This window comes from Cucumis melo, chromosome 12, assembly GCF_025177605.1.
Source record: "Cucumis melo cultivar AY chromosome 12, USDA_Cmelo_AY_1.0, whole genome shotgun sequence".
In the NCBI taxonomy this organism is placed as follows: domain Eukaryota; kingdom Viridiplantae; phylum Streptophyta; class Magnoliopsida; order Cucurbitales; family Cucurbitaceae; genus Cucumis; species Cucumis melo.
In genome coordinates this window covers 19,736,935-19,809,023 of record NC_066868.1, presented here as the reverse complement: position 1 = coordinate 19,809,023, position 72,089 = coordinate 19,736,935, and the positions used below count along the sequence as shown (strand labels likewise).

The 72,089-nt window shown below is 33.7% G+C and overlaps 3 protein-coding genes, 3 long non-coding RNA genes and 1 other non-coding gene across 10 annotated transcripts; 3 read left to right on the top strand and 4 right to left on the bottom strand.

Annotated features, from left to right (window-relative positions):
* Positions 1–6,486: 6,486 nt before the first annotated feature.
* LOC127144522 (uncharacterized) lies at positions 6,487–7,044 on the bottom strand. Its single transcript, XR_007816309.1, has 2 exons — positions 6,708–7,044; positions 6,487–6,622 (listed from the first exon to the last, which is right to left on the bottom strand). It is a non-coding gene; the product is annotated as an uncharacterized LOC127144522 (long non-coding RNA).
* Positions 7,045–12,709: 5,665 nt separating this feature from the next.
* On the top strand, positions 12,710–14,198 carry LOC127144521 (uncharacterized). The gene is made up of 3 exons (XR_007816308.1): positions 12,710–12,825; positions 13,749–13,982; positions 14,066–14,198. It is a non-coding gene; the product is annotated as an uncharacterized LOC127144521 (long non-coding RNA).
* Positions 14,199–16,786: 2,588 nt separating this feature from the next.
* On the bottom strand, positions 16,787–16,867 carry LOC127145036 (small nucleolar RNA Z103). The gene has a single exon (XR_007816816.1). It is a non-coding gene; the product is annotated as a small nucleolar RNA Z103 (small nucleolar RNA).
* A 3,606-nt stretch (positions 16,868–20,473) lies between these two features.
* LOC127144520 (uncharacterized) lies at positions 20,474–21,898 on the bottom strand. 2 transcript variants are annotated; one of them, XR_007816306.1, is made up of 3 exons: positions 21,163–21,898; positions 20,948–21,032; positions 20,474–20,634 (listed from the first exon to the last, which is right to left on the bottom strand). It is a non-coding gene; the product is annotated as an uncharacterized LOC127144520 (long non-coding RNA). The 2 variants fall into 2 exon arrangements; XR_007816307.1 differs by having other exon boundaries at positions 20,474–20,630.
* A 14,874-nt stretch (positions 21,899–36,772) lies between these two features.
* On the top strand, positions 36,773–38,397 carry LOC103498316 (glucan endo-1,3-beta-glucosidase, basic isoform-like). Of its 2 annotated transcripts, none has more exons than XM_008460885.3 (2): positions 36,773–37,008; positions 37,272–38,397. In XM_008460885.3, the coding sequence occupies exons 1-2, from the start codon at positions 36,915–36,917 to the stop codon at positions 38,216–38,218; spliced, it is 1,041 nt and encodes a 346-aa protein (XP_008459107.1). In that variant the 5' UTR covers positions 36,773–36,914; the 3' UTR covers positions 38,219–38,397. The 2 variants fall into 2 exon arrangements, with proteins under 2 accessions (XP_008459107.1, XP_050936595.1); XM_051080638.1 differs by lacking the exon at positions 36,773–37,008 and adding an exon at positions 37,063–37,177.
* An 18,332-nt stretch (positions 38,398–56,729) lies between these two features.
* On the top strand, positions 56,730–58,477 carry LOC103498313 (uncharacterized). 2 transcript variants are annotated; one of them, XM_008460884.3, is made up of 5 exons: positions 56,779–56,926; positions 57,034–57,097; positions 57,197–57,646; positions 57,777–58,021; positions 58,113–58,477. In XM_008460884.3, exons 2-5 carry the CDS (start codon positions 57,081–57,083, stop codon positions 58,349–58,351), a joined length of 951 nt encoding a protein of 316 aa, XP_008459106.1. In that variant the 5' UTR covers positions 56,779–56,926; positions 57,034–57,080; the 3' UTR covers positions 58,352–58,477. The 2 variants fall into 2 exon arrangements, with proteins under 2 accessions (XP_008459104.1, XP_008459106.1); XM_008460882.3 differs by lacking the exon at positions 57,034–57,097 and having other exon boundaries at positions 56,730–56,926.
* A 46-nt stretch (positions 58,478–58,523) lies between these two features.
* Positions 58,524–62,262, bottom strand: LOC103498312 (uncharacterized). Its single transcript, XM_008460881.3, has 4 exons — positions 61,876–62,262; positions 60,175–60,929; positions 59,646–59,809; positions 58,524–58,917 (listed from the first exon to the last, which is right to left on the bottom strand). The coding sequence occupies exons 1-4, from the start codon at positions 61,905–61,907 to the stop codon at positions 58,696–58,698; spliced, it is 1,173 nt and encodes a 390-aa protein (XP_008459103.1). The 5' UTR covers positions 61,908–62,262; the 3' UTR covers positions 58,524–58,695.
* Positions 62,263–72,089: the final 9,827 nt, after the last annotated feature.

Genomic DNA, 72,089 nt, shown 5'->3' with positions numbered 1-72,089 from the left:
GTTTATGGTTTTACTAAATACGGATATTACTAAGTTTACAGATCTTTTCACAATATATCGATATTGTACTAATTTAATTAGTACATGTTTTTTAGGGAACATTACATACATTGTAATGGATGAACAAACACTTATTGGAGTCCTAACTGCATTCACGTTGGCCCAATGTCAGATTTTACTAACGTTGGAGCTATTAATGAACAACAATAAGCGTCTCCCACATACACCGCCCGATACACGCCATAGAATTAGGGAGCTTGTTTACTTTCGCATGATAGACGAGTCAGATCTTGTGTGTCGGCAAAGCACGCGGATGGATAGGCAGACATTCGCAATTCTATGTCATTTACTTAGAAAGGTGGCTGGTCTTTCTTCAACTGAAATTGTCGATGTTGAGGAAATGGTAGCAATGTTCTTGCACGTCCTCGCTCATGACGTGAAGAACCGCGTCATCCAACGGGAATTTGTACGGTCCGGTGAGACAGTATCTCGACATTTCAACATCGTATTGTTGGCTGTTCTTCGACTGTACGAGGAGTTGATAAAGAGACCTGTTCCGGTAACAAGTAACTGCAATGATCAACGTTGGAAGTGTTTCGAGGTGGGCATCATAGAAGTTGACTATAATTCACCTTTACGTACATCGCACTTAATTCAACGTGTTTGTTTCAACCTGCAGAACTGCCTTGGCGCGTTAGACGGGACGTACATAAAGGTCAACGTCCCCGCAGGAGATCGGCCTACATTCAGAACGCGTAAAGGGGAAATTGCCACAAACGTTCTGGGGGTCTGTGACACGAAAGGGGATTTCGTTTATGTCCTCGCCGGTTGGGAAGGATCCGCAGTAGACTCACGGATCGTACGTGATGCGATTTCACGAGAAAATGGACTACAAGTGCCAAAGGGTATATCTTCTTTATAATAAAACACCGTCGCTTCCTACTTACCTATTTAAAGTTCATAAACAAACCATTTAATAACAGGATATTATTATCTGTGCGATGTGGGATATCCAAACGCGGAGGGGTTTCTCGCCCCGTACAGAGGCCAGCGGTATCATTTGCAAGAGTGGCGTGGTGCTGCAAATGCGCCAACAAATGCAAAGGAGTACTTCAACATGAAGTACTCCTCTGCAAGGAATGTTATTGAGCGCGCGTTTGGTGTTCTCAAGGGTCGTTGGGCCATTCTTCGTGGAAAGTCGTACTATCCCCTGCAAGTCCAGTGTCGCACCATTCTAGCATGTGCCTTGCTTCACAATTTGATCAACAGGGAAATGACATATTGCGACGACGTTGACGACGAGGACGAGGGGGACTCCACATACGCGACGACCACCGCTTCAGAAGACATTAAGTACATTGAGACAACAAACGAGTGGTCTCAGTGGCGCGACGACCTAGCCGAATTGATGTTCACCGAATGGCAGTTGCGTAACGCTTAGCTAAGAAAATTTTACATAACAAGTTTTCGATGACTTGGTCGCAATTCTATCATGTCTAACATGTACTGTAAAAAGTAATATGGGCTGTTGCATATGAATTGTACGCGTGCCATGAATTTGTATCATGCCTAATTTATTTTGGAGTTTAATGGTGAAATTACTTACGTACTCCATGTATTTTTTTCTAATTTCTCATTCTCAGTATGTCCACCTCAAATCGTGCCCCGAGACATGTTTGGATGAAGGAGGAGGAGGGGACTCTTGTGGAATGTTTCATGGAGCTAGTGTCAATGGGGGGATGGAAATCAGATAATGGTACGTTCCGTCCAGGATACCTTGCGCAGTTGGTACGCATGATGGCGGAGAAACTACCTAGATGTCAGGTACGAGCAACAACTGTAATTGATTGTAGGATCAAGACACTGAAGCGAACGTTCCAGGCAATTGCCGAATTGCGGGGCCCAGCGTGCAGTGGCTTTGGGTGGAACGATGAAGAGAAATGTATAGTTGCCGAGAAGGAATTATTTGATAATTGGGTTAGGGTATGAATATAATTTAAACGTCACACAATGTTCACAATGTACATTTAGTTAACAATTTTTCAATCAGTACTCATACGTGATATTTTTTTTTCCCTGCAGTCGCATCCTGCAGCGAAGGGACTCATAAACAAACCATTCCCATATGACGAAGAACTTACATATGTATTCGGTCGCGATAGGGCGACCGGTCAGTTCGCGGAGACATTTGCGGACGTGGGTCTAACGAGCCTGGTGGCGGATATGACAGATTTGATATGGGGGATGGAAATGAGGACTTCCCGCCCGTGTACAGCCAGGGAATTGATCTCTCGCAGGACGATGTACGTGCATCCCGACCTTCTCGCACTTCAGAGGGTAGGACCGGATCAAGTGGATCGAAAAGGAAGAGGGGAAGTCAGCGAGACTTCGAGCTTGAAGCGATACATCTGGCGCTCGACCAAACAAACGACCAACTCAGGCAGATTGCGGAGTGGCCAGCACGCAACCTTGCAAATGACAACCACGTGCGCACGGAATTTTTCCGCATATTGCGTGAGATGCCAGAACTTACGAGTTTGGATAGAGCGTTATTGCAAAGGCATCTTTTGTCTCGTATGGACGACCTTCGGGGTTTCGTACTCATGCCTCTGGATGAGAGGGAGGGATTTTGTAGAGTCCTCCTACGAGACATAGAGAGATAGTTTATGTTTCAACTGACCTGGGTTGCTTATTATTTTCTTACGTTTTTTTCTGTATGATGTTGACTATTTATGCATTTCCTATTGTCAAGAACTTATTTTCCTCCTTGGTAATGTTTATTTTAAATTAAGGAAAATAATCACAATTTTCCAAAAGCGTTATAACGGCTATTTATATAGGTTTAAAATTGGATGACTTTGCTATCGCCGATTACAAATATTCAATAATTTTTTTATCTTTCTAAAAAATTAACTGTAATAAATTTCTCACAATATGTTCAAAAATTTATTTTAATTTGGGCAACTGTATGTATTAATTTAATAACATTACACATACAACAAATAAAATAGGAGAATAAGACGGATTCGAGGGTTTCGTAAAAAAGTATGCAATAATTTTTTTATGATATTTACAATTTAATTTAAAAATATTATACCACATAAAAAATTAATTAACCCAACCCATTTAACAATTTTCTCAAATAAAATTTATCACAAAATCCACATAAACCTACCCACCTAACCCTTCCCCCAAACACATTTTATCATAAAATTCTCATAAAACTACCCACATAACCCTTCCCCCAAACACATTTTATCATAAAATCCACATTAAACTACCCGCCTAACCCTTCCCGCAAACACATCTTATCATAAAATCCCCATTAATCCTCCAAACCTAACCCTTCCCCCAAACACATTTTATCATAAAATCCACATTAAACTACCCACCTAACCCTTCCCCCAAACACATCTTATCATAAAATCCCCATTAATCCTCCCCACCTAACCCTTCCCCCAAACACATTTTATCATAAAATCTCCATTAACTCTTTCCACCTAACCCTTCCCCCAAACACATATTATCATAAAACTACCTTTTTAAACCATTCCCCCAAACAAGGGTTATGATAAAACTAGGTTTAACTTAACACTAGTTTTATCTTAACACTAACCCTTCCCTAAATCAACCCTTCTCCCAAACGCACATTTTCAAACATTTAATTTAATAAATAAATTATTTTAAAAAAATTAAAAAGTTTAGAAGCTACTCAAAACTATTTATTTTTAAATGTATATTAAACAATTTTTCACAAAAATAAGTTTAAATAAAAATAAGTTTTTTGAAAAATATATTTTTTTAAAATTAATCCAAACAAACTCTCAGTCTTGGTCATTTATATTTGATTCTAATCTCTCTCCATCTCTAAAATTCAAACATTTTAAGTTGGTAGTTTCTTTTAAAATAGAAAATAAAGAGAAAAATTACCACAACATCCCCTGTCATATAGTGGTGATTTTGTAAGTTGAAGTTATTTTTAAAAATCTAACGATTTCTAGTTTAATTTTTATTTCATATCCTTCCTTTTAAATAAGTTTGAAATTTTTGATACAGATCATAACTTTAATATAATAACTTCATACATTTTTATATCCTATAAAACTTACATATTTTATTATATTATAGATTTTGAGCCTCTTTTATTGAGTTTATCTAAAGTGTTGGAGTATTATTAGTACAACATTTTTGTTTGATTAATAATCTAATCATCATTCCGAACCTCTTTTCATAAATACATTAAGTATAATTTTATCCATCATTATTTTTGGACTACTTATGTTATGTGTTGGATATTAATACAAATAATGTTCTCTTCAATTGGTAAAATATACGATCTTATACCAAATCTAAATAAAACGATCTATCGTGTACCAATATCAAAACAATCTTGGTACAAGATCTTGTACTAAATCTAAATGATCTTGATATCGTACCAAGATCGTTTAGATATTGGTACACACAATTGTTTATATATTGATAAACGGTCGTTTAAATTTATCACTTATCTATTTGGAATGGATAGTGATCTATCTCTATCTCTATCTAAGATAGATGACTAACCGTTTAGATCTTGGTATACAATCGTGTTGTGAAAAAAAAAAAAAGAAAAAAGAAGAAGGATGCAACACCTAATAATGAAAAAAGAATAAGGAGATGATGCCCAAGATGGGAGATGACAAAAAAGGAAGAAATTCTAGAAGAGGAAAGAAAAAATCTTGAATAAGAAGTAGAAATATGAAGAAGAAGAAGTAATAATATGAAGAAATACGCATACATTCAACTCGAAATTCAAAATCAACAAGGTAAATTTGGAATTTATGAAAATACCAAGGTGGCTTCATGGGTTTTTATCTTTTATTATACGTGTCGTAAATATTTTTAGATTTTGTTCTATATATGAAATTAACCTTTAACTCTGAACGTTGGAAGGGTAAAGGCACAACCACTGCTTTACCATACAACTTTGATTCAAAGAACACACATTTTATAATATATATTGTAAAATAATACTTTAAAATTAATATTAAAATACAAAAATCGATAGTTTTTTAAGAAAGACGTACGCCTACTAACCTCTCCATAGTTCCATGGGTGGATGTAGAGAAACAAAGTAATATTAAAATACAAAAATCGATAGTTTTTTAAGAAAGACGTGCGCCTACTAACCTCTCCATAGTTCCATGGGTGGATGTAGAGAAACAAAAGAAGTAATAAGAAAAGGCATATATATTTAAAATATTAAAAAGAATGCTCATCTTTGTTAATTACTGTTAACTTTCAATATTGCACCTTTTTTTTAATTTTTGTTAACCCACAAATATCTCACTAAATAAAACATGATTTCCACCCTCAAATTATAAAACCAAATAAAGGTTAATTTTCATAAATATAACAAAATATCAAAATATTTAGGGTTCGTGTAACAAAATAAAATAACCTATGAAGTCGGCCAATTTTTTTAAATATTTTAGGTTTACCCTTGTCTCTTTTGAATTTCGCGCGGTTCCCATTTCTTCCTTCTTCTTTTTTATTATACTTATGTTATTATTATCTTTGTTTTCAATCAATCGACAATCTTGTATTATTATTTTTTAATGTGCTATTGGCTGATCGTGTACCAAATATAAAAGACCTTGGTACACGATCTTGAATAAAAATCGTTTAGATCTTGGTACACAATCGAGTAGTAATGTCTAAACAATATTGTAATAAGATCATGTATCAAATATAAAAAATCTTGCTACACAATCTAGAAGCAAGATCGTTTAGATTTGGTACGCGATCATGTATCATTTCTTACATGAACACGACCACGTATCATAATCGTTTAGAAGAAGAATTACATTTGTGCCTGTGACCAATTAATCGCGTGTTGACTGAGGCATTTTTGGTATTTTCCATTGTGGGCCTATGAATTTTTTCTGTTTTCAAAACCATTTTATACGGTGTAAATATTTTATCAGTTTGTTATATCTTTTAAAAAAACCTCCTAAATAAACTATTTTTTCTTAAGATGTAACCCGTCTCGTAACCACACTACAAGAGACGTGGGTACTCCCGACGCACAAATACGTCGGCGAAAATGCAAAGAACGTCGGGAAAGGATATCCCGACGTACAAAACGACGTCGGGAAGAACGTCGGGGGAAATGCGTCGCTAGAGGCTTTCCCGACGCCGATTTGGTACGGCGTCGGGAAAGGCTTTCCCGACGCCGTGAGATGCGTCGGCATCCACGGCGTCGGGAAAACCTTATTTCCGACGCCGTCTATGCCGACGCATCGCACGGCGTCGGGAAAGCCTATTTTCCGACGTTTTTTTCCCGACGTAATGAACGTCGGGAAATATTTTTTTTATATTTTTTTAAATATTTTATTTTTACTTTTTTCCTTATAATATTTTGCTCAAACATTCACAATGATGTTCGGATTGCTCAAAAAAATTTGGCGACGTTTTGGATTAAATTAATAAATGTACAAACACAAATTAAAAAATAGAATTAAAATTAATAATACGAATAAGTTGACTACAAGAAAATATAGTTCTCAATATACAAAAAACATAAACATAAGACCCAATCTCCCAACGAGGTGCGTATGCGCGTCATTCTACACCTTCGGTCCTAAAAATGGTATAAAAATAACTAAGTTTAATACATAATCATATATTGCAAAAACTTAAGAATAATAGAGACATATACGACGTACCGCAGGGCTAGGGATCATGTGGTGGTCCCTGTTGTGCACGAGTTAGGTCTTCAATCATCTTTTTCATAGCTTCCACTTGTGAAGCTAATGCTTGGTGATTTCTATCTTGTACTTCAATCCGTTCCAAAGCTTCATGAAGTTTAGCTTGTAATTCAATCTCTTTTTGTGTGGACTGCGAACAAGATGTCGACGAACTGCTTGCACTTGCCGTTCTGCGGGCCTTCGGCTTGGGTCCCCAACCAAGGCCTTTTGAGTACCCTGGTCGTCTACCCAACACCTGATCGCATATCTCATCCTCAGAGAGTTAGGTAACGCGCAAAAATATATAATAAAAATGGATAATTAATAAGGGTATAACTTACATGCGCATCCTCGGCGGCCTGCGACACGAATGTCCCAGCTCGAACGTGTGTTTCCCGGAACAATTCCACACGATCGACCGGCTGCCCTCTTCTTTCAGCGAGCTCATACTGTCGTTGTAGAAACGACTTGGACCCGCTACTATGATTGTAAGGCTGCTTCTGTCTAGCAGCCTTGTTTGTCCGTGATTGCTCCTACATTAAAACAATTATATTGTTTATTTCTTATACATATAAAAACTTGTTATCATAATTAATCATGACAAATACCTGGAATGCACGGCTGATATAATGGTCGCAGAGGAAGTGCCAATCCTCATCACGTCCAACCAATGCGTTTGGTGGGTTGGCACGGGCCTCCTCCGGGTCGCTGTACTTTTTGAAATGTTTATGACAGTCGGCCCGGAACTCTTTAAAGGTCGTGAGCATCTGATGCTCAACAAACCTGTTCATTGCTTGATCATTGAAATCAAGCACAAAGAATCGCTGCACATTACAAACATAACACATTAGATTGGTTAAAGTTAGATATGTTTCAAATGAAATCATATATAAATGTGTAGTGCATTTAATTACCTGGAGGTCGCCCTTGACGACCTCAATGTATTCTCTCCCAACGTCCGTCCACTTAAGACAGCGGACGGGAAATGTCTTTCGCACGCACACGCCTATAGCTTGGCTGAAGCGAACGGCGTGTGGAGAAATAGGCTTCTCCGCTCCAGGGGCGATCGTCATCGGAATGCGCCCATTTATTGCAACGTGGCGCTCTAACTCCAAGAGTCGAGACTGCGCACGTCTCCTAGGAGTCGGAGTCGTTTGTTGAGAAGAAGACCCTGCTCAATAAATAGACAATAAGATATAAAGTTAGGAACCCCTACATGAAATATTTGTAAGTTAAAAATGAATAAAATTCTTAGACTCACCCGTATTGTCGCCCACAGATGACGACCCTCCCGCAATGTTATCTAAATCCTCCTCAAACTGGAGGAACATATCGTCCGTCTCCATAAAACTTGATCGTCGATATGACATAATGACTATGGACATATAAAAAACAAACATTCAATAACCAAATACAAACACATAGCTAGAACCAAATACAAATTGAAATTGAAATTATTGGCATAGGGTTATATATCTTTTTCCATATATGATCAAATCAACAATTTTTAGGGCCCCCATTGAAAGATATATAGTTTTAATTAAATGGTTCCAGTGGTTAATTAAGTCTTCTTGAAGCTTTGATTAAGGTTGGTTAGAAAAATCAAATCTAATATCTAATGAATATTATTTCATATTTTTTCTTTATTTAAACCTAATCTAAAGTTGTATTTAGTAATTGTTCAATTGACGAGGACCAACTGATGATCAATACAAAACTCAATCCATCGGAACCAATTTGTCTTGGAAAAACTAAAATAAAAAAGTTAATTAATTAAGCAAATAATAATGTAAAGATGTTTAGTTGTTACTATTCCCGACGCCGCTCCCGACGCACTGTGCACGGCGTCGGGAAAAGCCCTTTTTCCCGACGTATTCTTGCCGACGCCTTCGTGGTGCGTCGGGAAAGATTGTTTTCCCGACGCATCTCCCGACGCGTGGTTGATGGCGTCGGGAATGCCCTTATTCCCGACGTTCTTTATGCTGACGTGATTTTCGGCGTCGGGAATTCTCCATTTTCTTGTAGTGCCATATTTAACTTGTTATATATATGAATACTATTTTAAAACATAGATGGTGTTAGTTGGATATTCATAGGAAAAGAAAGTGAAACTTTAGTGCATTTTAAAACTTAAAAATTAGATTTAATTGTGTAGATTAAATTCATTTGTTAAAAACCTCAAATTAGATTTAAACAATCAAAAGCAGTTTCGAAAGTCCACTCTATGCTCCAATAATTTCATAGCGCCTTTAAATGAAACCTTGTAAATATCATCAGTTAAATAATAAATCATTTTCATTTGGGCACTAGTACAAAAGTGGGCTTTAATGTTGGTTGGCAACTAACATCTTTGATAGTGTTATTAAAGCCCAAATATCGGTTGGACTTTAATATGGGTTTTGAACCAACATCTTTGATAGTGTTATAGGCCTTTAATGTCGGTTGGCCTTTGATGTCGGTTGACATTAAAGAGGCCTTTAATGTTGGTTTAAAATCGACATTAAAGATCCCTAATAATGTCAGTTTAAAACCAACATTAAAGTCTTGTTTTTGGGTCCATTTTTTCAAATTTATTTTTTATCAAATTGTTGCATTATTGTCCATTTTTTATGACGCCAAAACCGATGGTATTTGTCTCGAACTATGCCAGAAAATGTTCATCATTGTATATTGTGAAAAATATTTTAAAAAAATTGTTTGCATGCTAGCTATAGAATGCCTACTACTCCATGCCAAACGAATAATATTTCTATTTCACCTGCAATCCACAAGATTAACACCTAAAATACCAGTACACACTTTTCCACACTTCCATATAGAACTACAACAAATACACATCATCCAACACCTATATATAATCACATATGAATAAACATAACTATATTCATGTAACTACCCAACTTTAAGAAAAATGTAAGTAGAAATAAATCTAAAAAAAATAAAATCCTAGCTCAGATCCTATCTAGTTTTAAAAGAGTAAAAAATAAAAATGCATAAATACTGAACTCAAAACTAATAACATAAAGGAGGAAGCAAAATGTTCCCTATGGCATGCCACCGTCATTTCTTGTCATTCGCCAGCTTTCCTCTGCCCTTACCTCTACCCCTACTTGAAAAAAATTAAACATTAAAGAGTGAGTATAAAAAAATATACTCAGTAAGGAACCTACTACGTACTAGTCTCGCTAGGTGTCTGTAACTTCCTATTAGAGTCCTGTAAAGTACTACGCCTAAACTGGCACGTTCCCAAACACGCGCAATTTTTGATCTCATAGGAACATCTTTGGTCTTCGGTAAACACAAGGAACACTTAGGACAAAACTGGTCTTTAGTGAAATTGAAAGAAACACTAAGACAATCGGGCTGTGAGTGACCCCGTCGAGTCACTCATATACATATCATCTCATACTAGACTAGTGATCCCGCGGACTACATAGTCATAAAAAGGTGGTGATCTCGAGGGACACCCATGTGGGTACGACTCTAATAGATAAAGCTAACAGTACACCCTGTCCATGACATGTAGCATAACATAACATCATAAACATGACATGAATATTAATCATAACATTCTAAATCATGAGGTTAATATTTCATGCATTAACATCAACATCATCAAATATCATCATCAACATAACTCAGTCATAACTATCAGTCATCATAAACATAAACTCACTATGCATCTTAGCTACATCAATGCATAATGAAAAATTACATGCAAGCTCTTACTTCAGTTCAAAGGTTAAGGTTTAGTAGGAGAATCTCTTACCTTGAGATTAGCTTAATCCAAAAATATTCCTAACAACAAGGTCAAACTTCCCAAGAAAAATCCTAAATAGTAAGGGTAAAATACTGAGATAATAAATTTATGGTTGCTTAAAGACCAAAAATCTATTTAATTCAACTTACCCAAATTTAAGATTGAATCCAATTTACCCTTGGTTGGGAAGATTCCACAGCTCAAACTTCCAGTTAAATCTAACCAAATTAATCCAAAAATAATTATTTAGGGTCTAAAACAATCGTCTAAAGAGTATTAACATTCACCTATAAAATTTAGCAACCAGATCTTTGTCATAGATATACAAATGTATATCAACAACTTCACAACTAGTGTTTTTAAATCATACAAAAACCAAAGTTACAACTCTAAATGAACTTCAAATGAATAACAAATAGAAAAATTACCTTATCAAGTGTCTTTTCGATTGCTTTATTACTCAACTTCTCACTTCGACCTTTCTTAACAATGTTATCACAAAAGGTAACAAGCAATTATGCACGGAAGTTACAACACTAAATGAACTTCAAATGAATAATAAACAAGGGCTACTTAAGAAAGAAGACTCTATTCATCATTCAATACCTGTACTTCACCCTACTATTTGTATCTACACCAGAGGCTCTAGCCTAAGACATTTGTGTTTTTTGTCCTTTTTTTTTCTTTCTAGTGGGGGAGAAAAGGACTCCTTTCTGTCTATGGTCTCTACAAGAAACTTGGGTTTTAACGACGCAAAATTTGCATCATAAAGAGTTTCAACGACACAATTATTGCGTCATTTAAGCCCCTGTCAAGAAACGCTATTTAACGACACTTCAAAAAAAAGTGTCATTAAATATGCTTAGATGACACCAAGATTGTGTCATTAATACTGTTACCTTGACGCAATAAAGATGTCACTATTATCTATAACTCGACACCAATATATTGTCATGAATACCTTTATATTGACATGTGTCACTGTTATCTATAACTCGACACCAATACAATTTTATTAATACCCTTATATTGACGCCTTAAATGTGTCACAGTTATCGATAACTCGACATAAACAAAATGTCATTTTTTCATTATTGATGACACTTATTTCATGTCATGTTTAAATGTTTCATTTCACTTAATTCTTGTCAAGAAATATGCTATCACGACACTGGTCCTGTTTCATAAATGCTTATATATCAACACTTGTTTAGTGGAGTTATTTTTCAATTCACAACACATATTTTTCCGTCATATATTTACTTATTTCGACATTTTACTGCGGTAAAAAATAAAATACATGATTCAACATTATGCACATATGCTTAGAAATTTTTTTATATTGATATTAAAAAATATAAATTACATTGTCAGTAAACATTTTTACAGTAATCCAAAAGATAAATTAATTGTAATATTACATGTATACATGTGTGACCTAATCTAATCAAACTGACGTATAAATGGACTTGATCGATACCATGGTTCATAGATTCTTCAACTACCTGCAAATTTGAAGAAAATGGACCTTAGTCAACATTTATTACAGAAAATGCATAAACATTAAGTATATGCCAAATGAATTTCACTTCTTAATAAGCAGACAAATGAAACTTTTCAAAATAAGGCAAGGTTCATATAGCCAAGGTTCTTAATAACCTATAAGGAAGGCAAAAGATAAATAAAAACACCAACTAAATAAGCATAAGCATAGTGTTGCAAATGTAAGTTTTGATCCAATCATTACAGACCTAGCAATATTCTAGTTTACATCAAGTTGAAACTTAAACCTAAACTTAACCCTTCCCCCAAACAACCCCTAGTTTCACTACAAGAAAATGGAGCATTCCCGACGCCGAAAAGCACGTCGGCATCAAGCACGTCGAGAATAAGGGCTTTTCCGACGCCGTCAACAACGCGTCGGGAGATGCGTCGGGAAAACAATCTTTCCCGACGCACCACGAAGGCGTCGAGAGAATACGTCGGGAAAAGGGTAAATTAATTTTAAAAAACGAACTATTCCCGACGCCGTGAACAGTGCGTCGGGAGCGGCGTCGGGAATAGGGGTTTTTCCCGACGCCGCATGAAATGTCGGGAAAAGGGTTTAATGAGCGTCGGGAATTCCCCTTTTCCCGACGCATTTTGAGGGATTTCCCGACGCCACTTCACGGCGTCGGGAAATCCCCTTTAAATTCGTTTCAGTTCTGTAAATTACAAAACCGAAACCGAGAGGAGAAAAGAAAGGAGAAGAAGTCGTCGCGATTTCTGCTGTTGTTCCGCTGCCGTCCGTCGCCGCCCTCCCTGGCCGTTGTCCCTCGCTGCCGTCTGCCACTTTAGGTAAGTGAAATATGAAAATTTATTTAGTTTAAGTTTATGTTTTAAGGTTTTTTCTGATGAAAATTAGTTTAGGGTTTTTTTTTTTTTTATGAAAATTAGTTTAGATTAACAACGTTGTTCTGCCGTTGTTCCGCCGCCGTCCATCTCTGTGTTTTGGCATAATTAACTTTCTATTACTATACATTTGAGTTATGAAAGCGAAAAGAAAATGATTTTTAAAAAAATTGATCTTGTTTTTAAAAACTTGATTTGAAATGAGTGTTTGTTTAAGAATTGGGAAAATCATAATTTAAAATTGAAAATTTGAAAACAATGAAAACCATTGTGAAATGGACCATTGCTTTTCATGAAAACCTATAGAACAAAAATATTGTTTAATATTCTACAAAATGGCATGATAAGGAATTAGGTAAAATTTAGAGATTGAGTAAAAATAAAATAGAATAAAATAAACAAAAGAATGAATAGAAATTGAAGCAAGAAAAAAAAAAGAAAAAACTCCATTAAAATTTTTAAATTAAACTGATTTATGCCATTAAAATTTGATTAAGCATTCAAAAACTCAAACATAAATAACATAAGAGATCAAAATAAACATAAATTGATAACATGTACATAATAATAACTGTGGTATGTAATTAGTTTTTAATAATATATAACAGAATAAAAGTTGTGTTATTAAAGTTCTGTTATTTAATTAAAACTAATTAAAAGCCACCCTATATTAATTAGTTTTTATAATTTATTCGTGATAGATTTTATTTTACAAACCTTTTAACTGGTTTCAGATTAAATTGAATCTTCATGTATTAATTTAAATATCTTTTTATAAACTTATAATTGAATGTATCCACACTATTTTTATATCCATGTTATGTCCATTCTTTCTATCATCGAATCTTTTGTTGTTTTTGTGGTAGTAGGATAGATTAATTAATTATTATGAAATGGAATTACTACTTATCTGGGGAGATGGAGGTTTAAGTTAAATTGAAAAGAGATTGAATTACAAGCTAAACTTCAAGAAGCTTTGGAACGGATTGAAGTACAAGATAGAAATCACCAAGCATTAGCTTCACAAGTGGAAAGTATGAAAAAGATGATAGAAGAATTTACTCGTGCACAACAGGGACTACCACATGATCCCTAACTCTGCGGTACGTATATGTCTCTATTATTCTTAAGTTTTTGCAAATATATGATTATGTACTAAATTTAGTTATTTTTATATCATTTTTAGGACCGAAGGTGTAGAATGACGCGCATACGAACCTCGTTGGAAGACTTTTTCTTATGTTTATGTTTTTTCTATTTTGAGAACTATATTTATTGTAGTGAACTTATTCGTATTATTAATTTTAATTCTATTTTTTTAATTTGTGTTTGTATATTTCTTAATTTATTTTAACTTATATTCAATTTGTTTTAATTTAATCCAAAACGTCAGAATTTTTTTTCAACAATCTGAACATCATTGTGAATGTTTAAGCGAAATATTATAAGGAAAAAAGTAGAAACAAAATATTAAAAAAATATATAAAAAGGAATTCCCGATGTAAAGAAAACGTCGGGAAAGAGTATTTTCCGACGCCGGGAGGTGCGCCGGCATAGCTTGCGTCGGGAATGCCTCTTTCCCGACGCAGGCTATGCCGACGCTTAGTAGGCGTCGGGAGAGGCTTTCCCGACGCCGCGTTGGTATGGCGTCGGGAAAGCCTCTCCCGACGCATTTCTCCCGACGTTCTTCCCGACGCTGTTTTGTACGTCGGGAAAGGTTATTCCGACGTACTTTTCATTTTTGCCGACGTTTTTTGGCGTCGGGAGTACCCCCGTCTCTTGTAGTGTTTTCATTCCTTGAAAACTTGAGAACTTCAATTCTCCCAATCTACTTTTTTTTTTAAATGAATATTGGTAAGACCACCATGGGGTTCATCTCCTCACAAGTCAAAAAATCCATTGGCTAGCTTGGAACAAACTGTGCACCTCTAAAGATTGTGGTGGCCCATTTACAATCCATAACTATCTTTTGGGGTGTTTTAGTGTTTTAAATGGACATTAAAGATACTTTTCTTTTTTAAAAATCGTCATTAGAGATACTTAAATCGAATACTCAGAAAACAAAACACCTACGCTTATTATAACAACACAACGCAAAGTATATATGACAAACAAAACACCTACACTACAAATAAAACTTTACAAACAAACAAAGTCACGATGTTTATAACAGAACAAAGTATCAAGTTCCTAAGTACATGTCAATATGAATGTATTATTCTATTTATTCTCCTCTTGAACCTTTTGTAATTATCAAAAAATAATAAGAAAAGAAATATCGTTCGTTTTTCTCTAGGTACTCGGATTTTCACGTCATTCGGTGTTTTCGTTGATTTATCGCTTTCAATAATTATACAAAACAAGCCTTCAACGTTAAAAAAGGCAAGACAATACTTAGCATGATGCCTTCCAACTGCAACATATAATGAGAAAGTGAAATAGACAAACACACCTCCATTAGAATGAAATTTCGGAAAAGCTATGTGCTGTAACGTTAAAACTGGTGATCCCACAAGAACTAGCGAAGCAACATCAAACTTGCAGTAAAAATAATTAGGAAAATGATAATGAAACATAAACAAAAAGTGAGTTGCAAAATTAGTTAATCATTTTTCTCATATTTACCATCGGATTATGGGGTAAAATTAGAGCTCGAAGTGAAAGAGTGGCATCTGAACATAAATGAAACAGACAGTAAACCTGGAAAGGAACTCATAGTGAAAACTAAGATTTAAGAAAATAATAACAATGAAGAAAAAAACATGGGAAACAACACACACCTTGAATTAAAATGTTTAACGAGAAAGCCAGTAACTGACATATATGTATCTCCAGTCATCTTCATATTTTTCTACTGAACAAGATTTAAGACTCAACTCGTCTTTTTCTTGGAGTAATTTGGATTCAACATCAGGATTTATGCTAGAACAAGTTGTGGCTAATCTTTCTTTGTATTGAATGAATTTCTATGGGAAGTTGAATTGTTGGTTGGCATATCAGTAGAAAGCCACTTGAAGAAAATTGATGTGGCAAATTCAGAGGGCTCGCAACTAACTTTGGCATTATGGTGTAAACAAACATTTGCTATTTTCTCCGGCTTCCTATGCTTCTATAGTTATATAATTGTCCAATAAAGAATATAAGAAAGTTAAACAAGCCACTAATTCATTTTACGTGATTTTGTAGCATTACAAGTTCACATCGAAAGGAAATTGTAAGGAGTAAGTACACGAGGAATTATGCTAGCTAGTGCTTGAAATTAAGTACTGAGTTTAATTCTATTTGGCAAACTCCAGTTTGGCTACTACATCACTGGTAACAATTGATATACCATGATCTCCTTTGAAGTAATAGGTTGGAATTATCTTTACTTCTGTTGTAATTGGAGTTTCAAGTAATAGGTCCTTTCATAAGCAGAGATTGCTCGAACTTGGTCCCGTCAAACTTCAAAAGATCATGTATCATATTGATTCTTTAGACATAATTAAAAGACAATTAAATCTTTGGATGCGATTGGAAACCTACAATTCAATATGCATATATGGAATTTCAGTACACACTTTAGTAATCCTTTTAAATTTGCCAACCATCATATAGAAATTTTAATCCTCAAACCAAAGTACTAATCACTAAATTAAAACATCATAAACAAATGTAAAAGAAATCGTTATGTGTCGTAAGATGGATCAGATAAAAAGTGTTGCAAAACACCAGCAAAGTATACTCGGCGTCGAGCGTTTAAGGAAAGTATCGTCACTTCCATCTTCAGAGACAACATTAGATTAAAAGCAATTGAATGCTAGAATTTCAAGTCAATTACTTGAAAAAATTTAGATATAAAGTCAAGATGAAAGAAAAAAATTCAATATTAAAATGAAGAAAAATCAGAAAATTCAAGTCGAAGAAGATGAATCAGACGGAATGTGATAAAAACACCAGCATAGTATAATTAGCGTCGATCACTTGGGGAAAGTATCATCACATCCAACTTCATTCCAACGCAATACAAAAATACATCTTAAACAAACTTCAATAAGTATCAGTAAAAGAATTATAAATGGAGGAAAAAAAACCCATTAAAGGTAAAGAAACATGGATCAGACAAAAGCGTGATAAACACACAACAACATAGTATAAACAGCAACGGTTTTAGTTAGTCTTCAGATTTACACGGATGGTTAATTTGCGTTTTTGCGAGAGAGAGAGAGGGGGAATTAAAAGCTTATAATGTTATTTTAATTGTGAGAGAAAGGGAATTTAACAATTTGGTAGAATATAAAAGTTTTTTATTTGGAAAATTTTTTAATGACACCAAAATTATATCGTTAATTAATGAAGAAAAAATTGTGTCAAGAAAAATTATCATTGTGTCAAGAAATAATCTACTTTTATTTTCAACAATACAATTTACCTCACCTCACTCCTTTATTTTCAATGACACAATGTCTTGATTAATAGTATCATTAAAAGCTATTTTTCTAGTAGTGTGTAACTACTTGAGTTTGCTTTTTTTTTTTTTTTTTTGTTGTCTTTGCATCTACACCGTGGAAAAATCCCTAGTGTCAAATGTTTACAACTTAATGCTAATAGAATAATGAAAAAAAAATCCAATAAGCAAAATGCAAACTTTTTTTTTTGAACGGAAGTTAAAGGAAGAAAAATTCATTCCCATCTAGATGAATATAATAGATGGAAACCTCAGCAAGCATTAGTAAAAAAAGGGCTACGATGACAGTTAAATGTTGTCATTAAAAGTTTTTATGACAATTTTTGCAGTCATGGAAAGTATTTTATGACAGTTCTCCAAAATTGTCACGAAATGTGGTTTTTTATGACATAGAATAAATGTCACGAATTCAATATTTTAAGACGGATTATAACTGTCATTATTTATTTTTTATGACAGTTAATATCTATCATTGTTTATATTTTATGACATCGAATAACTGTCATTGTTTACATTTCATGACAACGAATAACTATCATTGTTAATATTGTATAACAGATATTAAATGTCATTATTTATCTTTTATGACACTTATTAACTGTCATCATTCCACTTTCCATGACATTAATTAACTGTCAATAAAACTTTTTCGATGACAGTTTTTTTTTACATTTAAATGTCATAATTTTGTTTTTAGTCACTCTTTTTCTTGCATTATTTTTTATTCAATCTTGTTTTTCATGTTGCCCTGCCATTACACATACCATTACACAGACCAATACAATCACATATGGAAAAAATGGTGAACACTTTAATATAAAGAAACATACACTTTATAACATCGCTTTAAGTGTTGGTACATATATGGTTTGTTACGAACAAGCTATTTAAATAACTACATTAAAACCAGAAATTTTCCTACCAAACCTACAAAAATGCCTATACATCAATGAATTGCCGCAAATATGGCTTTACTGCTCCAATGGATTTTGGCAAAACCTAGTAAGAAAATAAAAGGAAATAAAATTGATTCAACAATACAGCACATTCACTTCAACGTCAAAGGATAGACCTTTAGTATTTATAAGAGGGTTGTGTTATTGATAATATTGATTTGTTATAAACAATAAATACCTTAACTCCATGCTTTGTCCATCCTAGATGGGTCTGAAAAGTTGCAAGTTAATGTAATCCATCTTCAGGTAATCTACACATATAAACATTATACAACCACAGAAACACACAAGTTAATTTTTTAATATTCATACCCCCAACCATTCTTTGTCGGATATCACTTATAAATGAATTTTAAATATTGGATTCTTCTTTTAAGAAAAAAAAGAAAAAAAGAAATCAATAATATTGGGTTAAGACCATAATTACAAACTATAGAAATAAGGCCTATAATTACAAACTATAGAAATAACATCGTAATTACAAACTATTGAAATAACATCGTAATTACAAACTATAGAAATAACGTTTAAATCAAGGGAAGTACAAAAATAATACTAAGTTGTGATGTTAAAAAGGGAAACTAAAGCAGAATTGAAAGTGACTATAAATAACTTCTAAAGTTCACAAGTCATACATGATTGTCATCAAAGCAGCCGCAAAAGCTAGAGGGAGCTAGCCTCCTTGGCCAAACTTGTAAAGGACAGAACTCAAATATACCAATTCCACAGTACCAATGGTGAGAATGTAAGTGATTATGAAAAGGATGTGAGCTTTTCATATCATTACCATTATGAGTACTAGGAAAGAGGATGTGAGTGTCATCACAAAAACCACAGCTATTTCATATTTATCTCTGGAACATAAAGTTGCCCTTCGTACTTATCTGATGTACGAACCACTTTTACTCTTGGGAATCATCCAAGTGAAAGTGATTGTTGAATTATTGAGAATGTTCCTGAGATCATTGCTTGGCTTGCTATGATTGATGCTGATACTGCCACCACAAACATTGGCCAATACAATCCTCTGCCAATATAATAGTATACACATATACAATAATATTCAATATCATTTTCATTTGAAAAGACCGGTCTTTTTCTAACTATATAATAGTATACACATATACAATAATATTCAATTCCACAGTACCAATATTCTCATCTTCATTTTTATTGAAAGACCTCTTAATATTAATTAAAGTTTCCTCGATCTAAGGTATCATAGTCTATCGCATTTCCTAAATGCATCATACAAAATAGATATACAAAATTATGGGAGGTGGCTTAAATAATAATAAGCCACCGGACGAACTTTAACTTCTCTTAAAGGAGTGACATTTTTGAAATTTAATGAAACTTTATATAAAGGTCAAAAGCAACTACCTACATATGATTACAATTTATGAAAACAAGAATAGTCATCCCCACTCCATAAAACTATTAATCTAGATCAACAGTTTATACAAATTGCATCAATATTGGAGCCAACTACTAAAATTCAATAACATTTGCATAGAATCGTTATCTTTACTAAACAAAGATAGGTTCAAAAATTTCAGAGAAAAAATGAAAAGAATTCCATTCTTGGATGACAGAATGATGATAAAAAGGATTCTATTCTCAGAAACATATAAGACACACTTGTTAGGTGGTTTCTGCACTTCTATAATTGCAAAAGACCTATTAAAAAATAACATTCATTTTAGAATTCAACCCAATACATCAAAGTCAACATGAAGAATAATAATTATATTTGCAAAGAAAATGCCTTTACCAAACATATAGATAAAAAAAATTATCATACTTAAAGAAAATGCAATTTACCTTATTAAGAGCCTTAAAACTTAGTCTGAAACACTTTTAAATAACCTTGAAGTACAAATAATTAAATACATTATAGTTCCCATTGCATTTCATTAATAACTTCAAGATAAATCACAAGAAAACACGTACATTAATAAATATGTAATTTAAATATTTTAGTTGGCAAACTAAAATATTTTTAAATAGACCTTTTTAGTAGTCCCATTTATTTCAAGAATAAGATATCTAACTCCAATCTTCAAGGCTTAATTGCAAACCTATAAACTGAATTCAAATTTATAACAACAATAAACAAATATTTAAAACTAACTCCAACCTTCTAGATCAACATGATCCTAAGACCAAAATGTTAACAATACGTCATTTTAACCAAACTAGTAAACTCATATCAACACAAGAATATTTATTAAGTCACAAGTTTGGAAGGATAGACCAAACATCATACTTGTAACACAAATTCTTGGCTTGTGGTGATGGTGAGGTTATATTGAACTCTACATGTTTGTAAACCTTTCCACCATGCCCTAACTTCATAAGAACATTACACTTGTTACGATTATTACTAATAGTTGTAGGTATCATCATTACACTTATTATTAACAAAAGTGCACTTTTAAAGCATAGAAAACACTTTCATCAAAACTAAAATGATACAAAATATACTTTAAACAACAATAGTCAAATATAAATTTTGGTAGGAATGTAGAAACTACTTACATAGATTGAATCCCCCAATTTTCAATCTGAAAATCTACTTCCCATACTTAAGATGACTTTCTGGATTGGTTCTTGAAGTGAAAAAAAAAAATCTATGTTAAATGAACTCAACTTGCAAAAGTACCTTGAATTTGATAAGAAAAGACATAAGGCATCACAAGCTTCTTTTGGAGAAGATATCTTGTTATTCAACTCCCATAAAGAGATCTCTATCATATAAGAAAACACCAACAATAATGTGAAAGTACTTGGTCATAGAGTTTTAGATAATGTTTAATTTTTGAAGTCATTGAAAAGGAAAACATACATAAGATATTAAAAGAGTCTCAAGAAGCTAACCTCACTGATTGTCTAATAATTGTAGCATTTATAAGCCGTGTGTGACCACGAAAGGTAAGCACTAGTGATCATCTTAATTTAGAACTATATGAAGCTGAGCATCTAGATAAATATCATAAGGTTTTAACCTTTTAGTAAATGGCACCTGTAAGTCTTAAACCTTCAATTGATACACAAGTACAATTGAGAAAAAATAAGTATTATGACATCGACTCAAAAATTCAGTAAAAAGTAGATTATATGTTTTAATTGAAGGCCTACAATTCAAGTTTCTATGTTTCTGCATAGGCTTAAATATATTGACAGCTCTAGTTAATCTCAATAAGCACCCTTAACCTACGTACTTAGAGAAACATACAAGCAGCCTGAATAATCCCCAACACAAAAAATCTTTATTTTAAATTACCAAAAATCTTCATAAACCAAAAAGGAAGCAAACAAAAATCCTTAAGTGAATTTATTCACAACAAATTCCTTAACAAAAAAGCCACCGAAAGAAAGCAAAACCAAGAAAGTTTGACAAAAGAAAACTCCATAAATACAAGTTCAGAAATAAATAAAAAAATAAGTTGAAAATAGCTTTGCATCAGTAAATGAGAATTTTCAATTGAGATCTAAGGGTGAGAAAATCTAAGTAAATCCAAGTGGGTATGACAGTAAATGAAAATTTTCAAGTGGAATGACAGTAAATGAGAATTTTCAAGAACACTGATCTAAGTAGGAGCTTATAGTCTGACTCATACTCATCACACCATTTGTTCCAGCCAACCTTCAGGTATGGAGCAGGTTTTTTTTTTTTTTTTTTTGGTTTTCAAGAGCCTTTTCCACCAACCTTTCTGTTCTTTTTGGATGGCAACCTTAGTTGTGGAGCAGCCAACCTTTCTATTATATCTACAAACTCAGTGCTTGTAGCTTCCAAGTTATTCCATTACCATCACATCTTGATGGTATTACCTTTCTGGTAGGTAACGACCGTATTGTGTTGAGATTGTCATCACCGGTTTTCGATAGAATATGAGATTATTAAAGCTGCGATAGCTTGCTATACTATTTGCTTCATAATCTAAGTCAAGAAGGAAAAGAGTAGAAGAATTTTACGTTCTTTATTTGTGGTGCTGATGTGGGGAATTAGCCGAGTTATGCTATCCCATTAATAAGAAATAAAGAAATTAAAATGCACTCCAATCCAAGCATATAATCCATTGAATAAACGATCAGATTTCACACACACAATCATAACATGTAAAATCCTCCAACAAAAAATGAAAAAAGAAACCCTAAATTAAGTAAATCGAAAGTGACAATCTAAGAAGAACGAAGTAATAGTATATATTCGCCTCAGTAGCGAGGTACTCAAGCACAACAGCAAGATAAACCGGAGTGTCAATTTCGGCTCGTTGAGAGTAACAACGCAAGGTACTCTAGCCATTCTTCAAGTAGCGGCAGATTTTGCCGACAGGAAACTGAACGCCGGCTTTGACAGAGCGAGAGACAGGCTTCTTCTTAGGACCGCCACCGCCTATTCTGCGAGTGAAGCCTTTCTTCATCTGAGTTGGAGGTCTCTCGATGTACTTCCTTCTTGCTTCACACTAGCACAAGACGGTGGGGTCAGAAGAAGAAAACAAGGATTAACTTCACCGTGCAAGCTGGAAGAAGAAAACGTGGTTGGCGAGTTTTAAAGAGTTGAAAGGGTTTGCGTGAGATGGGCTCCAATTTTGGGGAAAATTAAACTAAAATTTATTAAAATAAAATTATTTAATGTTTTTACCTTTTATGACAATAAATAACTGTCATAAAAAAGTAGAATCCGAAAACAGCGATTTTTCCCGCAAAAAATGCACATATGACATTTATGACATTTTTTTCTTATCTTCTCTCCATTTGAGTTGTAGTGAACTGTCATAGTAGGTAGTTTTTCTTGTAGTGAAGTAGCAAAGCACAACCCTTCACAAGTTGTTGCATCGGGCTTTAGCCTATTTATTATATACCATAAAGTGAATGAATTTGCATATGAATTCTTAGAAGAAGAACTTCTCATCTCACGGTCAACCAAGAAATTTTGGAAGTTATATAGAGAGCAAGTGAAACTCACATTGTCAACTTCGAAATCTTTCAAGGCGTTCAATGACCAACTTCATGGACTTTTTCATTTTGTTACATGGATTGTAAATATTTTACCATTTGTTATATTTATGAAAATTTCACTTTATTTGATTGTATCAATTATTTTTATAATAATGATATAAGCCTAATTTGACTATTTTTTAATCTTGTGATTAATAAACTTTTGTAAAAAAAAATTGTTATTTAACTACGTTTTTGTGGATAGTTTGGTTAGAGTAACTAAATGAATTAGTTAGACTAAATAGGGTAGATGGAAAAAAACCAAATATAGAAGTTAGGTGTTTAGTAATGCGAGAAGAAGTGTTTACGTCTAAGAAAGTGGAGGTGAGGAAGTGTCTTATCAGGGCAACTTGACAACTCACTGGGCGGAAGTAAATATTTGTTGCTTCCCGAGAAGATAGGAGGGTCAGACGATTAAAGAATTGGCTTTTCAAGGAGATAAGGTGTGCATCTCGAAGGAATGTCAAATCGCCGCTGACGGATAGCTTACGTGTCGAGTTTGGGTTGGCTGCATGACACAAAAAAATTAAGTAAGGTTGTTCAGAAGTGTTAAGTTTCTTAGATGAAGATGTGAAGAAGGAACCCCAAGTGATAAACAACCGGTGGAGAGAACCGCCAGACAAGAAAAGGATGTCCTCCGCAGCCTGTGACACGAATGTCCCGTCTCAAATGTGTGTTTGCCGAAATAACTCCACACGGTTGACCGACTCCCCTCTTTGCTCAGTGAGCTCATGTTGTCATTGTAGAAACGACTTTGACTCGATGCTATGATTGTAAGGCTGCTTCTGTCTAGCAGCATTGTTCGTCTGTGATTGCTCCTACATGAATAATTATATTGTTTATTTCTTATACATATTAAAATTTAAAATCATAATTAACCATAACAAATGGTTCAATTGCTCACCTGGAATGCATGACTCATGTAGTAGTCATAGAGGTAGCGTCAATCCTCATCTCGTCCCACCAATAGGTGTAGTGGGTTGGTACGAGCCTTCTCGGGGTCGCTGTACTTTTTAAAATGCTTGTGACAGTCGCCGCAAAACTCTTTAAAGGTACTGAATGTTTTCTGTACCTCTAAAGCTTAATAACTCTCCATGATACACCTATTCTATGTAGTAGGGGGATATTCCAATAGTCAGTAGATGTCGTTCCACACCCTCTAGTGAGTTTCAATTTGAGTTCATACATCTCTTGCATGGACACCTTCTTCATCTATAAGCATTAACGTGAAACTTGGCAACTTCTTAAAATTGGGTCACTCCCTCTCTATACTCAAGAGAAAATTTATTCATAAGTTTCATCCAACCCTTGTCCATCATTTAAGTCCCTAAAACATAAATAGGTTTGATTAGAAAAATATTCCTCTCCTCTCACATCCTAAACTTACTCCCCTGAATATACAATCTCTCAAAATTTTCACTAAAACTAACTTCAAACTACAGAGACTACATAACTGATGGATAGCCAATACAACCTAATTAACCACAAACAACTTCAATCTTCGCATCCTATGCACCCCCTCCAACAACGCTACCTTATAAGCTATCCTACTACCACCCCTTCAAACCATCAGAAATACAAACAAATTCAAAACAAAAAAGGCTACCATAATTGCAGGATAGTCATCCCAAATCAATAACAAAGTTATTCAAAACTACTAAGAAATAAACTACTAGAATTGAACTAAAGACTACCATAACTGCAGGATAGTCAAAACGAACCTTAACACAAATTACATAATTTCTATCACAATAATAGCCATCGCCTTCTCCTCCCTCAAATTTTTAACCCTAATCCCTCAAATTTTCAATTCAAACCCCCCACCTCCTTCAAAATTTCATCCTCAACCCACCCCTACAAATATTCAATTAAACCCCACTCCCCTCTTCAAATTCAACCCACACATTCAAATTTTTAATTCTCCAAATCAATTTTTCAATAACCCCCATTTTCAACCCAAATTCAAAATTCCAACTTCAAAAACCAAAATCTATTCTTAAACAATATCCTAAAACTAATTTTAAAAAAACAAAAAACTAAACTATTTAAACTAACCTAACCTAAACTAATATTTAAGGGTTTAGGGTTTTAAACTTACCTCAAATAGAGATGTGCAGTGGCAGACGGCGGGAGAGGCACGATGACAAGCTCACGACGACGAGGCAACGACAACAACGACTGATATTCTCTCCTCTCTTCGTTTCACCGGTCAAACTCTCCTCTTCCTCTTTCTCTTTTGTTTGAGTTCTATGTTTCACGAAACTGAAACAACCTTTTTTATATGGAAACTTTTGATGCAGCATGAAAAAGTCAAGAGCTTCCCTTACTCCCAATGCCATTCCCAATGAATCACTAATGACGTCGAGAATAGTTAAAACCATTTGTGACGCCATTCGTGAGGCGTCTAAAATCTCTATATGTTTGAAGATTTTCGACTGCGGGTTCCCGATGCGTGCACGGGGCATCGGGATAAGTTATATATTTTATTTAATTTCTAATTATTCTCGACGTCCTACACCCAGATGTCAGAAATGTGTTCTTATTTTCTGATGACTCTATCACGTCAGGAAAATGTAATAATAAAATAATGTATTTGCCTTTGCCCGACATGTGAAATGTGACATCGGGGATGGTGTCTCTCCCAACGTTCTTGCTTTCGATTCCTTTTTGTGCATCGGAAAAAACTCCGATTTCTTTTAGTGGACTCCAAAAGCAGAGAAGGAAGAGGCCGAGGCTAAGTATTTTTCGTTAGTGATTCTTATAAATGAATAAATGTTTGCAAGTGATAAACAAGTTTTCAATGTGATTTTTGAGTTGATTATTTATGAATAAATATTTATTTTGAGCAAGCTTTTGGTATCTTGTCGATCTTTTTAAAGAATGATATGTTCTATGAATGATTTCTCCTAAAATAGTGTGTTATGTTTATAAGCTTGTTGTGGAAATGTTGTATGCTAATGTTGATTATCCGAAAGTGCCATGTTATTAATATTTATTGTATGATATTGTTGTTATTGTGAATTGTATGTAAGGGAAGCAGGTTGGGAGGCTAACCCTTCTATTTGCCCTATTGGCTTGTAATAAGGTCTATCGCAAGATGCTGGTAGAAATCTCAGGTAACTCATGTGGCTTTGGTTGAATGTGAATCCTAGGTCTAGGCAAGAGGAGAATTCTAGGTCAGGGCGAGTGTGACTTGTTCTTGATGTTAGACATTGGTAAAAATCTCAGGTAACTCGTGAGATGCAGGTTGAATCTAAATCCCAGGTCTTGGCAAGGGGAGAATCCTAGGTCTAGTCAAGATGTGATGAGACGCTGGTCAAAATCCTAGGTAACTCGTAAGATGCTGGTTGAATGTGAATTCTAAGTCTAGGTGAGGGAAGAATTCCTGGGCTGAGAAAGATTGAATTGTCACAAGACGCTGGTACAAATCTCAAATCAATCGTGTGATGCTGGTGAAAGTGAATTCTAGAGATCACGTGATGCTGGTGAGAGTAAATCCCAAGTCTAGGTGATGAGAGACTAGTCACTACAAGAAAATGGAGCGATGCCAAAAAAGACGTCGGCATAAAGAACGTCGGGAAAAAGGGTATTTCCGACGTTATCGAGACTGCTCAGGAGAGGCGTCGGCCACGTGGCGTCGGAAAAAGACCAAATTAATTTTAAAACAAATGATTCCCGACGCTGTGCACAGTACGTCGGGAACGGCGTCGGTAATAGGGGGTTTTCCCGACGCACTATGCGGCATTGGGAAAACCGTTTAATGAGCATCGAGAATTCCCTTTTTCCCGACGCCTTCTGGAGGATTTCTCGACACCGCGACACTGCATCGGGAAATCTCCTTTTTTAATCGTTTCAATTATGTATTTTACAGAACTGAAACCGAGAGGAAAAAAGAGAGGAAGAGAGGGAAAAAGAGAGGAAGAGATCGTCGAAGTCGAGAGGAGATCGAACCGTTCTGCTGTTGTTCCGCCGCCGTTCCGCTGCCGTATGCCAATTTAGGTAAGTGGAAAATTAAAATTTGTTTAGTTTAAAGTTATGTTTTAGGTTTTTTTTAGGAAAAATGTTTTAGGATTTTCTTTTGGAATAGATTTTTGTTTGTTAAATGTATTTTTGTATAGAATGTGTGTAATTTGTGGTTGAATTTAAATTTGAAGGGTTTAGGGTTTATGATTTATAGTTAATTTTAAAATTGAATTGGCAGGGATAATATAGTTAAATTGAAATTTGAATGGTTTAGGGTTTAGGGTTATTTATAGTTAAATCGAAAATTGAATTGAGGATGGAGTTTATAGTTATATTGAAAATTGAATTGTTGGGGGGGGGGGGGAGGGATTTATAGTTAAATTGAAAATTGAATTGGGGGGAGGGGGGTTTATGTTAAATTGAAAATTGAATGTTTTTTTTTGGGAGTTATGGTTGCATTCAAATTTGTAGGGGGTTATGGTTGAATTCAAATTTGAATGAGGGGGTTATGGTTACATTCAAATTTGAAGGAGGGTTTATGTTTTGAATAGAACAAACAATATATTTCAGGACTTATTGAATCAAGCACGTAATGAGTTGTACCCCGGTTTTCTGAATTTTCGTCGTTGAATTTTTTGGTTAAGTTGATGCATGTGAAAGTTCTCAATGGTTGGAGTAACAAGTCGTTCGACATGTTGTTAGAACTCTTAAGCAGCGTTTCCAATGTGTAGTAGTACTATTCCTAGTTTATTTTATGAAGCAAAACGAAAACTTCGTGACTTGGGCTTGGGATACGAGACTATTCACATGTGCAAGTATGGCTGTGTATTGTATTGGAAAGAGTTTGCTGATTTGCAACATTGTCCTAGATGTGGCGAGGCTAGGTACAAGGTTAATCATAATAAAGGGAAAAAAATTCCACATAAGGTATTGCGCCACTTTCCTTTGGTACCTAGATTACAGCGCTTGTTTGTATCGCAGGAAGGATCTGCTGACATAAGATGACATAGTGATAAACGTGTTGAAACAGATGATGTCTTGAGACATCCAGCTGATGCAGAGGGGTGGAAGCACTTTGATTCTGAATTTCCTGATTTTGCTTCTGATCCACGGAACGTGCATTTGGGCTTGGCTTCAGATGGGTTTAACCCATTTGGTCAAATGAGTTCGGGTCGACTGTCACAGACATTTCAAAAAGTACAGCGACCCGAAGGAGACTCGTGCCAACCCACCAAACGCATTGGTTGGATGTGATGAGGATTAGCACTTCCTCTGCGACCACTATATCAGCCGTGTATTCCAGGTATTTGTCATGATTAATTATGATAACAAGTTTTAATATTTATAAGAAATAAACAATATAAATAAACAGCATAATTGTTTTAATGCAGGAGCAATCACGGACGAACAAGGCTGCTAGACAGAAGCAGCCTTACAATCATAGTAGCGGGGTCCAAGTCATTTCTACAACGACAGTATGAGCTCGCTGAGAGAAAATGGGAGCTGGTCGATCGTGTAGAATTGTTTCGGAAAACACACGTTCGAGCTGGGACATTCGTGTCGCAGACCGCCGAGGATGCGCATGTAAGTTATGCCCTTATTAATTATCCACCTTCATTATATATTTTTGCGTGTTACCTAACATAGTTTTTAAATTTGTTGCAGAATCAAATGCTGGAACTCCAATCCCAGCCTACCCTAGAGAGTAGTCAGCCACTCTCTGAGGATGAGATATGCGATCAGGTGTTGGGTAGACGACTAGGCTACTCAAAAGGCCTTGGTTGGGGACCCAAGCCAAAGGCTCGCAGAACGGTGAGTGCAAGCATTTCGTCGACATCTTGTTTGCAGTCCACAGAAAAAGAGATTGAATTACAGGTTAAACTTCATGAAGCTTTGGAACGGATTGAAGTACAAGATAGAAATCACCAAGCATTAGCTTCACAAGTGGAAAGCATGAAAAATGCACAACAGGGACCACCACATGATTCCTAGCTCTGCGGTACGTATATGTCTCTATTATTCTTAAGTTTTTGCAATATATGATTATGTACTAAACTTAGTTATTTTATATCATTTTTAGGACCGAAGGTGTAGAATGACGCGCATACGTTTAGTTATTTTTAGATCATTTTTAGGACCGAAGGTGTAGAATGACGCGCATACGCACCTCGTTTGGAGACTTTTTCTTATGTTTGTGTTTTTTCTATTTTGAGAACTATATTTTTTTTTTGTAGTGAACTTATTCATATTATTAATTTTAATTTTATTTTTTAATTTGTACGTATATTTCTTAATTTATTTTAATTTGTTTTAATTTAATCCAAAACGTCGGAAAAAATATTTGAGCAATCCGAACATCGTTGTGAGTGTTTGAGCAAAATATTGTAAGGAAAAAAATAGAAATAAAATATTAAAAAATATATATATAAAAAGGAATTCTCGACGTAATGAAACGTCGGGAAAAAAGCATCGGAAAAGAGGTATTCCCGACGCCACCTTTGCCAACGCGTATATTGGCATCGGGAGAGGCTTTCCCGACGCCGTGTTGGTACGGCGTCGGGAAAGCCTCTCCCAATGCCTTTCTCCTGATGTTCTTCCCGATGCCGTGTTGTACGTCGGGATATCCTTTCTCGACGTACTTTTCATTTCGCCGACGTTTTTTGGCGTCGGAAGTACCCCCGTCTCTTGTAGCGAGTGAAAGCGAATCCGATGACTATTTACTTGATTGGATGTGTTATTCTCGTGGAGTTGTGTTATTGGGGTTTGTTAGATGAGTTTGATTGTTTTCTTTTTGTCCTATAATTTTTTTGGTTGTGTTATGCTAATGCCTCGATCTCATACATGGAAGGTTTTTTTAATCTTTCTTTCCGTTCAATAGATTTTACAAAATAAAAATTAAAAAGAAAATCTAACGGTGACAAAATAGATGTTCTAGAAGCCAATGAAATCACACATACATACCTTCTTATTATTATTATTATTATTATTATTATTTTCTTAACCAAAGTGTGCGTAGGAAAACACATGTGGAGTTGACCTAATTCATATACAAAGAAATAAAGTATTAAAATTCAATACAAGGAAAATGAAATTTCATATCCCAATTCCAAGTAAACTTATAATAGGGTGTCAATTGGGTTGGATCGGGTCAAAGGGCATAATGAATGGTGTTTGAAGGGTAAAATCTTCTTAATTTCTTGGAAATCTTCTCAAAGTTAGACTAGTTGAAACTCCAAGTTTCCATTCACAACCACTCATTTCTTCTCATTTACTTTAATCCTCCCTTTTTTTCTCCTTGAAAAGATCCTTATTTAGCTAGATTTAATAATCTATCAATATCTATACCTTCTATATTATTATATATAAAAGCCATTGCATGGAGAAATATTTTCTTTCCATTTTGGCTCCTTCTTTAGTTGTCTTTTCCAATTCACTCTTTTGTTTTATTGTAAATTTGTTCTCAATTTCATTTTTTTTAATTATAATTAATTATGAATTTTATATTTCAACAATTAATTAAATGATTTTTAAAAATGGATTCTTCTTCCTAAATCCTATCCACTTTGAAGAAAAAGTAGGAGGGTCATCTTTGCATTAATAATTTTAATGCAATATCGATGATTTTGGAGCATATTTCCACATTGAAGGAAAATTACTTTTTTGGACCCTTCAATTTTCTCATCATTTATTTCTACTCTTTCTCTCCTTCAATGCATCTATTGTATTCCTCTTTTCTTCTATGTATATATATATATAATACATATTGTTTCTTTGTGGCTCACAACAATAAGTCATATCAATTATAGTGTGTTAACAATGTTGTTTGATAGCTCAGTTTTAGAGATATGGATAAAGGGAAGAATCAAGTGAAAATAAACTTTTAGAGACATGGTTATAGATGACTCCATCATTTTTATTGCCAATTAGTTTAATACATATAAAAAAAGAATGAGAAGGAAAGTAATATGGTTCGACAACAGAAATCTAAGTAAATATTTTTATAAAGTAATTAGGTTTATGAGTTTATTCCATTTTTAAAAATTGTATTAGATTACATACGCCGCCGTCCTTAACTTTCGAATATTATATATATTGGTAGACAAAATTCGAATTAGTTTTAAATGCTTTTTTTTTTTTTTTTTGTTTATTTTATAAGTAGTTTTGTAAACAAATACAATAAATAATTTTCAGTTCAATAAAATAATTTAATGCTACTTTTAAAAGTAATTTAACGTTTTTTTTTTTGGTTAATTAAAAATGAATGTACCCATAACAACCGTAGTTGAACTCAATTTAATAAGGTATGATTGAGGTATAATTGAACTATTTTGTTTTCATGACCGAGTCATTAAAAAGTCTTTAAATAATGATTATTATTAAGAATTAAAAATAAAGTCTAATTGTGAATCTCTTTTTGTTCGATTATGGAACCTTTTACTAAATTTCAAGTGAAATGCACGTATCTTTTATTAATAAATAAAAAGTTTAATAGGTAGTAATTTAGGTCTTGTTTGGCACTGTAATTGTGATAGTAAAAAATGAGTGTTAGTGTTTGACATGCTTAAAATAATTTTTCTTTTGAGATTAGGATGGTTGACAATCTTGAGAAAGTGATTTTATTTTAGAAACATTCAAAAGCACTTAAAAGTGATTTTGTTCAATTATTTGAGAATTGACTTTCCAACGATAACTGGCCCCTTTATTGGAGCAAAACGAAATGTAGGCACTTTTTTTAAAACTAATGAATTTTGATCTTTTGTTTATGTTATTACCCTATAAAATTATCCACTTTAATCTCAAATGCTGTGGAATATGGGACAACACACTGTTTAGTATGCAATAAGCTATCATGCGATGAGATTTAGAGTTATAACATAAACAAAATAACTTATATTCAGGGTTAAAAACAAATAAATCTCACAAACAATTTTTTAGACTAATGAATCTCTTGCCCTAGTGATAGAATTGATCTGTTTAAGTGTATGCGATGAGAGTAGTATCGAGCAATCAAGTATAAAACATAGTAGAAGTGAAGGAATTTTGTGCGATGAATAGGGTTGAGAAAGTTTTCCAACATTCCTTCCAAATCATGCATAAATAACATTCATATGTCCCACTACTAATTAAGACAAGCTTAATGTCATGCATATACTCTATTTCAAGACTTGCTCTTATTTCTAAGATTATTTCCATCTTCATTTAACTGAGTCTTAGTCACTTGTTCTTGATTTAACCAATCTTTCGATTGACTCAAGTGTTGGCTTCTTTCTCAAGTTAAATGAACTAAAGTAAACTCATCATGCTTTTCTAGAATGCTAGTCCATTTTCTCAACCCATTGCAAGGGTGTAGGGCTACTTATGATGAAGAAAAAGAACATGAATGAATTAGAAGTGGTAATGCTAGTGTTCATATGGAAGAATATAAAAGTTTTCTTAATTGTGTTGAAGATTCAGCAACTGGTATGGCAAAGGCAAAATAAGAATAGCAAGATGGATTGGTTGAGGAAGTAAAAGCTGCAATGTAGGCATATCCTCATTTGCCTATCTCCTCCCTCCTTCCAAAACTTAGGTGCCCTAAGGGCCCAAATCCATTGGTCAATTAATAGGTTTAAGAAGGAGCATCCACATTCCAAAATAATCAATGTGGGAATGCTTTGAAGAATAAAATAATAAATTTTTTCTTTTTACAAATTTTCCATCCAATAATTGTCCCCCACTTGAAAATTTTTGAAAACTTTTCATCGAGCAGTGTCTATCTCTATAGTGTTGTACTTAAGTAAAGGTGTCTGATGACTTGAACCTTTACGTAGTGACAATGGTTTAGAATATTGTAAAGTAACTCATAGTTTTGAACATTACTTCTAACGCTATCGCATAGATAGCATTATTTGAGTGAAGTTCTAAAATAGAATGTGCTTTATGGCCTTGCACATATATCCCAGTTTAGTGAATGCTTTAGGAATCTGCCTAGAATTCCATTGGAAGCGGCCCTCACTTCCACATTCACAAAGGTGAATCTATCAAGAGTACCCTACTTGATATCAAGTATAGATTTCATTAAACCGTACATAGTCCATTATCATTGCACCAGTAAGATGCAATAATACATAACCTACCTTATCTAGGTTCTAAATCATGTAATGATGGTAAACGATATCTCGCTTTGCCTCTCCACGCACGTTTGCCCGTCGGATGGCAGTGGCGCGTGTGGAGATGTAGGCATATCCTCATTTGCCTATCTACTCCCTCCTTCCAAAACTTAGGTGCCCTAAGGGCCTAAACCCATTGGTAAATCAATAGGTTTATGAAGGAGCATCCACATTCCAAAATAATCAATGTGGGAAAGCCTTGGAGAATAAAATAATATATTTTTTCTTTTTACAAATTTTTCATCCAATACTTAATGCACTAAAACAACACAAAAGTAAATACAGAGAGTGGAAGGTAGAATCGTTGTTAAGCTGTTGAATTGTTGTTAAGCCGTTGATCACAATTTCTTGCTTTCTTTAGCTCCGATGGTGGATTGCACTGCTTCACAACTTGATTGTCAGTCGGATAGACGATGGAAAGGAAGGAAGGATTTTGGCAGAGGTTTCTTTATGATCTTTCTTTTCTCTTTCTTTGGCTTCCATGCCCCCATATATATAGACGACCTCTACAAGTATGCCTTCATTATGCTTGTCCCCTGTTAAGCATGTTTCCTTGGTTTAAGGAGGAATATTTGCACTGTCTTGGGGTCTTCCCTCACCGTTTTTGTCTTTTGCAAACACACTAACATTAAATAATTAACCTAGGCCCATACTCTGTTGTCTTGTTCTTAGGTGTTGGATTTCATAGTATGCATTCAAATTAATCTCAACATTTGGTGGACATTTTCTTTCTTCCTCATCCGTTTATCACGTGCTTCTTTATTTCTTTGGGTTTTGTCGCATGGTTTCCTCATCTAATGAAATCTGTGTTGTCTGTACATCAAACCTTGCAGCAACTTGTTGATAGGTTGATTCTCTTTTTTTTGTCTTCAAATTTTACGATAGAAATAGAAGTTCTTATAGTTTTTCAGGATTTTTAAGCTTTGCAAACACATGAATGCATAGTTCCACAAACTTACATAATTTCTAAGTCTATTTGATGTATTTTTTTACAATCTTTGCTTAAATAATTATCTTGAATAAAAAGGAACAATAACTTGTATTTCTATAAGTTGTCAATAATGAACTAAAATAGTTACAAAATACAGCATACGTTCATATTTAATCATTGATAGACATTGATAAACAATACTAGAAGTTTATTAGTATCTATTAGTGTCCATCAATGATAAAATATGGAATTTTGCTATATTTCGTAAACATTTTCAACAATTTTTCCATTTACAATAATTTTTCATTTTATAATATTTTCTCTAATTTTATTCAATTATTTAAAAAGATAATTTTTTTCTTACTTATTCTCTTCCCCTTAGGTTTTTTTCTCTCACCTTTTACTTTTTTTTCTCTGTATGTTTTTTTTACCTCTTTCTCTAATTGTTTGCACTTGAAAATTTTTGTATCATAACCTTTTTCTTTTTTGGAAAATTGTCCCTTAAAGACCACTTTCACTCATGACAAAATACAAAATGAAAATTAAACACATGACCTAACACTTTAAAATTTGCAGAAATAACATTAACAAGCTAAGCCAACCCCAATTGAAATTGTCAGATGAACAAAACAGCCTCATAGTAAAAAAATATGGAATTGCATTGGATTATTAAATAATTGTTATCGGATTGTCATATGATTACCACTAATTATCAATGATATTGCTATTTGATTGTTGTTTGATTGCTATCTTATATTGATTGCTAATGATATTAATTTATTATCTCCTTGTTATTTAATTTAATATTTATTATTATTTAATTGCATAAATGATATTGACTGCTATCTAATGACATGACATTTCTTTTTTATAATTACTAAGTAGTTTTTGATAATCAACTTGTTACCTTCCATCTTTTCTCAATTATTAAGTAGTTTCTAATTACAATCATATTATCATATGATTACCTTCCATTTTTTGTCGATTGCTAAGGATTTTTGTTTTTACATTATGATTGCCATATGATTACCTTACAAATTTATTTTTAATTACTAAGTAGTTTCTAATTACCATCTATTTTTGTAATATACATAACATTGTCGATCATCCCATTGCCACTATGGAAATGGTCATTGGAAGTTTAACCACAATTACAAAATACTTAGATAGTAATTTGATTATCTTTTGATTGTCATCTAATTATCTTCTCTTTTTTTTTTTCCTCTAGTTTTAGTTAGATTTTTAAGATAGTCATTTGATTGCCTTCTATCGTTGATTGTGATCACCTTCAACTTTTTAATTTTTTCAATTTTAGTCAGCCTTTTAAGATAGTTTTTAATATGATAACCTTCTTATTGTTATCTGATTATCTTTTACTCCTTTTCTTTTCTAATTTTAGTTAGTCTTGTGAGAGTCGTTTTGATTATCTTTTGATTGTCATCTGATTATATTTTTTTTTCTAATTTAGTTAGTCTTCTAATATACATTGTCATTTGATTGCCAAAGGATCATCTTATATATATATTTTTTTCTTTTCAATTTTAGTTAACCTTATGAGATAGTCGTTTGATCATCTTATACCTTTTAATCTTTATACCTTCTCATCTTTGACACATAATTAGTAGTTTATGATATTGTTATATGATTACTTTTTTTTTTTTTTTTGTCCATTTAGTTAATTTGGCTGCATTTCATTTATTTTCTCACATAATTAGTAGTTTAAATTAGTCATTGAAACAACAATAAAACAACCTCATTCATTAAGTGACTTTCATCAAGAATTTGAGTGTATGTCGTCATTGCTATGATTGTTATATAACGGCTAATGATATTAATTATTGTATGATTTTTATATGATAATTAGTCAACGATACTAATTGTTATCTCTAATCACTATATGATACTAATCCTAAATAATTTAAACGATTTTTGTTCAAGATTGTATACTGAAATTTTTTATATTTAGTACACTATCTTGAACCAAATAACTCTTTGAAAAAACTAATACAAGATTAATGATTGATTGAAAACAAAGATAATAATAGCAAAAGTATAATTGAAAAGAAATAATAATAATTATAGAACAATAATCGAATTTCAAAAAAATATAAAAAGAAAATTGCAGAAGCAAAAAGGAAGAAGGAATTAAAGAAATCGAAGCTGTCCAAAATTTAAAAGCGGCAAACGCAAACTTGAAATTTTTTAAGAAATGACCGGGTTTATGAGTTTTTAATTTGTTTGGATGTTTTATTATATTTATGAAAATTGACAATTTAAAAATTGACTTCTTTTTTTATTAAATAATGCTTAAAAGTAATTATAAATTAGATGAATTCCTTTTTTTTTTCTTTGAATTAAAAAATCAGATGCGTTTAATTAGGGTCATTGGAGAAAAAAAATTCCACCCAAAAGCTAAAAGTCCAGGTCCAAGGTTCTCTCTCTTGCCAACTTTTCCAAGTCCCTCCTAAAATGAAACCTAATTCATAAATAAAAACCATTACCTATTCAGAGCATAGAAAAGAAAAACCAAATTTTTTTTCCCTTTTAAAACTCAATTTTTATTTGTGTTTTGCTCTCTGATCTCCATGGCCAACCTTTTCCCTTCCAGTGACAAAGGCCTTTCCACTTTGACCTTAATTTCTATTCTTTGTCTACTACTAAAAAATCTGCAAACCACAGGTTTCATTCTCCCTCCCTCTAAATAGTAAATATAATTCATAATTGTACCTGATTCTACAAATAAGTTGGGAACCGTCTGAGTGGCATCCATATTTTTTTATCAATACAGGCAACACTCAATAAAAAGTTTGTCATGTAATTGATATATCAATGGTTGCACTGAATAATTGTCCTCTCTCTCTCTCTCTCTGCATATATATATATATATTAAGTTCATTTTTCCAAAAATATTATTGATTTAGTTTATTTTGAAATTTATGTAGTTGCTCAAATCGGTGTCTGCTATGGACAACTCGGCAACGACCTACCATCCCCCGCAGAAGTTATCGACCTTTACAACCAGAACAACATCCAAAGAATGCGACTTTACGCTCCAAATCAAGCTACTTTCAATGCCCTTCGAGGCTCCAGCATTGAGCTCATGCTTGGCCTTCCCAATGATGAGATTCAATCTATGGCAGCGACCCAAGACAACGCTAATGCATGGGTTCAAGACAACATCCTCAACTTTCCCGACGTAAATTTCAAGTACATCGTCGTTGGAAACGAAATAAAAACCAACGAAGAAGCCGCGAGATTTCTCGTGCCCGCCATGCAAAATATCCAAAATGCGATTTCAGCTGTTGGTTTGGGAGGGAAAATCAAAGTCTCCACTGCATTCCACACTGGAATTCTTTCAGTAGAATCCTTCCCTCCTTCACACGGCTCCTTTGACGCCAGCTATCTTCCAATTCTCAATCCGACTATCCGCTTCCTTCTCGACAACAACTCCCCATTGCTCGTCAACTTGTACCCTTACTTTAGTTATGTCGGAACTCCAAGCATGGAACTGGATTATGCAATTTTTACTGGGACATCGTTAGTTGTAGATGGGGAGTTTAATTATCAAAACTTGTTTCATGCTATTTTGGATACTGTTTATTCAGCTTTGGAGAAGAATGGTGGAGGATCGTTGGAAATTGTTGTATCCGAGACCGGTTGGCCGACCGACGGTGGAGAGGCTGCGACGGTTGACAATGCAAGGACTTACACTAACAATCTAATTCAACGTGTGAAACAAGGGACTCCAAAGAGACAAGGAAGGGCTATTGAAACTTATGTGTTTGCTATGTTTGATGAGAATGAGAAGACAACTCCTCCGGAGGTTGAGAGACATTGGGGTTTGTTCTCTCCAAATAAGCAGCCTAAGTTTTCAGTCAGCTTCAACTAATTAGGATCATAAGGTTAATTATGCGTTTAAGTTACTAAAATATACTTTATATTTTGAATAATGTTGGAATGATTTTATTTATATAATTACCTAAGTTTTTTTAATAAAAAATGTAATAATGCATAATATAGCCTTGTATGCAATCAATATATATATATGAAAAGTTTTAATCATCATCTTGAGTCGTGTTATATATGATACTTTTGAGTGATTCAAGTCAATAAAACGAAAAGAACGAGAAGAAGAGAGTCATTGGAGAGATAGTCGATGCAAGAAAAAACCTTAGCTTTTGTATATATCCATGAGAGCCAAACGCGCACAATATATATATTAAAAGCCAGGAAGAATGACCAAATAGTTTCAGTTTTTTCAAAAGACTGATCTATACAATTTCAATCTTCAACAAAAACTGAATTCAATAAAAAAAAAAAAAAAATGTACGCTATTTTTATAAATAGTTTCAAAACCACCTGTTTTTTTTTGCAAATAATTTATGAAACAACTCTATTTTTATGCTTAAATCCTAAAGTGGATGATATAAAGGAATTTGTCGGTGGTCATTTGAAGTTTGCTGGTGAAGCTATTGGCCGGAGATGTTGGTCGTTGGAAGTTTGCAGACGGTGACTGCCAAAAATTATGGTCGAAGATTGGCTGAAATTTATGGCCGCAAGTTGGCTATTGGCAACGAACAAAAGGGGTAGCCAAAAAGATGCCGACGACAGTAGCCGAAGGCGAGATTGTTGTCTTACTACTATTTGAGAGGATGATAATTATCAATAATGATACTGATTGTTGTATATTGCTATCTCATAATATTGATTATTATTTGATTGTGAATAATACTGACCAGCAATATAATTACTATTTAATTCTAATTCCCAAGTGAGCAGCTTCTTGTTCAGTCACCACAAAAATGTTAAAACTGTTGGGAAACCGAACCGTCCTTCCTAGCGTCATCAATTTAATGATCTCTTTTTTGAGGGTAAACATAATTTTTTGTTTCATCGTCTCAGTTTAATTCATATTTTAATCCTTAATTTTAAAATCTTGCTTTACTTTAGTTCTTTAAAAAAGTATTTAATTTTGTGGTTTCCGTAGTTATGTTTTTGTTAACTCTCTAATTATCGGGTGGTCGTCGTAGATTCGAATCTAACAAACCATATGAAAAATGGGTAGAACCAAATAATATACTACACATACATAGAAAATAAACTCCAAAAAATTAAATATGACCTTACTGGATTCATAAAAAAAGAAAAAGAATAAAAAAGGATCGGAAGGAAGAGGAAAAAAAGTATGTTAATGAATCACAAAAATATCTCAAAAGTTGAAAAGAACAAACCAAGTTGAAATAATATTCCAACTATCCAACAAGTCAAAATAGTTTAAAGTAATTTTTTAGTTCTCCTATACAAAACTAAAAATACAATCCTACCAATCATTGTGTATAAAAGTAAACCAAATCTTACCACTTAATACTAAAGTTTGTGCCTTTTCAAAACTGAGAGAGACTAAAATAGAGGTTTTTGAAACTTTAGGGAATAAACAAAAATACGATCTAAAACCTTCAACTTATTTTACCTTCCTTTATTTAGTCTGATTGTTATACATATCAATCAAATATCACAAATAAAATACATAATTATTTTGTTGATATTTATATTCAGTCCTTGTAGGTACCCTTTTTCTTAATTAAATTTTCTCTAGCTTAAAAAAACAAAAAAAAAAAAGTACTTATAGACAAAGAGATGGAGCAAATCAACAAAAGCCAATCGATGGATATGATTCAAACTCGGCTCAAATAAAAATGAAGATTCTTTTTCTTTTCCTTCTTTTTCATCATCAAGCTTTTGTAGAGAGTACATATGAAAACTTAAACAAACGGTTTAGTTCGTAAAAGAAATCTAGCTAAAATTTTGTTAGAACAACCTGACTACTTCTTTTAACTAGAATCTAAGAGAAGAAATTATAAAATTCCTTTTATCAATTAAGATGAAAAACAAAGAATAAGAATCTTACTCCCAAAAAGCACGTTTGTTAAAATCAAACCACTTTAAAAGTTTCTGTGTTGCTTCTTCTATGTCTCTCTTCATCTTCATCATCATCTTCATCACCTCACGAATCTAGTAAGATCTTTCTCATAAACTGACACATTCACACACAGAAAGATCTTTCTCATAAATCGACACACACACATGTAAGCAAAGGAAGAAGAAAAGCTTGAGTTTTCTTTCTGCAAAATCCTTCACAAACGAAAAGCGAAATGGAAAGGGAATAAAAGAAAAGAAAAAGGTAATGCTACTTTATCAGTTTTTCCATGCAAATCGTGGCTTTATCCTAATTATGCACGTGGCAGCTGTAATAAATTGGTATCAGAGCTTGTAGAGAAACATAAAGAAAGCTCCAAGATTCAGATTCTTAATTTCAAAAAACTGAAAATGGCAGTAGTAAAATATGATATTGAGAAGTTTGATGGTAAGAGAGATTTTACCTTATCGAAAGCAAAGATCAAAGCCATAGTCAGCCAGCAAAAGACATTGAAAGCTCTCACGAATCCAGAAAAGCTGCCTAAAACAATGACTCAAGGAGAAAAAGAAACTATGAAAAATGTAGCCTATGGTGCCATAGTTTTAAACCTAAGTGACAATGTTCTTAGGGAGGTCAAACAACTTATGGAATGTGGAAGAAATTGGAAGAACTTTATTAGTCTAAAGACCTACCTAACTGTGCATATGTGAGGGAGAGGTTCTTTACCTTCAAGATGGATGACAACAAATCTTTAAGAGAGAATCTTAGAGAATTCAAGAAGTTGTCTTCAAATTTCAGAGAATTGGGAGATAAGATTAGTGATGAAAATGAATCGTTCATTCTACTTAATTCACTTCTAGAAACATATAAAGAAGAATGAGTCTCAAATATGGAAGGCAAAAAATCACCACAGATGATGTCATTTCAGCAATAAAAACCAAAGAACTAGAGTTAAATTCACAAAGGAGAGATCAATCAAACGATGAAGGTCTATTCTCAAAAGGTAAAAGCAAAAACCACTCAAAAGAAATCAAGAATCATAAATATATATCAAAGCTTGAATGCACATTTTGCCACAAAAAGGGACACCTCAGACAAGATTGTTTCTTTGTAAAGAAAAAGCAAAATCAAAAGAAACAAAAGGAAAAACAGCAAGAAGAACCAAAGGCAATCAAACTCCATTCATGTAATCAGATGCCTTAACCATCTCAAAAAGTTCAATGAAAATAGAAGGTAATAAAGAAACTCATGACTGGATTCTTGTTTCAGGGTGTTCATTCCATATGGCATCATTAAAGGGATGGTTTACAACATACAAAGTTTGGGATGGAGGCCTAGTATACATGAAAAATGACAATACTTGCAAGATTATAGGTATTGGATATGTTACTCTTAAATTCAAAGATGAGACAGCAACACTTCTTAGGAATGTGGGGCATGTTCCATCCTTGAAAAGAAATTTAATTTCTCTTAGAATGCTAGACTCCATAGGTTGTGAATACAAAGGTTCTGCTGAAAGGTTTGAAATAATAAACGACTCCAAGATTGTTCTTGTTGGTACAAAAATAAATGGACTCTTTCTTATCAAAGAAGTGTTCATAAACCATGCTACACTAGTTGTTTCTAATGATAAGCTAACTGAATGAGATTTGTGGCATAAAAGACTTTCTCATATAAGTGGAAAGGGATTGAAAATATTGTCAGAATAAGGCATTATTCCTAAAGGAGTGGTTGAAAAACTATCTTTTTGTGAGCATTGTGTAGTTGGTAAATCCACAAGGCAAAGTTTTCAAAAGGTTGATCACAACACTAAAAACATCCTAGATTACATCCATTCCAACCTATGAGGACCCTCACAAACACCGTCTTTAAATAATTCCAGGCATTTTCTAACCTTTACTGATGATTATTATAGAAAAAGTTGGATTTATTTATTAAAATATAAAGACCAAACTCTAGAAAAGTTTAAAGAATAGAAAGTCATGGTAGAAAAACAGACTTCTTAAACAAATTAAATGCTTAAGAACTGATAATGGTTTAGAATTTTGTAGTGAGGAGTTCAATAATTTTTTAAAGAACATGGAATAAGGAGATATAGGACTCTTAGATATACCCCCAACAAAATGGTGTTGCTGAAAGGTCAAATAGAACAATAATGGAAAGAGTTATATGTCAAATGTCAAATGATTTAATTCCAAAAAAAAATTTAGCAAAAGTTGTTTCCCATACTATTTATACTCTTAATAGTTGTGCTCATTACTCTACAAACTTCCTAACACCTGAAGAAAAATGGTCTAAACACCCCCCAAATTTGTAGAACCTTAGAATTTTTGGTTGTATAGGGTTTATCCATCAAAGTCAAGGAAAATTAAAACCTAGAGCTATAAAATGTATGTTCCTAGGTTTTACAGAAGGTGTTAAAGGTTTTAGAATGTGGTATCCTATGGAAAAAAGATGTATAACTAGTAGAGATGTGGTTTTTAAGGAAGATATTATGTTTATGTTTGATAAATCTAATGAAACATTTGATTCTAATTATAAACCTAATAAGATTGAGGTGGAGTACCCACCAAACCAAGAATCAAATAAACTTCCTAGTACCACCGAGGAAGAATTAGAGTCAAGTAGCTCCATATTGTCTACTCTAGAAGAAGTTTCTTAAGAAGAAAAAGATTTATCACATTATTCTTTGGCTAGAGATGGACAAAGAAGAACTGTTAATATTGTTCCTCCTTCTAGGTACAGTGAGATAGATTTTGTAAATTTTGTCCTAAATGATATGAAACATCTAAATGATGATGAACTAAAAACATTTGATGAGGCTGTAAGCTACCCTAATGCTAAACATTGGATAAATGCCATGAATGATGAAATGGAATCTCTCACTATTGATGATACATGGACCTTGGTAAAACTACCTAGAGATTGTAAAACCATATCTTGCAAATGGATCTATAAACTAAAGGAAGGAGTTTCCGGTCTACCTCGTAGATATAAAGCTAGGCTTATTGCCAAAGGCCTTACATAAAGAGAGGGAATTGACTACAATGAAATATTCTTACTGGTGGTTAAGCAAACCTCCATTCAAATGCTTCTTTCATTAGTTGTTCAAGAAGATTTAGAACTTGAACAACTTGATGTTAAAAATACATTCTTACATAGCGATTTGACAGAAGAAATATACATGAATCAACCACAAGGATACATTGGAAAAGGTAAAGAAGACCAAGTATGTTATCTTAAAAAATCCATTTATGATTTAAAACAATCACCAAGGTGCTGGTATAAAAGGTTTGATGATTTTATCTCTAAACTTGGTTTAACAATCCTACGACAGTTGTGCATTTATAAATTCAAATTCATATTCTTCTAAGGTTTATTTACTCTTGTATGTAGATGATATGTTGCTTGCAAGAAAATCTAAAACTGATATTAAAAGAGTAAAGACAGCATTGAAAGAAGAATTTGACGTGAAGGAACTTGGAGAATCTAAAAGAATTCTAGGCATTGACATCTTTAGAGAAAGAACAAAGAGGACTCTTACTATAGACCAAAGTAACTATTGTTATAAGGTACTTAAAAGATTCGACATGTTAGATGCAAAGTAAGTAGTAGTTCCTTTAGCATAACACTTTAAATTATTAGCTGCAAACTGTTCAAATCCAGAAGATCTCAACCATGTTAAGTACATGGCAAACATTCCCTACTCATAAGTGGTAAGTAGTATAATGTACTTAATGATTTCTACTAGGCCTGACCTATCTTATTCATCTAGTTTAATAAGCAGGTACATGGCTAACCCAGACAAAAGACATTGGGAAGCAGCCAAATGGGTCCTTAGGTACCTAAAGGGATCTATGAATGCTCAATTAATGTATAAAATATGTCCTAAAGAATTGTTTGAGCTTTATGGATTTGTAGACTCTGACTATGCAGGGGATTTAGACAAGAGAAGGTCACTAATAGGATATTGTTTCCTAATTGGAGGCAACCTCTTAAGCTGAAAAGCTTCACTACAACCTATGGTAGCCCTAGCATCTACTGAAGATGAATATATAGCTCTTTCAGAAGCTATCAAAGAAGCTATTTGGTTAAAAGGATTCTTAAAGGACTTTGGCATATCACAAAAATTTGTAAAGATTTATTGTGATAATCAAAGTATCATTCATTTGTCCAAAAACCAATAATATCACCATAGAACTAAGCAAATAGATATTAAATTTCACTTCATCAGAGAAAAAATTAAAAAATAAGAAGTGGAAGTGCTCAAAGTTCATACAAGTGAGAATGCAACTGATATGATGACAAAGGTAGTCATTTGAACGAAGTTTCTCAAATGTCTTCAAACAATCGAGTTCCTGGAATCCGAAAAGGAGTGATTGCATCAAAGCTTAGGAGTCAAGATCTTCACAAATTTTAAACTCTATGTCTTTTAAGGTGGAGATTTGTGAAAACTTAAACAAATAGTTTAGTTTGTATAATAAATCTAGCTAATACTTTGTTAGAACAACATAACTACTTCTTTAAACTAGAATCTAAGGGAAGAAATTATAAATAGCTTGTATCAATTAAGATGAAAAACAGAGAATAAGAATCTTCCTCCCAAAAAGCATAGTTGATGTAGGTTTATTAAAACCGAACCACTTTAAAAGTTTCTGTGTTGCTTCTTCTATTTCTCTCTTCATCTTCATCATCATCATTATCACCTCACGAATCTAGAAAGATCTTTCACATAAATGAACACACACTCGCAGAAGCAAAGGAAGAAGAAAAGCTTGAGTTTTCTTTCTACATAACACTTCACGAACGAAAAGCGAAAAGGAAAGGGAATAAAAGAAAAGAAAAAGGTATTTTCATGTAAATCGTGGCTTTATCTTGATCGGCAGCTGCAACAGTACACATTTCAAATTTACAAGAAAATTGCAGCTAGTAGTCAAGAAAACAAATCCATTACATCTACTAAAACAAACCTCAATGAATTATATTGGATGAAATTGCAGCCAACAACAATCTTTTGGCTCAATTTTGTAATTAATTATATGATCATAATGTTGGAATTCAATTTCTGACCCAGCTTGAAGAGAGAGACAAATTAAAGTTATGCAATTTCTTGTGGGACTAAACGATTCTTATTTCAAAATATGCACCAAAATTATGCTTGTCAAGTACAATCCATCTTTATCAGTGGACAATGTCTATTATGAAATAATTCAAGAAGAATAAAACGTGGATCCAACAAAAATAGTGATGATAATAACATGATACCTACTCGGATTTCCTATGTTAAGTTAAAAGAAAATTCAAGGTTAATTCTCTTTTCTCCTTTCCCTTTTGTGCCCTTTTTCTTTGTGAAAGGATTGATTTGTCTACGTGAAACATACATTTATATACCAACGGAAGCGGATCAAATTAAAACAGTTCAGGTTTTGAATTTTGAAGATTAAAGCATGTTAAAAATTAGGAAAAAAAAAATAACAGTAGTTACTTTGTAGCTCAAATTTCTTTCTCTATGCATGGTTGATGAAATTGAACACAATCAAGTTGTAGAACAATACAAGGAAGTTTCTACTCTCCTCATGACTTAAAACTTGATTGTGGGATCAAATTTGTGACCAATTCGATAAGGTTTTGAGTGAGAAAAGGCTTATTAACACTTATAAATTATCAACAAAATTTATCTAAGTTCAATCATCCTTTTTAACGTACGCAATCAAATTGTGAAATTATATAGCCAAATTACATGCAAATCTAATTTTCAATTCAATTTGACAATTAATTAACAATCACTAAGTGAATGGATTTGGTGGATGATTGCTTGATGAACACAACACACCAAAGCACATATAGCACGTATAGCTTATTCACCAAATTTGGAATAATTCCACTATAGTTAACCTTTGACTTTCAAAAGAGTAAAAAATTAACATTTTGACTTTTGTTTAAATTAAATAAAATTTTCATTTGTTCCATTGATTTATTAATTTAGAATTAATTTAAATAATCAATTTTAAATTAAACAATTAATTAAAAATTTTAAATTCCATTAACCTACTTTGAATCCCTATTCAATTTTTTTATATTTCTCAATTTTTAATCGTTAATAATATTGAATATTATTAACAATTTATTTTCTCAACTATATCAATCGATTCGATTTTTCTTAATCACACTGTTATAAGTTTAATTTCATAATAAACTAGCAGAGGTTGAAGCTAATGAGCCTAAACATCATGAGCTTCAACAATTTGAGATTAGCTAGCTAAACTCTTTTAAACGAGTTAATCAATATTCGTTAACTAATCGAGACTGTCCATAATAGCTCATAGTTGTATCTCCTCACTATAGACATATTTCACTACATAAAGTATGAGGTCTATCGATGGAGAGATGCGTTGACCAAAGTTAGGATTGCGATTGCATTGGGAGAGGCTATACCTGTTGGGGTTGATGCCCTAAACTTCATGGTCTTGTAGTTTGTAATTGTATATATTATACAAACTTTTTATTTATCTAATAAAATAAAGTGTTTTATTTTATTTGACATTTAGTTGCATTAACCCACAAAACCAATAAACTAACATCCAATGTTATCTTCTGTAACCTAAACATGTACGTTGAGACATACAAGTGGATCATGTTTAAGTGATAACCTAAATGGTCTGTAGTTAATGGATAAGGTTGGATACCTTTTCTTGGTGACACTACGAATATGGTCTGCTTTATAGTTGTTACAATTGTTTTAAAGTGCTACTCATGATTTGATTCCAATCATTCATGTCGAGACATTAGAGCGGATGTATTATATACAAAGAGTTAGTATAAGACCGAACCATGAAATGAATAATCTCTCTTATTAACATCATTACTAGTTGAGACTACATTTCACCAGGATGACCATAAGTGACTTGACCTGAATCTTGAGTGAGTTGCGAACTCCTGTTACTACAAGAAATCGGAGCTTTCCCAACGCTAAAAAGGACGTCGACACAAAGAAGTCAGAATAAGGGTATTTCTGACGCCGGACAGACGCGTCGAAAGCCGCATCGGAGAAACTCCTATTCCCGACGGCACGCACAATGTGTCGGGAAAAAGGATATTTCCGACGCGTCAAGCACGCGTCGGCCAAACGGCGTTGGGAATAAAGCCAAATTAAATTTAAAATACACCTTATTCCTGATGCCATGCACTGTGCGTCGGGAACGGCATTGGGAACAAGGGATTTTTCCGACGCACTATTGCGCGTCAGGAAAACCTTTTAATGAGCGTCGAGAATACCCTTATTCTCGATGCCATAAAGGGGATCTCTCGACGTTTTCGTGATGCGTTGGGAGATCCCCTTTTTAAACGTTTCAGTTCTGTTTTACACAGAATTGAAAACGAAAGGGAAAGGGAGAAGAGAGAAACGAAGATTCATCGTCGTCTCTAGCTCACCACCATCCGTTCCGTCGTCGTTGTTGTCCCTCGCCGTCGTCTGCCACCTTAGGTAAGTTTAAATATAAAGTTTGTTTTGTTTAAATATAAGTTTTAGGATTTTTTTTTTTTTAAGAAAATTGTTTTAGGATTTTTATTTTGGAATAGATTTTTGTTTGTTAAATGTATTCTTGTATAGATGTGTGTAATTTGTGGTTGAATTGAAATTTGAAGGGTTTAGGGTTTAGGATTTATAGTTAAATTGAAAATTGAATTAGGGGGGGATTATAGTTAAATTGAAAATTGAATTGGAGGGGGGGTTTAGTTTGTTGGTGCGGGTTCAAAATATTGATGATTGTGGATTAAATTATGAATGATATTGAGTTTTTTGTGGTATTGGAACATCAAGTTTTTCTGCTTAAACCTTTACCCCAAGTCTATTGAGACTATGAATAACGATTCTTTCTTGAGTCATTAGAAAAGTTGTTGTATTATGGATGCAATATACACTTCTCTTGTACATTTGGAACATTTTGTTATTATTGTTAACTATTACATAATTGAGTTCTATGATTGACAAACCTAGGGATGTAGGATTTGATCTTGACCCCTTACCATTCCATGTTAAGCACCACTTACCTTATCAAACTCATAAGCAACACACGATCTAATTAAAGCCATGAAAATTGGAGCAAATGAAGTTGTTCTTTTAACGTTCTACCTTCAGTTTGTTAATTCCCCAACATGGAAAAAAAATTCTTCCCAAGTTTTCTCAGATCTCGAATTTATGGATTTCATCTGTTTTTAGCTTGCTGTGGAGTTACATGTGAGGTTCTCAGTTTTTCTCTTCTGCGGTAATGAACAAGTTACAAACTCATTGATGGATTCAATTAAGACATTGGCTGCATTTTCACAGGGTTCCATATTATTTATTTGCTCTATATGGTTAACTCATCATCTATGTTATTGTTAGGGTGTTGATATAATATTAACTTTACCTTCACTTTCAACTCATGCTTTTGGGTCAATAACGTCGTTTACTTTCTATTTAACATTAATTTCTACTTATTGGGTTTTTCTTTCAAATTTCAAGCACACAAGTGAGAGGCAAGTGCTAGAGTATTGATTCATCATTTTAAGCTTTTGTGTCAATCGATGATTTAAGAGTTACAATAAGTCTCTTTGCAAAACTAACTGCAATTTGTTCCTGTAGGAAATCATCATCTCATCGAATAAAACAAAAGCAATACACCTAGAGACTATAGCTTCAACATGTTCATCTCTGGTATTGTAGCGGGTACTATGACTTTGCGATATTTATAGCACTTAATACTTGCTGGACTATTGTTCTTAAGAAAATTCCTCCAATGTCCAATCATGTTCTCTTTTGCTATAGTTTATGTTTATTCATTGTTTCTTTTTAGCATCATTACTCAGAAGAAGAGTCCCCCATCTTGTAGTTTACTTGATAGTAATTTGTGCTGATTGAGATTAAAATTTCTCAGGGAAGAGTTCGAGTCATGGCATTGGTAGTGGAGCTATTTTTAGTTTCTAGCTCTGTGGCATCGACAGTATACAATGCAAATTTACTAAGCCTACTGAAAAGTGAAATCAATAACCTGCAGTCGTTACTAAGCGTTTTTTTGTATTATGAGAGCTACATTTTTTGTATTAAACTTACTAATATTTTTTGAACTTATTCATATTATTAATTTTAAATCTTTTTTTAATTTGTGTTTGTATTTCTTAATTTATTAATTTATATTGAATTTGTTTTAATTTAATCCAAAACGTCGAAAAAAATATTTGAGCAATCCGAATGTCGTTGTGAATGTTTGAGCAAAATATTTTAGGGAAAAAATTAGAAATTACATATTTAAAAAAATATATATATAAAAAGGAATTCTCGACGTAATGAAACGTCGAGACTAGAATGCATAAGACACATCGGGGAAGGGTTTCTCGATGCATAAAAGACGTCGAGAAAAAACGTCAGAAGAGGCATTCCCGACGCCACTTTGGCAGACGCATGTTACGGCGTCGAGAGAGCCATTCCTGTAGTCGTGTTGGTACGGTGTTGGGAATGCCTCTCCCGACTCATTTCTTCCGACGTTGTTCCCGACGCCATGAAAAACATCGACATATCTTTTCTCGACGTTTTTGTGCGTCGGGAGTACCCCCGTCTCTTATAGTGTGCCTATGAAGATGATCCTTTGATTTGCATGGGTGAGAGTGGGCTATGTAGCCGACTCAATATGCCTACCATTTTGGGGATTCGTCTGATTGGGGAGTTGGGACGCAACTACACAAGAAGGAATTCACTCTTTCTCTATAGATAAAGTAAGTAGAGAAATTGCTCTCTTAAAGGTTGATTCCAGAACTTGAACAATGTGGCGTCACACCCTCTCTTGGCTTGAGAGGTGTTCAGTTATAGTAGGACTATAATTATTATTCATTAGAGGAATCAGCGTACTTAAGGAGTTAGATGTAATTATAGGGGCAAAACGGTAATTTTTGGCCTAGCTATACTTACGAACAAATTATGAAGGGTCATTGCACTGTTGATTGGTTATATCTAATGGACATAAGAATATATCTACAATAAGAAGAGTGCAACTATTAGTCTTTAGTGGAATGACTAATAGTTAATCAATAGAGATTAATTTAATTAAAGAGTTTAATTAATTAATCCCATTTCATTGGAGCTTCAATCAGTAGGTCCATAAGGTCTCCTTGTTAGGTTAATAAGGATAAATGAGAATCAAATTTATTTTGGTTTAATTTGAATTGTTCAAATTGATTAAAGGGAATAAATTGTATATAATACAATTAATATAATGTATTTGATACATCATAATGTAAAGTTTTTATAAGAGAAGTTAATATTTGAATATGATTCAAATAATAATAATAATATGAATAAGATTCATAAATAAACTATAGGTTAAAATTAATATGGATTCGATTCATATTAGAACTACAGATAATATGAGAGACCTAAACCATTGGTTATATTATATATGATATAATATAAAGCTTATATTATATGAGATATAATATAGATTAATTAAATTTATATTAATTTTATTTTTATTATTATTATTATTATTATTATTATTATTATAATTAATTTTTTTAAATAAATAAATAGAATAAATCCCACGTGGAAAGAGGGAGGAAGTTATTTTGATAACTTTCTCGTCCATATCAATATCAATGGTTAAGATTTGATATAAAAGATAAAGAGAGATTATTTTGAGGGCTCTCTCTTAGCGATCTCTCTGCATTCCAAAAAGAAACATAATTCTCTCAAAAAAAATTCCCTCACCAAAATTAGAGAAACCCACAACTCTCTGTGATTCTTTACCTGGAGAATAATAAGGAAGACTTTATGGTCTTGAAAGCTTGGAAGAAGAGTTCTTTAAGGTTCTACAAAGCTTAGTTTCTTTAAACATTTTCCTCCATAAGAAGCATGCTTAAGTTTTGTTTTTCTTTGAATTGATTGGTTTTACAAATTGAATTTCACTTGCACGGCATTCATACGCTTCCACTTTGGAAATTCTATTCTTTCAATACCGAAGCAGAAAAAGACGTCGGCAAGGGTGTCGTGAGTGACGCGTCGTGAAAGACACTCCCGAAATGCGAACGGAACGACATCGGCAAAGGTTTTTACTGTCGACGCCATGTTCGCCCACAGGGTCAACACGTCGTTTAATAATGACATCGTAAATAGGTTATTACTGACGTCGTCACGTATGTTGGCGTACATTAACTATCGATGCAGTGTCGGAAGACCTTCTGATGGCACCGCGTCGGCAGAACAACCATTTGCGTCGCATAAGGTGCGTCGTGAAAACCTTATTATAATATTTTTTATTTAATTTTAATTTTAATTTTTTTCAAATCGAAATTGAATTTGATTTAAATTCATTAAAATGCTAAAAATAATTAACGTAAGTTTAATAAAATACCAAATAAAATTTATATTAAAAAAATTAAAAAATATACGTTCGCAGTTTAGAAATTACATGATAATGAATAGTAAAATTAGAAAAGTAAACACAAAATCTAAACGTCGGTGTCCCATGAAAGTTTTCTAGCATTCGAACCTACAATGACACGAAGTTAAGTTTAAATATATATCACCAATAATATGAAATTAAAGAACGTAAAACTTAAAATTACGTACCTCAATGAAATCAAGGTCCTCTCGAAGCTTGGGAGAGTTCTTCAATTATTTTCCTCATTTCTTCCATCTGTCGAGCCTATGCTTCTACCAAGCGAGCACTTTCTTCATGCTTTCTATTATTCTCTTCTTCTACTGCTTCAAGATGAGTTTTTAGATCGTTAACCTCCTTGACTTGTGTCAGCTCTCGCTCTATAGATGTAAACGAAGAACTACTAGAAAAGTGTCGAGACTTTGGCCTAAGGCCCCAACCAAGATCTTTTGAGTAGCCAGGTTGTCTACCCAAAACTGTCTCGCATATCTCGTTTCTAGAGAGTGGTTGAGAACCCTTTGGGGTAGGATGGGACTGGAGTTTCAACATTTGATTCTGAAAATAAATTTTTGTTAATAAAGTAAAATGTGTAAATTAACTGTTGTGTGAAATAAGACAAATGACAGCTTATAATCTTAATTACATGCGCATCTGTAGTTGCCTGCAAAACGAACTGGTCATCTCGAGCGTGTGTTTTCTTGAATAACTCCACACGATTGATCAGATGATCCCATCGTTCAGTGAGCATATGTTGTCGTTGTAGAAATGACTCGACGTTGCTGCTGTGGTTGTAAGGCTGCTTTGCTCTAGCAACCATGTTCATAGATGATTGCTTCTACATGCAAAAAAATCAAAATGTTACATAAAAAAAATGAAGTACCATTTCAAGAACATTAAAAGTTATAAATTACCTGAAATTATCGAGTGAGGTAGTGGTCGCAAAGGAAGTGTCAATCTTGCACTCAATTCCTCAATCTGGGGGGTGGGTTAGCATGAGTCTATTCAGAATCATCGAACTTCTTGAAATGGCGGTGGTTCTACCCCCTGAACTTCTTCCACATGGTGAGCATTTGATGCTCAACAAACCGAGTAAGTATTGGATCAATGATATCCAGCACAAACCATTGTTGTAAAAGAAAAGTACACACGGATTAGGATTGAGTCTATGTATATACGTATAGGTAACATATATGTACGGGTGATTTAAAAACTTACCTATAAACAGCCCTTAACAAGCTCGATGTACTTCAGTGTCACTCAGCCCACTTAAGAAAGCAAACTGGAAAAGTATCTTGCATTAACAGACCGATGGTATTGCTAAAGCAAAAGATGTGTGGCAAGTGGAGCGTTAGATATGGGGATCTTTTCATTTTGTGCAACATATCTATCCAACTTTAGGTTCTTGGAGTGCTCACATCTCTTAGGAGTGCGAGCAGTAGGTTGAGAGACATCTACGAAAACAGAATAATTTCATAAACATAACAAAAAAGACTTATGCAAATAATTGTTTATGTAACAGTGACTAACCTGATGTGTCACCAATCGAAGACATGCTTGGAATGGTATTAAACTCCTCAGTATTAAAATAAAAAAGATCATCGCTCTCATCGAAACCGATGGGGAAGTTAGACACAGTACTCTAGGATATATAAACCAAAATTAATTAAACATATGAGAATATTTGAAACTGAATATATAAAAAAATGAAAAACTGTGAATACGTGATTCGTTAGTTATTGTCCTTCGTCATCGCTTGATCCGCTTTGAGCGGATAATTATTCATCATCTTCGTTCGTCAATGACATGACGCACAATCAATCTTTCCACTACTGTAGGATCAATGTCGACTCTGCATAGAGTGTCGTCCTTAATGTGATCAGTGACACGATGACTGACAACAATTTCAAGTACATTTAGTTGTTGATCCTTAACATCATCCACTTCGGGTACGTCTCTTATACGTTTATTTGGGACCACAAGTGGAACCTTCCAATTGGCACCATTTTTTGGGTCGTCGATGTAGAAGACTTGATGTGCCTAGATTGCGAGAATGACTAGTTCTTCAGGAAACCAAAAATGGAAAATGTTGATAGATTTGTACCCCAATTCCACATGTGTTCTATGATTTTTGTTCTTGTTCATGTCAAACCATTTACACTTCAATAGCCAAACATGACATCTCATCAGATATTGAATGGAAAGAACTTCATTTAATCCACCGTAAAAATTATTGTTGTCGCTTCCACTCGCACTGTTTTCACCAACTACCATAACTCCACTATTTTGTGTTGTGCGTCGAAAATCACGATCTATTGTGTGAAATCGTACCCCACCCATGATGCATCCAGTGTAGGATCGATCATCAAGTGAAAGTCCCATCGTAAGTGAGAAGAAACTATAGGAGTTGTAATGATAACATCTAAAATGTGTTATCTCAATATCTATAATCTTTGTATTTAATACTTATATGGCATGTTATGAGAGGTTGATGACAATATGGCAAATTTGCCTCCAGTAGTGTTGATGATCATTTTAGGCATAGTGCCACGATGTTGACTTGTAACGTCTCAACGCTTTGCTCGTTATAAATTCTACTTTTTGATTTTAGGTCACACCTTTTAGTCCTATGATCATTTTAGGTAAATAACTACTCATTTTTAACCCTTTATTCATCTGTACTCATATGTTTTAGGTTTTCTTGTCATCACTTTTTTAACCAAGCAAAGACGATGTTGAGTTCTAGATTTTCCATCACCATAGAAAGGTATGTGATATGTGATTTTCTAATTAAGGGGATTTTGGAAGAACCATTAGTATTTTTTGCAATATTTCCACAAATATGATTCTCCTTGTCTTTCGGCTTCTATCCTGATTAAATTATTTTTCTCCTTATCTATGGGTTTTTGTCCTGGTTAAATTATTTGACATCTGACAAACTACTTGAAAGTGAAAAGTATGGATAATATTAAAGTGCATGACACTATTCTGAAAAAGTTTCAAACTTAGTCGTATTTATTAATGATAGACTTTTATGCTTTATCAACGATAAACCACTAACAATGAGGTTTATCACATATACACTTTAGTGACAAACCAACAACGATATGATCTATTACTAAAGACCATGAGAGTTTATTAACTTTAGCCTTTGCTATATTTAAATTTTTTTTAAAATGTTATTATCGATGTCAATATTTTGATTCTAATTGCTATATTTATAACTATTTTAAAATACATTATGTAATCAAGTTAAAAATCTAAAATCAAAATTATAAAAATTAAAAAAAATCAATTAAACGTGTTGAAGATTTTGTCTAAAAGATTTGTATGGAAATATCTTTCACTAAATATCTTTTATTAATTAATTAATTAAAAGATGAGATATTCAAAGAATAAAAGATTTTTTTATTATTTTAGAAATCTTGTTAAAGATCTTTAAAAGAAAAGAAGATCTATACATATAAGATATATGTGTATAAATAGGTTTTCATGTGATGATTTTCGATGGCGAAAAAGAATAAAAAAATTCAAAAGTTGAAAAAGATCGTTTACGTCAGAAGTTTTCCTGAAAGTATAGTCTGCAGAAACTACCAGAATCTAAAGGTATCATGATCTTATGTCTATAAGATCAACATGTTGATCTAAGTTGAAATAATCGATGAGTAATATAACAGACGAGACAATGGTATGTGTGATCACTGAGATCTTTAGAGGGATTTAAAAAGGTCGTTGAAGATATTCATTCATGTGTTCAGGGGGAGCCTGAAACCAGTCATCATGAAGAAAAGTAATTTAGGGGGAGCCTGTAGTCTGATGTTAAGACACATGCTATTAAGTCATATAATTGAATAGAGCACCTTGTGTTGTATTGATGTATATTGATGTATATTGACTTAAGTGAATATTAATAAAGATTACTCATCAGGGGCGTGCGCAGCTCCCGAGACGTGGGTAATATTGGTCGAACTGAGTTACCAAAGTTCTTGTGTTATTCTCTTATATTGTCCCTCTAGCTATTACAAAAGTTATTAACTTTAGTATTAACTTTTTCATAAACGCTTTTTGTTAAAATTTTAGAAAAATATGCTTGCAATTGAAAAAAAGTTATAAAAAAAGAAAAATATTCTCGTAAAAATAAAAAAAAAAACTAAAGGTTAATTTTCATAAATATAACAAATCCACAAAATATTTACGACTTGTGTAACAAAATGAAAAAACTCAAAAGTTGATCATTTTTTTGAAATATTCCAAGTTTGCTCTTCCCTTGTGCTATTATTTTTTTCTTTCCATCGTCTTTTTCTCTTCTACTACAGTTTTTTAAATATTTTCGTTTGTCATTTCTGTCCAACTTCTTTCTTCTACACTTTTTCTTTTTCTTTCCGGATCGTGTACCAAATATACAAAATCTATTTTTTTATATAATTTTTCAAATGGTTGGTTGTTTAAGATTGTGCTAAATATAAAAGATCGTAAAAAAAAAAAATAGTTGGATATTGGATAACTAGATCTAAAAGACCGTACCAAATCTAATCGTGTACTAAAAAAATCTTGAAAAAAAATTGTTGAGATTTAACTACCCAAATTTAAACGATCAAATCTAAATGATTGTGTAGCAAACTTAAAAGATCGTGTACTAAAAATTTTTAAAAATATTATCTAGATTTGGCTACCCAAATTTAAACGTGTATCCAATCTAAACAATTATATACCAATATATTTTGAAAAAGATAGCTGTCCAAATTTAAACGATTAAATATAACGGTAACAAAGAATAACGAAATCTAAACGGATTGGGTATAAAGAATCTTAGATTTTGGTAGCAAAATCTAAACAATAGTTTACCAAATATATTAGGCATGAATGCAAAACTAATCCAAAGACATTTTTGATATTTTTACATGTGAACTCTCCCAACTCTCCCGTTTTCGAAATTGTTTGTAAATATTTTGGTCGCTACATTTTTTAAAATACTCAAAATTAAAACTATTTTCCAAATATATATATATATATATATAATTTGATTATATTTTATAAATAGTTATATCAACTCGGTTTAGAGGAAAAATCTAATAATTTAATAATTTATTAGATACTCATTGCCTATGCTTCATTCACTCTGTTCTCTTCGTCGTATAGGTCTTTCCTCCGCTTTACTTTTCTTCCAGTACCAGCCGCCGCCGCGCCACCAGATTCCGCCTTCCTTCTCGCCGGCAATTTCTTCCTTCCCTTCCAACTCAACGCCAATCTCCCTCCTCCAAATTCCACTCTCTAGGTATTATTTTCTTTCAACGTTCCAGCACACTAGAATTTCCCCCCAAATAAGATTATATGATAGCTTTTAGAAACTCCTCATTTGATTCTTCAAATAAGATTCTTCAGGAGAGAACTGAGTTTGCAGAGAGGTTGAGAACTTGAAACTTTAAAAGATGCTTGATTACAGACTGTATGTTTTTTGTTGTGCATCTATATTTTATTTTGTTGCTGTTTTTCTGTTTTTACCCCAAATTTTGACAGAAGCTGATATACTTGATTTTTTATGAAGGATGTTGCCAACTGATGAGTTGAAAAATTTATATTTTACCCGCTCTATAAGGGACGGTGATTTAGTCATTGTCTACGAGAGACATGATATAATGAAGGCTGTGAAAGTATGTGAAGGTTCAACACTTCAGAATAGGTTTGGTGTGTTTAAACATTCAGATTGGATTGGAAAGCCATTTGGGTCCAAGGCGTTGAGTAACAAAGGTGGATTTGTCTACCTGTTAGCTCCAACTCCTGAATTATGGACTTTGGTACTAAGCCACAGGACACAGATTCTATACATTGCTGATATTAGCTTCGTAATCATGTTCTTAGAAATAGTTCCCGGCTGTTTAGTTCTAGAATCAGGGACAGGCAGTGGATCATTGACAACCTCGTTAGCTAGGGCTGTAGCACCTACTGGACACGTCTATACGTTTGATTTCCATGAGCAGAGAGCTTCCTCAGCAAGGTAGAAACCGGGGTCTACTGTATGTTCTCAAGTTTCCCTGTAGAGTAATTATTCTACGATGGTTTTATTGTCAGATCTTGATGAGGTGGTTAAAGAAAGTAGTTCTTATTTACTCGTCTTATTTTCTCAGAGAGGATTTTGAGAAGACCGGCTTGACTAGCCTTGTCACTGTCGGAGTTAGAGATATTCAAGGTCAGGGCTTTCCTGAAGAGTTTGTTGGATTGGCAGATTCAGTTTTCTTGGATCTACCTCAACCTTGGTTGGCCATTCCTTCAGCTGAGAGAATGTTGAAACAAGATGGCGTGTTATGCTCCTTCTCTCCATGTATCGAGCAAGTTCAACGTTCAGCAGAAACCCTTCGATCTAAGTTTACAGGTGACTTCTGAATGACCTTATTTGCCATTTGACTTCATTTTTGGTGACGATGTTGCTTTGTGTTTTTCACATTTTGTTCTCTTTCGTGTAGATATAAGGACATTTGAGGTCTTGCTTCGGACTTACGAGGTTAAGGAAGGTAGAACAGAGAGTAACGAGGTTGATGGGGGTGGTTCTGTTGCCCTTCCTCCATGTAAGAGACGGCTGAGATCAAAGGAGTCTGATGACATGGACAATGAATCTAGTACGACGGTCATGGTTCGGCCATGTAGTGAAGCCAGAGGTCACACTGGTTATTTAACATTCGCAAGACTTGGGTGTCTCTCATAACATGAATGTACTTCTTGATTTGTTTAAAATGGAAATTTAAAATTTTGCATTCTTTTCTGTTATTTTGGAAACCTTGGTTCTCATTTTAGTTATGGACTGTTCAATAGTTTCCTTATATTTTTATCATTCTGATATCTAATAGCATTTTTTAACTTTCTTAAAACCCAACAAATTCAAAGAAAGAAACCAAAATGGTTATCAAACAAGCTTGTAGTCTAAAAGGTTACAGTATTCATGGTGCATTAACTTACAAAACCAAACTGGGGATGAGCATAAGGAAATATTGACAATGGAAAACAAAAATGCACAATGGCAATTTATTGAATTACAAACTTCTAACGCATCTACTTGACCCCTACTATAGACATGAGAAATTGTAACCTCTGGCTAAGCAGATTGAGATCATCATCAGAAGAATCTTTCAGGGGGGTAGGTGGCTCGACTCCGACAAGGGAGTAGAGAGCATTCACTTCATCTATGTATGTTCCGATTGGTGTGGTATTGTATCCTATGATTTTCTTCATTGAAACAATGTTTTCTCTTATCTTTAACTCGCTTGCTAGGTCCTTGCACAAAGAAAAAATAAGAAGGCTAAGAATTTCATTCAATTCATTTATAGATAATTGAAATCAAAAGACACAAGGAATTGACTCTACCAAAGTGGCAGAAGTAAAAGATATATAATGTAAAAAGGAAAATAAAATTAGCCATTAACATTTGGGTTTAGAATAATATCATAAAGTTCAGTAAGATCTTTAAAAGAGTTAAAAAGTGACCACTAATCAATCAAAATTTAGTACTTTCCAAAATTTTCATACCATTTGGATATCAAGTCAAAAATAAATCTCTTCAAATTCTAAAAGTAGTAAAAATACCCCTTTCAAAATTAATTCCTTACAAGTTATAACTTAGTCAAATACTAGTGCTAGTGCTATTTCAACGTACATGCAAAAGTGCTATAACTAATTTTATAAAATTGATTTACATACATAATCAAATAAATGTCTTGTTCCAAACTTTGAAAAGTTATTTTCATATGTTTCAAACTAATTTCCAACTATTATGTTTGGTTTCAAAATTGATTTTTGAATTACCAAAAATTACATTAGGTGTTTTTCTAGTTAAAAATTCCTTAAGAATTCAGTTTAGAAAGATTTTTGAGAATGCATCTGAGTCTTGAAACATTCACACCTAGCCTAAGCCACTCGAACACTTCGATAGTATAGCAGAAAGCAATTTCAAAAGATACGAAACCATAGTACCCAAACTAATTCGCCTTTATATAAACACTGACCTCATTGGAAGACACTCTATCATCTTTACGTGGAGCATTTGCCTCGACTTTAGGTTCAATAGTCACTGCTGATATAGACAAATCCTCTTCAGATTCAATCACATCTATCATTGTTACTGAAAGAGGTTGTTCAGCTTCTTCAGGCTGGGCAAGCTTGCTTGAGACTGCCATTTTACCAAAACAATGCACAAATTTGTCAATTCATGTTGATGTTATTGCACTCAAGTATCATCACTAGATTTCATCGATCATTTAATCCTAACTACACGTTGGTTCATGTACTATACATCTATCATAAAGGTCATGCATTCAGATCTCCCACCCAAAAAGAAAAATCAAACCTGCGACTTGTAATAAACAAACCCTTGTTCTAAACATTCGCTCAAATTCTAATTAACTCAAAGTTAGACCCGCCTTAACTTATAAACCAGATATCTTCACTAGTGTAAAGTAAATACTTGTGGCTATTCGTTTTGTGTTTTTAAAACATTATCATTATTGTGGAAAAAGTGTGATATGAATCAATTACCTTCAGAAGCTCCGTATTCTACTTGAGGATGAACAACATCAGAGTCAACTTCACTCAACAAACCACGAACACTGTTTTCAGTATAATCACTTGGTTTGGCAACCTCCAACAAAATCTCGAGCTCTCGAACATGATCAACACTTACATAAGCCTCAGTAAAATCGTCATATCTTCTTCCTTCATCCCGGATTCTTTTGAGCAAACCCCTGGTTTCTTCCAACTGTTCTTCCTTATCTTCAATATCACCATTTCCTTCAAATTCTACATTGGTCACTTCAATGACTGTCCCTTGATCTCTACTTCCAATGTCGGGTTCATCTTCGTCCCCCTGAACTACTGCTACGTAGTTATCCAAATCATCCAAAATCGCCCCACTCTCTATTATTTCCATCCCATGTTTTTCATCTTCATCGACGATGCCTTCCTTGTAGTCATTTTCCTCCACTATTTCTTCATCACCATGGTCAATTTCTGGGGGTAGGGGCATAGGAAGCCAAACACTCATGATTGTCTCAGTGCAAGCATAAGAGGCGAGGAAAACTCCATAGGGAATTGAAGCTACAAATCCAAAGGCTGACATAATGACCAATGGAGGAAGAAGAACAGGAGCAGAGGATATGGCTAAACCAGCGATGAGAAGCTTCTTCCCCACATTGCAACCCTTTTCCAGGACGGAGGGTATCTCTTTACCGCTCGGGACATCCCCAGACGACAGTTCTTCCATATTCCAGTCTATGCTGCGATAGCCCTCCATCCTGACAAACAAAATGTTAAACAATCAACCATATTAAGTTCGGTTACAATTATGATATTTTCAAGGTTGGCCATGGGGAGGCAATATTCCTACAAAATAACACAATCGTCTTCGCCTCAGTACTTTACAATTTGTCAACATTTATCTAAGTCCAAGATCTAATAATTCCATCTATGGTGAGATTCAAATCTTTAATTTTTCATTGATTAATCGTGAGATGGGACAAAAAGTAAAGAACAAATTAAAGGTAGTGATCTTCTTACATGTCTAATAGATGCATCGATTAAGACCATGTCGACAAGTACCTCACACCCAATGATGAAACTTTAAAGAATTGTTTGTCACTTTCAAAACACTTCCCAATGTTGAAGAATGGACTAGATAGCTTATAAGTTATATACACTGAACTTGTAAAATTTATAGTGTAAGCATTTGAAAATTGAGTTAGTTTTCTTACAACTTCGCACCATGATTTTCTAAGAATCCTAAACAAATTAGTTTTTGAAAATTAAGCTCACGAACTCTACTTTAACCTCTAAACCTCTACATTCTTATGTTATGTGCGTTGCCACTTACCACCAAATGTTTTTAAAACCAAAGCAAATTTTGAAAACTAATTAAAAATTAATTTTGTTTTTAGGCTTTAACTAATAATTCAAATTCAAATGTTAGTTTAAGAGAAGTAAAAAGCATGGTAAGTAAATCATGAGAAAACAAGCATAAATTATCTTTTAGTACAACAAGTTAAGTATTGAGATTTAAACTTAGAGGAAATGGATAAAACCCATCAGGACTTTTGCAAAATGAATTATAGATGACAATAAAGCTAAAACACAAGTTCACAACATCATAAAAAGTAAAAACAAGACTAAAGACAGAGAGAAAAGCAAATTAAAAACCTGCAAAAGAGAAAACCCAACAAAAATAGAAAGAAGAAGAAGAAGAACCTGATGAAATGAGGAGGTAATTCATTGGCCATAATCAAACAAGCTCTTCTTCAAACACCTACAGAAGAAGAATTCCATGGCAGAGAGAGAGAGAGAGAGAGAGAGAGAGAGAGAGAGAGGAGTAATGGCGGTCGCAGAATGAAACATATAAAGAAAGACTACGCCGTCGTATTGCACCAGAAGCCTTCCACGAACTTACGCGTGGCGGTTTCCTACTCCACCGTCTGTGTTTTAAGTCATAATACTTTTCTTCCTTTCAAAGAAATACTTAGCCGTCCAGTTGCGGAACCCACGTATTCCCCATCGACAGCTGCTACATTGCGTTAACATTTGTTAGTGGATGAGGCCACACTATGGATTGCAGTTATGTTTGATGTTAAAGTGATTATTGTTGAACTGAGATATAAGTGTGTTAAAAATCATGAAGTAGCTGCACCTATTCTTTTTCTTGTGGAGGCATTCATTTAGTGTAGGGTTTGGATTGTATTTTTATGTGATTAAGTTAAAAAATAATTTATTCGAAAAAATGTTCATCCGTTTAAATAGGTTTTGAAAAGGGAAATGTACGTAAAAGAAACCTACGTAAATATAACGAAATCGTAAACTATTTACGATCCGCATAACAAAACCCATCAGGTTATCATTTTTTAAATATTTTAGATTTGTCTTCCATCTTTCTTTTCTTTCTTGTGATTCGTCTTCCTCCTATTTCGTCTTCGCCTTCGATTTCGTCTTTCTTTTTTCTCTTTTTCTTTTTTGTTATTTATTTCTATCATATTTCTTATTTTTCAATTCTTTATTTATGTCGTTTAATATTTTCATCGTTTTTTCTTCTTTTTCTTTTCGTTTTTTTTTTCACTTCGATATCTTTCTATCGTCTTTCTACTTTTCCTTCTCTTTTTTCACTGCAATTTCTTTCCGTCGTCTTTCTTCTTTTTTCTTTTTTTACGCGTTTACATTTAGATAACCAAATCTAAACGACTGTGTATAAGATTGTGTACAACAAAATAGCAAAATCTAAAAAATCGTGTATAAAGAATCTTGAAAAAAACCATTTAGATTGGAGTAGCCAAATGTAAACGATCGTGTAAAAAAAATGGTGTATAAAGAATCTTGAAAAAATATCATTTAGATTGGAGTAACCAAATGTAAACGATTGTTTAAAAATTAAAAGATCGTGTATAAAAAATCTTGAAAAAAAATCATTTTGATTTGGAGTAGCCAAATGTAAACGATCGTGTAAAGAAATCTAAACGATCATGTAAAGAAATCTAAACGATCGTGTACCAAAAGAATTTAAAAAATTGTTTACCAAATTTATATAAAAAAAATCATTTAGATAACGTGTAACAAAATTAAACGATGGAATTAAAAAGATAAGTTGTAGTCATATCTAAACGATCACGTATAAATTATAACTATATTTAAACGACTGCTTTGTAGTCATATCTAAACGATCGCGTATATATTGAATCATATATAAACGATCGCAAATATATTACACGTGCGTTATTGATGGCGTGGTTGACGAGGCTTTTTGGTATTTTACACGGTGGGCCTCTGGGCTTTTTCCGTTTTTGGAATTGTTCTATACAATGTAAATATTTTACCGCTTTTTTATATTTTTGAAAAGACCCCTTTTGAAAAAGTAAGTTTAGAAAATATTGAGGTTTAAAATAAAACAATTAAAAGAAATGTTTAGAGAGATGGAATTTGAGTATTTAATGATTAATCTCCCTAGTTTTATGAAAGATTTTGGCCACCACCTTCGACTATCATCGGTAGCCAACTTCTAACAACTGTCTTCATCGAGATTATCATTGGCTAACATCTGACCACCATTTCTAGTGATCGTCGTCTGCGAACGTCCGACCACCATTTGTAGGCAATCGTCGACACATAATTTTCATCTACCATTTTCCCCAATAACCGCTTTCAACAACCTTCGAAAACCACTTTTCTACAATCAGTCATTCGGCAAACTTTGGATGTCGTTTACTATGATTGTCAAAGAACAACTATCAAAAACACCGTTGGCCATCGTTGACAAATCTCCGGTTACCATTTTTTTGCTACTATTTTTCGACAATCGTTGTTAGCCAACTACCGACAACTTCTTTCTGATAGCCATCATTGACCAACTTTTGAAGAAGGTCTTACAATGTCTTCTACTTGTTAACTTTTGACAATCGTTTTTTAATGATCGCTGCTCACATCCTTTTTGTCACTAGTTTTCAATAACCATTTTCCTATAGCTATTGCCAATTAAACCAACTTTTGACAACATTTTTCATGCCTGTTTTTTGGTGATTGTCGTTGACACAACATTGATCGGTTCCTGTGAACCTCCAAGCATCAACTGTTTGAAAAATATTTTTTAGTGACCTCTAACGATGAAGTTTCATTATCGTTCTTTGATGATCGTTGTCTGCCAACTTTTGGCAACTATTTCCTGGTGATCATTGTCAACTAACCTTTAACTGTTATTGTTGTCAACCTCCAGTCATCGTTTTTTTGGTATTTACATCCAACCTCGTCGACTTTCGACATGTGGCTATCCAACTTTTGTCGCCTATTTTTTTGTGACTGTTGTCAGCGAACTTTTGTCGACCGTGTTGACCAACTTTCATCGACCGTTTTTCAGTGATTGTTGTCATTCAATTTTCATCAACAATTTTGGGTGATTGTTGTTGACCAACTTTCATCAATCATTTTTGGATAATATTTGTTTGCAAACTATCAAAGACCATTTTTAGTGATTGTTGTTGATCAACTTTCATCGATCGTTATTTGATGATCATTATCAACGCTTTTCTCAATCGTTCTTAGTCAACTTTGATTGACTATTGTTAGATGACTGTAGATGACCAACTTTCGTCAACCATTTTTTGACAGTTGTTTGTCAACTTTCTTTGATCTTTTTTTGCTAACATTCATCGTTCATTTTTCGATAAAAGTTGTTGGCCAACTATTGACAATCGTTTTCAGTGAATATTGCTGATAAGCTTTTGTAGATTGTTATTCAGCGACCATTGTCGGTCAACTTTTGTTGGTCATTTTGTTGGCTTACTTTTGTCGACCGTTTTTCGGTGATAGTTATCTGTCAACTTTCAACAACTGTTTTTATTATCGTCGTCGACCGGTGTTGCCAACCTCTAGTTGAGCTTGAGCTTGGATAGTTTATTATACTAATAGTTGGAGTTGGGTAAAAAACCTATTATATTATATAATTAACATTTATATATACTGAACATATTTAAAATTAATCGGGGTTAGGGTTGAAGGGATGAAAAACCCTTTACAATGGATAAATTACAGAAACTCAATTTTAATTGGAACCTTAAAAATACCAATACATTGGAAAAAAAATAGAAAAATAATTTTTATAGTTAAACATGCTTTGAAAAAATACAAGAAGAAAAAACTTACGCTCGTTGACGACTCTGAATCTACCAATCACCAAATTTTGGGGCACCACTACTTGGAAACCTTCCTATTCTCTTATTGAGATGGTTTGTGGAACCAAAATTGGTATAAGGGAATGGAGAGAATTTTTTCAGAGAGAAATTAAGAGTCTTCTTTGCAGAACTCACTGTTGTGATTGCTACGCAAAGAATTTCCACTTCTTCTGACGAAAAAAGTGGGAAGTTGGAGATAAAAAATGGGAACGTGGAAAAACCACCCACGTTCCCTATTAACTTAATAATAATATTTAAATTAATATATATATATATATATATATATATATATATATATATATATATATTAAATTAATTAATTAATTTAATTTAATAATTAATTAAATCATATTTAATTAATATTTTCATTTAATCATATTTAAATGAATATCTCTCGCATAACCTATAGTTTTAATTTAATTAATTTAATTAAATCAAATTTAAATAAATCAAATTAAACTAAACTATTAATTAATTCTCCAATTAATTAATTTCTAAATTAAATATCTTATATTTAATTTAATCCATAATTTGAATCATATTCAAATATAAATTTCTCTCATAACCTATAGTGTTAATATGTATCATATACACATTAAATTTTAACTTATAGTTTTAATATGTATCATATACACATTGAATTTTAACCTATAGTTTTAATATGAATCTAATTCAAATTAAACTAATATTTGAACTTATTCAAATATTTTATTCTCTCGTAATTTAATTTTGAATCATATCCAAAATTAAATTTATATAATAAAGTCTAATAAACTTTAGATTATAATGTATCAATATAGATTATATTAATTCCCAAAGTAAATTTGAACATTTCAAATTACAACCAATATAAATAAATTTCATTACTCTTTATGAGCTAGGAAGGGGATCTAATGGACCTACAGATCAGAAGCTACAACGATATGAGATTAATTAGCTAAACTCATTAACTACATTAATCAATATTCGTTAACTGTGTGTACACTCCACTAAAGACTCACAGCTGAACTCTTCTCACTGTAGATATATTTTTGTGTCCATGGATATAGACCAATACCAGTAAGTTAGTTATTCACAAGTGTTCGTAACACCAGCTGGATCAAATTACTGTTTTACCCCTAGGTTACCTCTAGTCCTTAAATACCAATGCTCCTCTAATGATTAACCTGTTTATGGTCCAACCACTAAACAGAAAACCCTCTCGTGCCATAGAGAGGGTAGGACCCTTTGTTCAAGTCTCGGAAGGGAACACTTATCTACTTACCCTAAAGGTGGGAATGAGTGAATTCCATCTTGTGTGATTATGTTCCCAGCTCCCCACTCGGTCTTGTCCTCAAAATGATAAGCATATTGAGTCGGCAATTTGGCCACTCTCACCCATACAAATCAAAGGACAATCCCTCGCAAACAGGAGGTCATAATACACTAAGGATTAAAACTAAGTCACCTAGGTCATTCTAATGAAATAGAAATCCAACTAGTTAACGGAGTTATATCTAGTGATTACTATTTCGTGGTCCAGTCTTATGCAAACTCATTGCATAGGATACCCTCACTCGCATGTTGCATACATGAACACATTGGACCAATGTGTTTGTATCAAATACAAAGTGAGCCGTATCCATAGTGTTAACAGGATAAGGTACCCAACCTTAACCTTATACTATAGACCCTTTAAGCTGATCTTGAACATTGATCCCTGTATATCTTTACATACTGTTCAAGACTCATCAAACAACTTAGAATGTTAGTTTATTGGATTTAGGTTATTAAAACAAAACTAATAATATAATCAATAACACTTATTGAAATTATAATAATAAAACACTTTATTAATGGCAGTCAATTGATTATATTTACTATCTACGAGTTTTAAGACATAAAACCTAACAAACTCCCACTTGGACTAAAACTCTAGTCCTTATGGGATGTACATAATAAAGTAATCCTCAAACATTGGAAATGGTAAAATGTACAAGTATATTACATAAAACGTATATATACAAATACAATAAACTAGGGCATCATCATACCCATTACACATCTCTCACTTGTCCTAGGTTACCTAATGTACATATCCCGTAGACCTAGACTTTCTAGATGACCCTCAAACACTTTAGTCGTGAGAGTCTTCATAAATGGATCAACAATGTTGTGCTCTGAAGCGATGTTGGTGACGATCACATCCCCTCGTTGCACAATCTCCCGTATCAGTTGATACTTCCTCTCTATGTGTTTCCCTCGTTTATGACTGCGAGGTTCTTTAGAATTGGCTACTGCCCCACTGTTATCACAATATAGAGTGATGGGCAAGTTCATGTTTGGAACAACTTCCAAATCATGTAGGAACTTTCTAAGCCAAACTGCTTCTTTTGTTGCTTCACAAGCAATGACGTATTTAGCCTCCATTGTAGAGTCTGCAATGCATCCTTGCTTGATGCTACGCCATACTACAGCTCCCCCATTTAGGGTGAACACTGATCCCGATGTAGATTTTCTAAAATCCTTATCGGTTTGGAAATCAGAGTCAGTGTATCCTGTAAGGATCAAATCCTTAGCTCCATACACAAGCATGTAGTCTCTCTTTCTCCTAAGATACTTGAGAATAATTTTAACTGTCGTCCAATGGTCTAACCCTGGGTTGGACTAATACCTACTGACTATTCCCACTGCATAACAAATGTCTGGCCTAGTGCAGAGCATAGCATACATTAAGCTGCCCACAGCTGAGGCATAGGGAATATGTCTCATATCCTCAACTTCTTGAGGTGTCTTAAGACACTGTTCCTTAGACAAGTGAACCCCATGCCTAAAAGGTAATAAATCCTTCTTAGAGTTCTGCATCGAATATCGAACCAACATTTTGTCGATATAGGTTGCTTGAGATAGTGCTAGCGTTTTATTCTTACGATCCCTTATGATTTGGATTCCAAGAACATATTGTGCCTCTCCTAAATCTTTCATTTGGAATTGGGCTTCTAGCCATGCTTTAACGTCAGTAAGGTATCCCACATCATTTCCAATGAGGAGGATATCGTCCACATAAAGTACTAAGAAAGCTACTTTTCCTTTGTTGATTTTCTTATATAGACAAGGTTCATCGACGTTTTGGTCAAAACCGTAGGATTTGATCACATTATCAAACCTAATGTTCCAAGATCTAGATGCTTGTTTCAACCCATAAATGGATCGATTCAGCTTACAAACTTTTTGCTCTTGACCTTGGGTTATGAACCCCTCGGGCAGAGACATAAAGATACTCTCTTCAATATTGCCATTCAGAAAAGCAGTCTTGGCATCCATTTGTCATATTTCATAATCATAAAATGTGGCGATGGACAAGAGAATCCTTATAGACTTTAACATAGCAACAGGAGAAAAAGTTTCCTCATAGTCAACCCCTTCCCTTTGGGTATATCCTTTTGCTACAAGTCTAGCTTTGAAGGTCTGTACCTTCCCAGCTGAATCTCTCTTTCTCTTATAGATCCATTTACACTCTATAGGTTTTATCCCTTTAGATAGATCTACAAGCTCCTACACTGAATTGAAGTACATAGACTCCATTTCAAGGTCCATGGCTTTGACCAATTGGTCTTTATCTACATCATTCATTGCCTGTTTATAGAACAATGGATCCTCAACACCATCATCTGGTATGACAACCTGAGTTTCAGTTAAACCCAAATAACGGTTAGGTTGTGATACAATCCTCCCACTGCATCGAGGCATTCTCAACGATTGAGAAGGATGAGATTGACCTGATGTGGTGGTTTCATCAACTCTTGATGAGGGACCAACTTCATCAACAACCCTTGTTGATTCATCAGTAGCTTCATTTAATACTAATTTGCTTCGTGGTTTATGATCTCTCATGTGGTCTTCTTCCAAGAAAGTAGCATTTGTCAATACAAACACTCTATTCTCTTTAGGGTAACCAACAAATTGGCATAACCTTGAACGAGGTTCCAACTTCTTGGGATTTGTCACTAATACGTGTGCTGGACAACCCCAAATTCTGAAATGACTTAAACTAGGTTTACGTCCTCTCCATAACTCGAAAGGTGTTTCAGAAATACTCATCGAGGGAACATTATTCAAGATATGAACTGCAGTCTCTACTGCATACCCCCAAAACGAGCTAGGCAATTGAGTGTAATTCATCATTGAACGAACCATGTCTAACAAGGTTCTATTTCTCCTTTTTGATGTTGAGGTGTACCAGGTGCTGAGAGTTAGGATTGGATTCCATGTTCTATCATATAGTCTTGGAATCTCAAATTCATGTACTCTCCACCTCGATCAGATCGAAGTATTTTAATCTTTTTACTTAATAGATTTTCAACTTCAGTCTTATACTCCTTGAACTTTTCAAGAGCTTCAGACTTATGCTCCATTAAGTATAAATAACCATACCTAGAATAATCGTCTATAAAAGAGATCAAGTATTTAAAGCCCCCTCTAGCTTTTACATTCATCGGACCACAGAGGTCTGAATGAATAAGTTCTAAAGGCTCTTTGGCTCTATAACCTTTTCTAGTAAAAGGTCTCTTTGTCATTTTACCTTCAAGACAAGATTCACATGGAGGTAATGAATCATCTTCTAACTTGTTTAGACGTCCATTCTTTACCAATCTCCTGACCCGATTGAGATTTATGTGACCTAATCTTAAATGCCAAAGATAGGTATTGTTATTTGGAGAAATTATTTGCCTTTTATTTTGAGTATTAGCAGTTCTAAACACCTCATGATTTAAAACTGTTTTTGCTTCATTAGGTCTTAATACATACAAGTTGTCTTCAAGCTTAGCTGAACAAATATGTACACCATTCTTAGAAATGAACGCTTCATTCATAGAAAAATTAATTGAGTACATATGTTCAATAAGACAAGAAACGGAAACTAAGTTCCTTTTAATTTTAGGAACTATGTACAAGTTTTCCAAAAACATGAATTTATTTCCGAAAAACAACTTAGCATCTCCCACTGCACGAGCTGAAATGACATCTCTCGTTCCAACCTTGAGTGTCATCTCACTCTCCTCAAGCTGCTTGAAGGAACTAGTTTCTTGTAAAGAAGAACAAACATGGTTAGTGGCCCCTGAATCAAGTATTCAGGCATTTTGGTCATTTTCCACTAAACATGTTTCCAAGACAAGTAAATCATATTTACCTTCCTTTTCTTTCTTCTTAACAAGGTACCTAGGGCAATTTGTTTTCCAATGCTCATCAACATTGCAGTGGAAACATTTCCCCTTGATGACTACCTTAGCCTTCTCTTTGCCCTCAACAGCAATAGTAGGACCTTTTTCCTTCCCTTCTTTTCTCTTCTGAATTTTCTCAGATCCACAAGATGAAGGTGCAAACCTCTTAGAATGGGCAACATTTGCCTCTTGTTTGATCTAAATGGACAGTTGCCCAAACATCTCTCTAAGAGAGTCCATGATATGACGTGCAGAGACCATGATCTCATGTTTCTTTCTCAATATGTCAGGCATACTAGCCAAGTTGTGGAGGCGAGCCTTGTCATTGGCCTTTGTCCAACGGTCATATGCATCCCTAACACTTTGGGATGCATATTTAGTGGGGAAAGGAGGACATTCCTCCATTAAGACAAAGCGTAGATCAGCGATAACTAGAATCATATTCAGTTTCGATTTCCATGTAGCATAATTTTCACCGGTTAATTAATCTTTTTTAAGCAATGCAATAATTAAGGAAGACATGTTGAAATAGCAAACAATTGACCGTATTAGTTATCTTTGTCTTAACCCATTACATAAAACAATCCAATCAATTCAGCAAAAAACAAACAATCAAAGAACCCTGATAAAACTAATGATTTAGTTTTTGCAACGATACTTCAGAAGTTTAGAGCAACTGTCACTGAAGGGTAATCAATTACTCCTCTTCTGAATTGAGACAATCTCAACTAATTACTAATACCAGAATAACTCTTATTCCTATAGTTCTTAGCTATCGTTGTTCGGTCAAGGATTCATTAACTAACTTAATTCATCCCGTAAGTGTGACCCTACCATTTTCAGATCCCAGAGGTACGCTTCAACAAGCTACCGTTAGGAAAGACAACTGTTGAAGATTAACCTAAGAAATCCTATCCATTTCTGGAGTTTGCGATGTTCCGACTTATATGATCAAGCCCTCCGAAGGGATGGTCGCTCCAGGACGACACGCAGGCAGATCATAGAAATCTCACGGTGCAACCTAATGGAGGAGACCGTAGGATACATTGACACGCGTCCTTCTCCCACTTACTATGAACATTTCCCCTATTCACCTTGTTATTGACCCATACAAACACTTTCCGAAGGGAGGCCGCGCCCAGGGCGACACGAAGCCGAGTATGGATCTCACGTGTGAACTCTTAGGGACGTGAGAGCAAAAAAATTGATATATCATATATACCATTTTTCTCCCACTAAAATGTTCTATTAATTTAGGGTTTAGTTGCACTTAGCTAAATTCTGGCTAAATGAATCTAACTAAGTCTATTCTTATTATAACACTTTTAATAAAACTTTACACTAAAGTTTCTAAGTGTATTAAACCATTTAATTTACCTAGTGACATCTTATGCTAATAGGAATAAGGTTAATTCAACGCCGGTTCCGGGTCAGTTCCCAGGTAGGAGGTGTTCCGTAAACCGTCAACTTAAGTACCCCCAGCCTTAGACAGAACTTTACCGGTGGAGTTCCCTTATAACCTTAAATCCTATTTGTCCTATTTAGTTTCATTAAA

What these genes read in the sequence shown, in the direction of transcription:
- LOC103498313 (XM_008460882.3), top strand. Translation starts at nt 56,757, where the DNA reads ATGCTTCATTCACTCTGTTCTCTTCGTCGTATAGGTCTTTCCTCCGCT. An exon ending in CTCCAAATTCCACTCTCTAG is followed by an intron (nt 56,927 to 57,196) that starts GTATTATTTTCT and finishes TTTTTTATGAAG; the next exon opens with GATGTTGCCAACTGATGAGT. An exon ending in CCTTCGATCTAAGTTTACAG is followed by an intron (nt 58,022 to 58,112) that starts GTGACTTCTGAA and finishes TCTTTCGTGTAG; the next exon opens with ATATAAGGACATTTGAGGTC.
- LOC103498312 (XM_008460881.3), bottom strand. Translation starts at nt 61,907, where the DNA reads ATGGCCAATGAATTACCTCCTCATTTCATCAG. An exon ending in TTACCTCCTCATTTCATCAG is followed by an intron (nt 60,930 to 61,875) that starts GTTCTTCTTCTT and finishes TTTGTTTGTCAG; the next exon opens with GATGGAGGGCTATCGCAGCA. An exon ending in ATAGAGTGTCTTCCAATGAG is followed by an intron (nt 58,918 to 59,645) that starts GTCAGTGTTTAT and finishes TCTTTGTGCAAG; the next exon opens with GACCTAGCAAGCGAGTTAAA.
- LOC103498316 (XM_008460885.3), top strand. Translation starts at nt 36,915, where the DNA reads ATGGCCAACCTTTTCCCTTCCAGTGACAAAGGCCTTTCCACTTTGACC. An exon ending in AAAAAATCTGCAAACCACAG is followed by an intron (nt 37,009 to 37,271) that starts GTTTCATTCTCC and finishes AAATTTATGTAG; the next exon opens with TTGCTCAAATCGGTGTCTGC.